Here is a 72089-nt window from a genome sequence, read left to right on the forward strand (position 1 = left end):
TGATTTATTATATATCAAGGAAACATAATTTTGTTATAAGAGCGGCTTTGATGTGGACTGTCGCACATGTGCGGCATCGCGGCGAAAACATCCACCCTCAAAATTTTATATTATCTAAAAATGTGGCAAATGTGGGGAAACAAGAAATTCTTGTCTTTTATGAGTGGAAAAATGGAATGGGAGTCGTCACCTAGTATTTTGGTCACTAGGAACACTAACTGGTCTAAGAGATCGGGTACAGGGACTGGTTGCGTAGAGGGAGGGTATTAGCACCCCAAATACGCCCTATCTAAGGTAGACTGCATTGTTTTATTGTTTGATAAAATCTAAGGCCTGTCGTGTTTTTTGGTTGTTGGTCTGTCTATGGTTTAAGAAAATTTCTCCTCAGTAAGGAGGTCCTTGTCTTATCGGGTAAAACCTAACTGTTCTAACGTCAACAAAAAAAATTTAATATCCGGAATACGTCTTACGTATAAGGTCATACCCCAGTTACTAAAAGAAAACAAAATAATTTTTTTGGAATTTTTGAAATATTGGCCTAGGTCTCGTGACGTTAATAAACTGGTTATTAAAGCCAAAATGCATGCTAAATATTTTTTGAATTTTTCTTTGTTGTATGAAGATACGATATGATTTTTTTTTTATTTTTTATTTTTATTTTTGAGAGACTTGGTCGTATGCATGAAAACAAAAAAAATAATTTAATGTCTTGATGAAAACCGGGTATTTTAATACCGGATTTGTATCTTTACAGTATAAAAATACAAACCGATATTGATCAAAATGCAGTAAAAAATATATGAGAAAATCACAAATATATTTTTTTAAAATATTTTTTAGAATTTTTGTTTTTTTCTGGTTGGGCCCAGCCCGGCCCATGTGGTGGGGCTGGACCTAGCTGGTTTCTACTCGCAAGCGTGCATGAACAATTCACGCACGCCTGCTACAGTCACGGTGTAATTAATCTTCAAGTGCATAATGTTTATGCATTATCTGCAAAGTTGGAGAAGTTTACCTGGAAGCAACGAAGGCAACAACATGCTTTAGACCTCTATCTTCTCCTTTTTGTTTGTTTTTCTTCTGGCTCTTCCTTTTTTCTATTTCTATTTGCTGTCTCTCTCGTTTTCTTCTTCCCTGTTCCCTGGTGCAGCTGGAGGCGAAGCTGGCGCTTGGTGATGAAGACGATGACTGGCAATGCTTCTCTTTGTGTTTTTGTTTTTCTCTTCCCTTCTCCCCTTCTCTGTGTTTCCCTTTCTGTACTTTTTTTTCTGTTTTTTCCTTTTATGCTCTCTCTGTTTTCTCGCGCACTTCCTCCTCTTGGTTTTCTCCTGCCTTGCTCGCTCTGCCCCTCTGTTCTTCTTTCTCCTCTCTCGTTGCTTCCACCCTCTGTTGCCCAGTTCTTCCTTACATCTCCCTCTGCTTTTTTATTTCTCACTGATCTCTCTCCTTTTCTTTCTTTTTTCTCCTCCCTCTCTAGTGCAGTACATCCTCTGGCTTTTATAGCCAGAGGATGCAGGCGTTTTCCCTTTGTTGTTGCAGGGACGGAGTAACGGCCGGCGTGCATCATGGTAGTCGTGAAACATGCCCCCTTGATTGAAGCAAATCGCGCCTTCGCCGCTGCAAACTTTTCTCGACCAGCTCACGTAACATCTTCTAAAGAAGACAGTGGACAGTGTTGAATAAAACGGCACCGTTTTGCAACTTTAAATGATATTTCCAATTTGGTCCTTGGATGTTTATGCAATTTTGTAATCAAGCCCTCGAAATAATTGTAATTAGATCCTTTGATTTTAGCGCCTTTTCCGGTTTGGTCCTTGGTTTTGGATTGTTTCAATTAAGTCCCCAATTGGCCATCAAATTTTAATAATTATGCAATTAAACCCATGATTTTACCAAATTAACTCTTCAAAATTATAATTGGATCCCAGAACTTTAATTTCATCCAATAAAAGCCGAAATTGACTTAAAAATTAATTTTTCCTGCAATCAAACACTCCATAAATTCAATTAAAGCTTAGAGAAGATTTAATTGAGTCCATAAACATTTGATTTTGGACTTTTCTTCCTCAAATTGAATTTTCCTTGTCAATAGGGCTCTTACCAGTCAAAAATATACTGTCAAATTTCAACCTTTTGCATTTTTGAACCTCCTCAACCAATTTTGGCCTTTTTTCGGCATTCCAGCATCCTTTTCTCGCTCCAAAAATGGGTAACAACATGGACTATCAATGATTTCCCAGCTTATAAAATGGTTTTTGGTTGGAGCACGCATGGAAAACTAGCATGTCCATACTGTATGCAAAACAACAAGGCATTCACGCTAACAAACGAAGGTAAAGCTTTTTTTTTTTACTGTCACCGTCATTCTTGCCACCGAATCACTGGTATAGAAAGAACAGAAAGGATTTCTTTGTTGGCAGAGTTGAAAAGGATGTTGCACCCCCGCGTCTTTCTAGTGAAGAATTGCATGATGTTATATCAGAGTACGATGACTTTGTGTTTGGTCTCTAATCAGGTAAGCAGAAGTTTCCTGGTTTTGGTTTGACCCATAATTGGGTAAAGCGAAGTATCTTTTGAGAGCTTTCTTATTGGAAGACCAATCTCCTCTGCCATAACCTTGACGTCATGCACATTGAAAAGAACGTGTTTGAGAACATTTTCAACACCGTCATGGATATGAAGAGGAAGACAAATGACAACATCAAGGCTAGATTGGATTTAGCATTGTTCTGTAACCGTAAAAATATGGAGTTGGTTTGTGATGAATCACAGGTCGCAAAACCGAGAGCAAGCTTTGTGTTAGAGAAAAACGTATCGAGTTGCTCCTTCGATGGACTTAGAAGAAAATTTGAATTTTTTTTGTTTTCGATGATAGTCTTGTTGATGTTGACACAGAGGAGTTGAATGCTGTTTTGAGCTCTAGTGGAATAGCAAATGTTGATGAAGATGATGATAACCACATTGAAGAGTGTGATGGAGCTGATAACAATTCAATTGATGACGAAGAGGAAAATTCTGACTAAATATGATCATAACACGAAAGTGTAAAGCCTTTTTTTATAATGTAATATTATGGATGATATTTTGGAACATGAAATATTTATTTTATAATTGTTTGTTGTTGTTATTGTGTTGTGCAGTAAGTTTGTAATTTAAGCGTTTGCGCAAGAGGATAAATAGGCAATACAAACAAAATATGTAAAAGTATACCACAAATACCAACGTCCATGCTGACGGAATTATTCCATCGGCATATTTCCAACGGGTAATTTGTTTTGTGCGCATTTTCCGTTTGTAAAACCATCATTTTTTTTACCGACAGAATAGCGATAGATAATGGAATTACTGACAAACATTATACCGATGGACGCATTCTGTCGGTGAATTAGCCGTTAAAATTTTCATTGATGGAATGGTAATCTCACGTCGATAGAAAAATTTTATTGGTAAAACTGTTAAATGTTGTAGTGGTATCAAGTTCGTATTAGTGATTTTTGTTGGAAATTTATTTTAATTAACATGATTTAAATAAATTATGGGTGAATAAGAAATTAATCTCAAATAACTCTTGGTTTTCCTACACAAATAACCCTTGATTTTTCTCAATTTAATTATTGATATACGATAGTTAATTAATCAAAGGTAGATAACGGTGAAAATTATATCTTATATTAATTAATCAACCTTTTAGCTTTCAAAACTCACTATAAAATAAAGGTGAAGGAAGATTTTCCAACTCAAATTTCTCAAATTCTGCACATTCTTCCTCACCTCATTTTTAGTATTCTTCTTCTTCTTTTTATACTTGGTTTTCCTCACAAATTTAGAGCTTAGGTTTATCTTGTTGGTAAATATTTGAGTTACATAATATTTGGTTTACCTTGTTTAGAAATGCATCTAAACCAAGATGGTGTTGTTGGAATTTTGGGAGACATATTGCAAACATTCTAGTTGCACAAGTAAAGATTATTAAAACTTTAAGAACAAAGAATTCATCATTAACAATGACAAAAGATTCATTACTTTAAAGTGTTTCAACAAATAAACACCCTTCTTGTTTTAATTTAAGTATAGTTAATTTTATTATTAGCATGCATGCTAGGATATATATATATTACAAATTTGAATATATGTTTAGTATGCATACTAGTATTTTATTATTATTTTTATGTTGAAAGCATGTTTGTCATTAATTATGCTTTTACTTGCTTATAGTTTTAAACAAGTATAAATTATAGGCTTTTGTTAGACATCTTTTGTTTAGTATACCTTGGATGATAAACTAAACATCATTGCTCACCAATCTAATATATATATCTACAAACTTTGATTTACAATCTTAAGGATTTATTCTTTTTATATTCAAATTTGTTTAGTTTACCTTTTGAGAAAAACATTATGAAAATAATAATATAGATTAATTGTGAAAGAGGTTTTTAACATCTTTAAAGTTGAAGTTATTATTTAAGTTCCTTTTAAGTTGCTATATTCTCACATATAGATTTAATTTTATTTCTATATACTTTAATCTATAACCTTTTGGTATGTTATGATTTTTTTTGTTTAATTTTAGAAGGTTGCTATATATTTTTGTTTTAAAGTTATAGTTTATCTTCTAAAATTATTTTTCATGCTATTTGGATGGTTTGATGTATGTCATAAATCTTATGGATTTATATTTTTCAATAATTAAATTATTAATTGTTTATAATAGTTTATTCTATCTTGCTTATACTCTGTAAGATTGGTATCAAAGTCGTTATCTGGTCAGTTTTGTTCACATATATGTTATTGTTTATATAGATAGAAAGTTAGTGCGGTGAATATATACAATCTAAAAAGTTAATCTTTCCTGCGAACTTACTTAGTGAAAATATTACTTACACGATCTATTTTTGTATACGATACAGTTCGTAAGTAATTAAAATAATGATAATTGAATAAATCTCAGTGAACAAAATAAAGTTTAACATAGTAACTCAAGAAAATGAATGATTGTGGATTTTATCTTGCATAATTTAAATATTTTTATTAATTTTTCAATTTTTTAACTTTCAAAATTCACTATAAAAAGGGAGTGAAAGAAGAGTTTCCAATTAAAATTTCTCAAATTCCACTCACTCTTCCTCACCTCCTTTTTAGTATTTTTCTTCTCTTTTTTATGCTTTAGTTTCCCTCTCAAATCTAGAGCTTAAGTTTATTTTGTTGAGAGATATTTAAGTTATATAATTTTTAGTTCAGAAACCTTGTTTAGAAGTCTATTTAAAACAAGGTGATGTTGTTGGAATATTGTGAGACATTTTACAAATATCATAGTTTCACAAGTGAGGAGCAATAAAACAATAAAAGATTAATTGTTTTAAAGTGTTTCAACAAGTAATTATCTTTTTTATTTTAATTTAAGCATAGTTAATTTTATTATTAATTAGTATGCATACAAGTATTTTTTATTTTATATCAATTACAAATTTGAATATTTGTTTAGTATATACATGCTAGTATTCTATTATTATTTTTGTGTTGAAAACATATTTGTCATCAATTCTGCTTTTACATGCTTAGTTATAAACTTGTATAAACTTTAAGTTTTTTTTAATATCTTTTGTTCGGCATGTCTATAAGATAATAAACTAAATTTCTTTACTTCCTGTTCTAATATATATATATATATATATATATATATATATATATATATGCTGAGCTGAAGTCATATACGAATTGTACTGGTTAGTGGTTGGAGGGTTATTTTCATACCTCAATTTCTCTATCGGCTACTGCTAGTTGCAGGACAGTTGAGCCATCCTCATCCTTAGAACTGGTAAATCCACTTTCTTTGATTGTCTCTACCAAAAATTTCAAAGCATCTATCTGGTAGTGTTTAACACAGAGATGCAGGATGGTCTCACCTCGTTCAGTCCGGAGAAGAACGGCCTCAGGTTTAGTTTGAACCAATTCTTTCGAGACATCAACTCGGCTTTTGATCACTGCAATATGAAGTGGGCTCTGGCCATCTCGATCTTGAGCATAGCACATGTCAGGGTTGACCAGTAACAGTGCTTTTACTAATTCAAGGTGCCCATTTGCTGTTGCCAAGAGAAGCGTAGATATTCTGCGGAAATCTAGTTCTTTAGCAAACACAGGTGTTTGACTTGAAATATTTCTTTTAAATTCCAAGTGTCCAAGCATGGCAGATATGTGCAGAGGTGTCTCTGCAAAACAATCTCTAGTAAATCCATCAAGAACAAGCTTATCCTCTTCAAGCAATCTCTGCAAAGAATTTGCTTCGGAGGTTAATGGGGTCCCCATAGTTGTTATGTTTAAGATTTCAGTAGTTTAGTTGAATTAATGTCTCAGAAGCTGATGATGTGAAGCCTGCTTATGTGGAGCTGAAAAGAATTTTAGATTTAATAAAACATTTGCTGATTTGAAATTGTCAAAATCTGTTAGGATTGATATAAATCTTTTTTATTTTGTTATGATTTTTTTTTTCTGTTATGTAACAACAACAAATTTAGCTGCTTGTTACTTACATTTCGGTTTTTTCAAGTTGCTTAAATAAGACCTCTAATGATCAATAAAATGTGAGGAAGTTTCAGAATAAATGTATTAATTACTGGTCTCTGCATTTTATTCTGTCAAAATCCAACATTGACGAGCTAGATATGAGCATAGAGGAGTTCCCTAAAACATGGTCAGCATGAAAATGAGTGACATGTACGTCAATTGTTGCAGTAATTGTACAAGAAAAGAAAACGAAATCTTGTATTATGAAAGAAATAATTTTGAATTAACATTCATAAAACAAGAAAAAAAGAAGTGACGCAGATAGATGTGGGATTGAAAGGTGATTGTGCTGATTGTAATGAGGCCATTCTAAGGGATTGTGATCAGAATTTCTGCGTTGGCTTGGCTGGCGTACCATATTAGACGTTTTCTTTCCTCGGTGCAAGTGATCCAATCAGAAATAAGAAACATTAGGACGCGATAATATATTGAAGATAAATTTTTTTGAGTTGTTCGAACATCTCCATCTAGCATTTAAGAAACCATAGAAACTTTAGCATTCGATTATATGTTCAAATGAAAGGTTTTAATGTTTCAACTTTACTATTAAGAAATCTTAGCATTTGTCGTCATACATTAAACTGAAAGGTTTTAACGTTGTCAAATCAAGTTGAGTTGTTCAAACTCCCCCCATCTAATGCTATTGCAATTAAGAAATGTTATCTTGAAGCTACTGGTTGTCGATTAAGACAAGGTGCATCATAGATCAGCCTATAAACACTAACAAGGAGCAGAGACCTATTATATGTTAACTTGATCTTGAAAGAAGTAATGAATGTATTTGTTTTAAAGGTTTCAAATAAGTTAGATTTGAAGGATTTATTTGGGCATCAAAAAAAGATCTTAGTACATCCTATCCATGCATAAGAGATGTTCAATCCCATCTTATTTGGGCCTTGAGATGAGGAGAAAACATAATAAAAAAAATAAAAGAATCCAAGCTGACTTAGAAAACAAAGTGACGGCAAGGCTTCTTAATTATGCAAGGAGATTATTTCAACAACTTTAATTGTGTTTCCTAGTATTAGAAGGATCCTAAGAGGTAGCAAAAGAAATGAATTAATGCTAGCAATTAAATTTCCTTTCAAAAGAAGTAAAAAACATAAGTCTGAGATCAAAATCCTACTACAACTTGGAAACAACATGAGCGGCTACCTTTCCTTTAGTTTCTAAGATTTATGGGATGCATGGAAGGCTATAAATAAGCATTGAATCAGTTCTGTAATATTTTCTTTCTTTCTCTTCTTCTCACGGCAGAACAAGAATTTAATATTATAAGCTTTATTTTATTTTGTTAACTACAATTCAAGACTTGTTTGAGCTTAATTAATACTTTGTTTTCAATTAGTATCCAAGACTTGTTTGAATCAGGTTATGTGCTTTTTAGTTTAGGGTTTTTGAGTCAATTTTATAAGTGGACCAAATCAATCAACTAGGATAAATTCATTAGGGTTATATTTTCATATGTATTTAAACCCTTGTAAATCCTAAAGATGGGACATTTTGATCAATAAGAATTCATAACATTTTTTTTCTAACTTTTGTGAAAGTGATTCTTGCATTTTCAGTTTTTCAACAAACTGAATCTGACTTATTGAAGATTAACTAGCTTCATGGCATTATTCGACTTCATTCCAATAGTGTTAATATCTTGGGACAAGTTTTTATTATGTCACATTCCTATCAGAACTATTTCGGGTTTTCAAGATTAGATTTCAATCTTGATTGTGACTTGTATGACCACGTGATCACGAGATTTGCATCAAATCAGGTAAATCATTAACTGTAATTAAGCAACTCTATCAACCTGAAATTAGAAAGGGTATTCTCCCATGGGCTGATTGAAGTATATATATTTTTGGATTTTTCAGATAATATTGATGGATTGAAACGTAAGCTATCAAGTTCTGTGAATGGAGATGGAACAGATCACTGGGAGGTAATCAGAATGGTGTTTAGTTGTGGTTTTATTGTTGCATGTGCTGAGAGGTTGCAGATTCTCAATGTTTAGGTGGGAGATTGCCTTGGAATGTGGTGGAGGTCTGACTTTGAAACCATGTTGCTTCCATACTTGCCCCATAATGTTAAAGTACCGAAGGTCAGTTCACTGATACTGCTCCTGGAAGTTTTGGTTTCTTAATTCTTAATACTTGTTTCATTATTCAGGAATGCATGAAACTCTACCTTGTGAGATTCCCAGAGAGCCGAAAGTTCATTGTACCGAAGAACCTTAAACTGCTTGCAGTTCCTTTATGCCAAGTTCACGAAAATCACAAGGTACAACTCTTTAAAAGGATCCGCAAACATCAATGGTATTTGGATGTCCTTATAATTAGAGATCAAGTCAGTGCACAACATTCTATTTTATGGAAGATTTATTTGGCTAGATTTTATCTGGCTTTATTATGTTGTCATTGCATTCAAGTAGTCCTTTCTCAAGAGGGGGCCAGAAGCTTTGGGATATTGATAGGCTGCTGTCTTTCCCTTCAGTCTTTCTTATTGTAGTTTGATCTTCATATTCCATCATTATCTTGTTTCTCCAATTATTATCTGACTGCTCCTAACTGATTCAATCGCCATAAACATTTCTTTGTTAAAATTTCCTAGAGTTGGTCTTCCATTTTCTACTAATTACAATATTTTGTAGACCAGTAATATGAGGAGTTCCACAGTTGCTATCAAAGGTCTCCTTCAACATCAACTCTTGAAGAGGGACTTGGTCATTGTGTTGAGGATGCTATAAGGTAAATATAGAGGATATCTACTTCTAGTGAAATCTTGAATGGACAGGTTGTAGATACCATATATAGATTTTTAACGTTTTCGGTGTTAATGCTTTGTCATTTGAGCATAACAAGTACAAATGATACATTTGTTTTCGTTCTTTAATTTTTTCTGAGTGTGACGGTATTGTTTGGATGTTCGATTACACATGATAGTTCGTCATAAAGTTGTTATTTAATTTATTTTCCAATGATTGGAATTTGTGATAGTACATTTATACTGAGTTTGGCAAAAGGCAAAGGCAAAGGCTTTGATATTGTTTTCTTTATCCATATTATACCATTCAGAGAAATGTGTAAGAATGTTCATTTCATACTAAAATAAAAGTTTAATCCAAGCACAGACTCCTTTATAAGAAGTAGATATTATTAACTGTTTCCTTGACGTTAGTGAATCCTGAACTCTGCAATCTTGGCATCCGATAATTATCATCTCTGCTCAGACTGGAAACTAATGTTTTATTTAATGCTGAAGGAATAGTTTATAAGTTTGAACTGGTTCTTGTCAGGTGTTCAGGGAATGTTCTTTCTAGTTATTTGAGCTTGGTGAGGAATTCTCTATGAATTCTACCTATCAGCAGGCTTCTTTCAATGCACTGCTATTTTTCACTTGCTAAAACAAGCTTTTAGGCCGCGTTTTGTCACCGGCCATGTTCCTTTTGGATGCAGTTATTTTGAGCCAACTGCTAATTTTCGACCAGCTAGCTTAAAACTTTTAGGTTTGATTCTTTAAAAATAGAGTTTCTGGCAAAATTTGTGTTGAGTGACAATAGTGATGCAGTTGACTTAAGTATCTGATCGCTGTATGGAAGTTATACTGCTGCACAAACTTGAAGAAGATGTTTCCCTAGATCAAGTAATTATCTGACTCCACTTTTGATCAAGTAAAACGTAACCTCGTGGGCATTTGTCTTACCGATATCACCCATGCCGAACAATTTGCAAATCTTACCAAGGCTATTTGGAAATGGTTTAGCCGGCTCGCAAATTCCATAGTTGTAAATACTACGTCCTCCAGAGATACTTCTTAAACTTGGTTGAATCTCTAAAACTCACATCCTATGAAATCATGGACCCGAGTTGAATCAAGAAGTTTAATTTCCAACTAATTTAATTTTGAAGGAAAAAATCTTTGAAATAAATACCGATTTTAAAACTTGCAAAAAATAGCAATCAAAAGAATAAGAATCAAATTTGATAGAAACAAAAACTCATGAAGGATGAAAATGTAAAAAAAAAAATCTAAAAATTGATCCCTAAATAAAAAAATAGCAATAAAAAAATAAGAATCAAATCTGAGAAATAAAAAAATAGAAGTGGGTGGAATTGAAAAATATTTGTAATTTTATGACGCAAGAGTTTTTTTAAAATAAAATGTGACTCGGGGTAGAGACGCAGTCACGGAAAAAAGATTGATATATGGACAAACCAAAACAAAAAAGAAACGATAAAAAATGCATGGTTAAAAAAATCATATAGAAGGCAAATAAAAAAAAAACCCTAATCACTGATGATATAAATGTTGAATGATAAAACTTTTAAAAACATCGAAGGGAAAAAAATCAATAAAACTCGGGTGACCCTTCTAAACTTGGGTAAAGGTCTCAAACTTGCAAACTATTAAACTTAGACTCGAACTGAATCAAGAAGCTCAATTCTTAACCAATTTAATATTGATTATCCAAAGTAAATTCAACAAATAACAACAATTAAAAAAACCCCCAAGAAAACCAGGTCATTTTTAAAATTAGTGAAAAATCCTAGAGAAAATGAATAAATAAAAATGATTTAAAAAATAAACTAGGCAAACACCTTAAACCTGGTCAAATCTTAAAAACTCGCAACTCGTAAAATCCTGGATCCAAATTCAATCAAGTAGCTTTATAATATTTTGAAATAAAAAGAAAGGTTTTAATAGGAAAGGGCAACAATGCCCCTAGAGGAGTAGGTTTGAGGTATAAAAGAATGAGGAACTTTCAGGTAGTCTCACAAAACTTGATAAATATAAATAGGAAAAGGACAAAAAAAGAGTTATCAGATTTTAAAGAGAGAGAGAGAACTAGAAAAAAGAGAAAAGAAGAAGAAGAAGAGATAAAAGAAAGGGAAAAGGATTGGAGAAACAAAGTGTTTAAGGTAAGATTTATGTTTTAATGTATAATTGTGGTAAGTTGCTTCGATTTTGATGTTGTTAAGGGACCGGTCGACTAGTTGGCTTGTTTGACTTTGGTCGACTGGTTTGCCTGACTAGTTTCGATCAATCAGTTGGTAGATTTCGGTCGACCGATTGACCAAACAGTAAAGGTTGATCAGTTTTTTTTTTGTTTGAAAAGTTTAGGAAATATTTAGGATCAATCGAGTAGATTCGTCTCACTTTTGTATTTATGTTTTTGTCTAAATTCTTATAGATGTAATCTCTTATTTTTTCTGTTTCGAGTCATTTTTTAGTACATCTTCTTTTATATTTAGATACTCTTGATACTCAACCTGCTGAACATCAGTAGGACTTTTGTCGATATCTACTTTTGAGTTCTAACTACTTTTGAGTTAGGTGAGTGGATAATATTCTATATGCTAGAGGATTGATATAAATATTTGAATTCTTAATATAAAACTAATCATGCTTCTTAGTAAGTTATATATTGTTTATTATCTTTTGTCAATGGTAAAGGATGATCATTTATTCAAACTAATTTCTTGATACGAGCCATTATGTACTTCTAAATTGATAGCTCCTCATTTGATTGATTGTATATTTTAGCCTTTAAGAAATAATTTTGTTTTGTTTGATTATGATCTTATGGTATGCTAGTTAGAACACTCATGCTAACAAGATAGTGTTTCTTTATGCACATCGTATTTTTGAACCCTTGTTGGTCGAGGGAGTTATCAACCTATGACGACTGATCATCCCACAGTCTGGAGCATCATGCTCATTGCATTTTGATTTTCTGACGAGCCTTACCTTATGATATTTCTTGTTATGATCTGTTTCTTAAACTCTATTGTAAGAGCATAAGCCAAATTTATATATATTCCTTATTGATGTATTATTTCATAGGTGTATATTGAACATTATCTATTCACTGAGTTGTTAAACTCACCCTCTTGTTACTTATCATTTTCAAGCTTATAACTTCATTGATAGGTTGCTTTTATGGAATTTCAGAATCTGCTCTTTTGTTGTAATTAACATTATTCCGTTATGTCTAGTTAGGGCTCTACAATTACAAAATTTGTATTAAGATGTTGATTTATGTTATGGACTTTAGTTTTATGTTATCATTGTTGCGTTTAACTCTGATTGAGTTAATAGGAAGAAGAAGTTTGTATATATGTTTGAGTTCATATAGGTAAGGAACCTGGAGGGAGACCTTATATGTGTGTCAGTCATGGATCTAGGGATCGGGACGTGACAAGTTTATTATGAACCAGTTTAAAAATATAAGTTTTAAAAACTTCTCTAAGCAAAAAAAAAAAATAGCAATCAAAAGAATAAAAAGTAAATTTGATAAAAGAAAAACCAAACGATGGTGAAATCATCAAACAAAATCAATTTAAAAAATGATTTTAAACAAAAAAATAGCAATAAAAAAGATGAGCAAATTTGAAAGATGAAAAAAAATATAAGAGGCATATAATTGAAAAGGCATATCAATTTTATAAATTATTCAAGATAAAAAAAAATCATAATGAAATGAAAACATGACCAAATCTAAAGAATCAACAAATTAAAGGGTTATTCTTGAATTTTTAAAGGGTTGACACAAAAATCTAGATAAAGATAAAAAAAAAGAAAAATAAGAAATGGCCACTATTACCAAACTGCCGTGAATCTTGGAGCACGCACCACTACATCAGGTCAGGGGTATTAAGACCTTTGAAACACTACCCTAGTTCGGCTACGATTGGTTGTCAAGTAGCCCTACATGCCTCCAAGAATGGCACGGGGATAGTCCACATGCTGGCGGGTGCATGACGCGTGCCATCAATTTTTTTTGTTTTTATAATTATATTTAATATATGTCAATTACAAAAGAGTCCCTAAACAACCTTTAAATCTACAATAAAACCAATATAAAATGACAAAAAAAAAACATTTGTGAGAGAGTTAAGTTGATTTTGTTCTTAAGAGTATCAAAGTAATTATACTAGTTTGAAAAAATTAAAAAGACAAAAACATCCCTAAATAATAGGCATTGTTTTTTTTTTCAGGGTTAGATTTGTACTTTTACTATGCAAAGAAAAAAAAAACAAAATGATCAATCTAACCCTATAAAATTTATAAAAGAAAATCATGTAATGATAAAGAGACCACCATACTAAATTAAAAGGTTTTTTTTTTGAGAGGGACAATATCATCAAATAACTATTATAACGAATAGTAATGCGGAGTCTTGGGCTATAGTAATTTTTCCTTCACACTTAGTTTTTTTTTTTTTTTTAATCAGCAAAGTACAGGTACTAAATATACTTAAAAGGCTTTTGGTTTTAGGTTTGTTGTGGAGTTGTACTCCTTAAGGCTCGTTTGGTATTGAGTTTCAAAATTTGACTTGTATGCTTTCATTTACTTGATTTAATATCAATTAGTCCTGTCCAGTTTATGGCGTTGCATATTCAAATTCTAATATATTGAAGCCGACAAGGATAAAAGAGATGACTTCGAAACTGGATTGTGTGACTCGCAGCCGGCAAGGGGGCAAATTAATGCCCACTTGCCCAGCACCGAAGAGGCAAGTAGAGCCACCTTCGTTGCTGGTCAAAGAAAGCACTCTGTCGCGCTTTAATTAATTGGTTAGGTATGATAAAAAATTAAAAAAAAAAAGGAAAATGAAAAATAACTTCATTAAGGTCCCTTTCTATGATGAAACTTGCATTTACATCCCTTGCTGCCGATTCATGCAATAACCTCCACTATTAGTTCTGGTCAACAGACTCTTTAGGAGCCTTTTTTTATAAGACTTTTCAATTTGTGTACGAGAAAAACAAGCCTTTTTTCTTTATATTTTAAGGAGCTTCATGAGTAGCTTGAAGCAGTATTCGTAGAGGGTACAACATTGCATTTGGTACGGGAGGTTATATGTCATGATTTGAACGGGATTTAACCTTAGCATGTATGTTAAATTATATATATAAAAAAAAAAACTCTTTAAAAGGGATCGGGTTTCACTTACACATTACGATCAAAATAATCTTTTCCATGAAATTTATTTGTCATTGATCGAAGATAAATCGATTTTTTTATACTTTGATGAACAATGAAATGCCTTAAAAGCAAAAATAAATAAAATTGAAGTTCAGAAGCTTTTTGATCTTTTAATGTTTTAAATGCACAATAAAATGACTATATTTCCCTTTAAAGCAAAAAAATAAAATTAATGTTCATGGACATTTTAGCTTTTCATCATGGATTTTTCGTTATTATGAATGTTAACAAGGGGCAATTTAGACTTTTAAAAAACATAAATATAATTTAAAAATAAAAAGTTGTTGGCTTGTGACACGCACTCACCAACAAGTGGGAAGTACCCGTACTTTTTGAGCGGCGAGTGCATCACCTCCCGATGATCAAACTCCGCCTTCCATGGTGACGTTTGAAATGTTGTGCCATCCTCTTCTCATTGGTTAGGGTGTGTGGATGACAGAACAATAGTTGGGCTATAATTGATTTTTTTTTCTTTTCCTCTCTCTTTTCTCTCTCTTTGCCTTAATTTTCACACCAGTCCTTCCAAAAAACCAATTGTGTCATCTAGTTTGTATTTTAATCAATTTTGGTCCTCATTTTTTGGATTTTGATTATTATTTGTGCTGCTTTTAATACTTTTTGAAGGGTTTTGTTCTTCTTCTTTTTTCATTTTTTTCACTAAGCATTTTATTTCACTTAATTTTTTTTATCTAATTTTATCCTCATTGTTTTGATTGCTTTTTTTTTTTTTATCATTTTCTTGATTATTGTTTTTTAATTTCATCCCTCAACATTCTATTTCATTTAATTTTTGTATTCAATTTTGTTTCTCATTCTTTTGATTGCTATTTTTTTATATATTTTCTTAATTTATTTTATTTTTCAATTTAGTCCATCATTATTTTCTTTTATTTAGTTTTTGTATTAGATTTGGTCCACATTATTTTGATTGCTATTTTTAGTTTTTTTTTTTAATTTTTAATGATTAGAAATTTTTCTTTGTTATTTTTTCATGTTTGCCTTCTATTGAATAATCTGATCTCATGACTCAGGTCATTGGTTTCAAATATTAGCCTGATTTAACTTCAGTCTTTTTTACAGGTTCTTTTTTAAAAATTGATTTTTTTTTTATTTTCATCATTCAAAATTAAGTTATTGGGCTCTAAGCCACGTGATTTTTTTTTCTTTTTTTTAGGGTTATCCCGATCTCATATCTCAGGTCATGGGTTAGTCGAGTTAATCTGGGTTGACTTGGGGGTTTCTTTACTTTTTTAATTAATTATTTTTCAATTTCGCCTATCATCATTAAGTTTGCTTCAAACTTAACTTACATTGTTTTATTTAATTGCTTCTATATAAAGTTATATCGATCTCATGATTGAGCTACCAATTTGGCATTGTTAGCTAGTGTCATGTTTTTTTTAATCCTTTTTTAAAATTGAATTTTTTTTTCCAATTTTTCCTTCAATGTTTGATTTACTCGTAATTGAGCTTCTGATTTTTTTTCTTCTTTATGAGGTTATTCCATTTTCATTTATTTTTTCTTTATTATAAATAAAATCATTGAGATCTCTTCAGAATATTTAGAATGTATCTTTTAATAATATTAACAAGCATTCATATTTTTTTATTGGTCATTAGCATTTTTTTTATTGTCAATTGCGCTTTTTAATAACGTTTTTAAATTTGCCGAGATTATTGAACTCATTCAAATTAATAACCCGGGTCTTAGATTTTTCTTGCTCCTTTAAAATTGTTATCATCGCTTCATAATTTTTTTTACATTATAAAAAATTTTACCTGGGCTATAATATCCCAATAACTCAAAGCCGAAATAAATGGTAATTTTTTTTTTTTGTTAGCCATCATATTCTCAATGCTTCTCATAGTAGCATTCTGAGTGTTAGTACATAGGTTCCATTAGCAAGGCATAATACTCATATGATTGCGTAAATTACATCATAAGAAAGAAAGTACTCAATACACATACCACACAACATCATATTTACATATGCATAGGTTCATATTACATTATAATAACATATGCATAAGTTTGCATCCCTATTCAAATATTGTTATAGTTACTAGATTATACAAAAGTGTTGAACGATAATTCTACAACTAGGACATTCGTTCCTATAAAATACATAACACCTAAACATGCGAATACACAGTTCTTTTAAAAATATATGCACCCGTGGATCGGGATTTCGTACGCACATTGATCGTGTGATGTTCCTGTTACAAAAGAAAAATGGATACAAGAATTATAAATAATGTAAACATGATAATAAACAACTAGAAGAATATTATCGTTACTTTTCATTATCAACTTAGTGAGTACATTCCTTTTTTTACTTCTCATATGCATATTACAATCCTTATTATTTCGTTCAATGTATTATCTTTACTTATACGCCCAAACCTCTCCATAGGAGTTGTGGGGCCAAAGTTAAAACATCGGTCAAGGTTAATTACTTTGCTTTAACCCGGTCATCCACCTTGGATGCTTTTAGTTATAGCTAACGCAATATCCAAACTCGGTCATCCATCTCGGATGTCATTAACCGAAGTTAATCACATGATCAAATCAGTCATCCATCTAGGATGTCATTAGCCAAAGCTACTCATCATATTGATCTCGCCCATCCATGTAGGATGTCATTAGCCAAAGCTTAATCATTATACTCAACCCGGTCATCCATCTAGGATGCCAATAGTTGAAACTAATCATTATACTCAATCAAGTGTTCCACAAGCGAGTTATTATTTATTACAAGACAACACTAAATCATTCGTAATGAATTCATTCAGAAAATTTATATTATACTAGGAAAGGGTGGAAACCACCTACCTGTTCCTCTTGTGGAGTGCCCTCGTCCGGTCGAAGATCCGATCTCGGTTGTACCACATGACATATTAAATGATCATAATCAACATACTTGTATCAAGCAACCATATAACCATCATCATACATATCCCAAGAATACTCATGTTCACATTCAAGTGTTCCACACATTATACAATCATACAATGAACATCATCATATTAAGACACTTCTCTTTATTTTAAATGTGACCACTCACGGGCATCCTAGTGTTTAATTCTTGAGTTTCGTAGTGACTTAGATCAGACCGATGAAAAAATCATCACAAGCATTAAATCATTTCTGATATGAAATTCATCAACGAACTAAGCCGCTGGTGTCACAGAAAGTTGTCAGCGAAAACTGGGTCGCTGGTGACATATAAATCATCAGCGAAAACTAGTTTGCTAGTGACAGAAATCGTCAGCAAAAACTACTTTAATGATTGACGTCTGGAATCGTCAGCGAATACATTCACTATCAATTCAGAAATCATCAATGAAAACTGAGTCGCATCGACTCAAAAATCATCAACGAAATTGCTTCCTTGGCTAATGCTTGGATTCATCAGCGCACACACTCACTGTTGACTCGAAAATCATTGACGAAAATTGCATCGTTGCCGACCCAGAAATCATCAACACGATCCAGTTCTATTATTAGCGCATGAAATCATCAGTGCACATAAGCTATTATTGACTAAAGAATTATTGATAAAAATTGCATCGCTGTTGATCCAAAAATCGTCAATGCGATCCAGTTCTACTGTTGGCGCATGAAATCATCAGCGCACATAATCTACTATTGACTCAAAAATTGTTGATGAAAACTGCATAGCTACCTACCTGGAAATCATCAACGCGATTCAATTCTACTACTGGCGCATCAAATCATTAGTGCACATAACTTATTGTTGATTCAGAAATCGTTGATGAAAACTGTGTCGCTGCTGACCCAGAAATCATCAACGCAATCCATGTCTCTACCGATTTAGAAATTGTCAGTGATGATTGAGTCACTTTTGTTTTTTACTCTTTCCCTCGGCTAAGCATAAGGTCCACACTAGGTTTTCCCCCTTTATAACTCACCCCTAACCGAGTTTGAACATATACCGAAATCAATTACATTCAAATTTTATCACAAGACCATCAACAATGCACAACCAAATCTCAACATGTGTATTCTTCCAAAGAATCCCTTAATCATCACTTCAAGGCCGACACCTAGAGTTGCCACACATATTCATATTATGTTTTCATTGGTAGCACGACAATTTATTAACATAATTTAATAGCAATTTCATACTACATAAGGGTTTCATTTCTGTTCTATGACTTGTTTCCCCTAAGGTGTTCATCATGATATATCCCTTCATGGTTCTCACTTTTTCTATGGTCGGACATTGCTATCCATTTCTCTCTAATTTGTGTATGTGCAATTCATCATTTTTTATCATAAGTATATTCGCAACCATATGCTACAACCATACCTTCATTCACTTGGTTCATAACCATGCAAATTCATCAATCACATAGCAAAATCAAAGCATTAACATCAACATGAATTCAGTTTCAGCACAAATGTGCTCCTACGAATTCAACAAGGTCATGATCCATGCATTCTATCATTTCATCTCACATTTCATACAAGTTCATTAATCACATGTGTAATAGCCCGGCCCAACTTGCCATATATTATCCGCTTTGGGCCTTACCGCCCTCACGGTTTTGTTCCTGATGACGCAAGCCCACTTCTAAGCCTGATGCCCCAAAACACGTATGACAAGTTAGCGACCAGCACTCTTAATAAGGCCAGTTACCACTTCCTCACCCGCCGATGTGAGATATTACAATCCACCCCCTTAAGGAGCCCAACGACCCCGTCGGCACAATCGGACAGCCAGTAAGGTCAGCTCTGATACCAAATGTAACAGCCCAACCCAACTTGCCATATATTGTCTGCTTTGGGCCTTACCGCCCTCACGATTTTGTTCATGGTGACTCGAGCCCACTTTTGAGCCTGACGCCTAAAACTCGTATGACAAGTCAGCAACCAGCACTTTTAATAAGGCCAGTTACCACTCCCTCACCCGCCGATGTGGGATATTACAACATGTGCAAGGTCAAAACATTAACTTCACCATAGATTCTGTTTTAGCATGTTTTTAGGACTTCAACAAGATCATAATTTAGGCATTTTATTCCACATTCCATTCATTCTTTCAATTTGGTCGGCCCCCCTCTTAGGTTTACACCCTCAAAGTCACTCATATTCACACATATTTCTTTTGTAAAAGTCTGTCCTTGTGTTCTTCTATTCATTATTCTACTTAGAGCTTCACATTTTATCCTTGTATTCTTCTATTCATTATTCTACTTAAAGCTTCACATTTTATCATTCCCGAAAGCATAAGTGCAAGAACCCTAAGCCTTCTACTTTGGGGTTTCATCCTCTTCTTATCCTGAAATCATGAGGTAGTATCTAGTCAAGGAAGTGATATTCCTCTTACCTCATATTTTTAACAACTCTAGGGAAGGTTTAATGATATTATTCTTCTCTTCCTCTCGGTTTCTTCTCTTTTTTTCCTACTGTAGCAGCCGGTCCTCTAGGCTCCCTTTTTTTTATGGTTTCATTTGCCTCTCTTCTTTCTAACTCTCCCTTCACTCAAACATTCAAGGAAGACAACATGCAACTGGGTTTGGCAGGTTTTTTTTGGAAGAGAGACTGTTATAGTTGGAGCTGCAGCTGATTTTTTGGGAAAAGAAGAGTCATCTCTTTTTCTCCCTCTTTTATTTATATCACTCAAAAATGTGATGGGGGTGTTAGGGGGCTGATTATTCATGTTCTTATCCCTCTTTTAGATTATCTTAGAGCTGGTTACTACCCCACAATTCCCACCTAGGATAGGTTGGTTTTCCTTCCTCATTTTCCACCTAGAATAGGCCAGTTTGTTCTCCTTAATTCTTGTTTAGCTTAGGCTAGCCTTTTACATAAAGTTTTTATCGGGTTTTACATGGCCCATGATGTAATGCTGATCGTCTATCTAGTTCAAACTATATAGGTTACTTTACGACTATGTTGCTTAAAATGATAGTTCAAGAATGTAATCAGAAGTCGCATGATAGTTGGGAGACTTGCTCAAAGTTAACCCAGCAACATTATTGGAATTAAAACCCCCACCCAACAATTAGCAAATTACAAATGAGAAGTTTAAGGAAGACACCATGAAGATAGTTGTTCTTTGACAAGTCAATTTTAGTTCTTTTAAGCCCAAGTTAGGGTTGAGTTGAGCACTTCTTGCATATGCATTAGGTTGATTATAGGTTACCTCATATATGTTGAAGTCCCCTAGAAATCAGCCTTGCCCCAAATGCTTTAAATAAGCCAATTTAGTGCTTCATTTAGCTTCTTAGTCTTTGACCTTGTGATTTGACCAATTGGCACCTCTAGTGGATCCTTTGTTATAGTGGGTTCATCCGTATCACTTTATCTCACCTCTCTCAAACTAAAGGATCGATATGTGAATAAAATGAAGTTTTGGACCAAAACATAAAAGGGTCAAACTAAAGGGATCAAAAATAAGATTTTCCAAAGTATAGAGGTAAAATCGTTGAAAATTGCCCCATAAACAGTAGTGGGAAAAAAAGGCTTTCATTTTTCTCTCAATTTCAAATTGGGTTCTCATATCTTGATTTTTTTTATAAGCAATGAAACCAAAATTTATCATTTAAAATCGAGTATCAAATTAGTGTTAGAATGTTTTTCTAACACCTCAAAAACCTCATAGAAAGCAAATTAAAACAAATAATCTAGCCTAATTCATATTCAATGCAAGTAAAAGTATGACATTAAAAAAAAAAAGTTTGATGATTGGAGTGGGAAAAAAATTTAAGGATAAAAAAAAGAAACACAATCACAATCAATAGTGTTTCCTCTTGGAAGCTTCATAGTTAAAAAGCCATACATGTTAGGTTTCTTAATTAATTAATTGGTAGAGAAAACTCTAAAAACTTTTATATGTTGTATAAGATCTTTATTTCATTCTTTTCAATTTTGAAGAATATTCTATAAGTTTGTTTAAATACAAAAAAAAATCTAATTATTAAAATCATAGTTAAATTGAAAGTCCTAATTCAAATAGCAAAAAGTGTTAATTATTAAACTTGTTTACTAAGATTAAGTGTATTGAAGTTAGTACAATGAATAACTATGAAAAACAAAAATACCATGAATTTAGTGATAGTAGTGAAGAGTATGATATTAATTAAGAACTTTCAAGATTGTAAAAGACATTTTATAATGTCTATATATATTATATGAAGGTTGATAATGAAAAGTGTGAGAGTACTATTATTTAGTGTATTGTATTCCACCAAATCATGTGAGTAGCCCCTCCTCCTCTATCATTCTATTACTGTTTTTTCCAACAAATTTTGTATCAGAGCTTGAGAGTAGATATGGCTTCCAGTAATAACAGTGCTTAGTTTCATATTCCTCATCTTATAAAACAAAACTATGATTTGTGATGTATTCAATACAAGGCACTACTAAGATCACAAGAGTTATGGGAGTTAGTTAAAGATGGTTACACTGAACCAGAATCAACAAGAGAAGAGGCATCAATGAGTAATGTAGAAAGACAAATGTTGAGAGAATCAAGGAAGAATGATAATAAGGCTTTATTCACGATTTATCAAGGACTTGATGAAACAACTCTTGAGATGGTGGCACCAACAAAGACATCAAAGGAAGCATGGGAAATGCTTAACAAGACTTATAGTGGAGTTGAAAAGACAAAAAAAGGTACAGTTGCAAGCATTAATAGAAGACTTTGAGAAGTTGAATAAAAAAAGTAATAAGATAGATTCAGATTACTTCACAAAAGTAATCTCTTTAGTGCACCAAATGAGAGTAAATATGGTGAAAATATTGATGATGTTCATGTGATGGAGAAAATTTTGAGGTCTCTGGATTTGATCATGTGGTTGTAGCAATTGAAGAATCAAGGGATTTGGAAGATTTGACAATAGAAGAATTAATAGGTTCCTTACAAGCTCATGAGCAAAAAGTTGATAGAAAGAAGAAGGAAGATCTATTGAACAAGTATTGTAGACAAAGTTAACTGTGAAGAATGTTAGCGAATCTGGTAGAGGAGCATTATAAAGAGAAAGGTTCTTTCACAGAAGAGGAAGAGAAGGAATATCATTCAGAAATCAAGAATCTCATGGTGCATAAAATCAAAATTTTAATTTCAGAGGTCATGGCAGAAGCAGAGGAAGAGGTCGTGGAGGATATTCAAATTGGAGGAATAATAATGCAAACACACAATGTTATAATTGTAGAGAGTATAATCATTTTGCTTCAGATTGTTCACAATACAAATTTAAAGACAAAAATGTCAACTTTGCTAGAAAAGAAACTGATTCTGAAGAACCTGCATTATTGTTGACCTGTGAAAAATTTAATGGCAGCAACTCTAGCACCTGATATCTAGATGTAGGAGCATCAAATCATATGTGTGGTATGAAGGAAGCATTAATTGATATCGATGAAAATTATATAGATAACATTGCCTTTAGAGATCTTTCTCAAAGACTAGTTGAAGGAAAAGGCAGAATTCTTATTAGACTTAAGAATGGTGAGCAAAAGTTCATTTCAGAAGTTTTAATGTTCCAGCATGAAGAATAACATTCTAAGTTTGGGATAGTTTCTGGAGAAAAGCTTTGAAGTGCAGATGAAAGATAAGAATTTGAAGATTTTTGATGAGTCTGGAGCTGCAATTGCTTCAGTTAAAATGACTAGAAACAGGATGTTTCCTCTAGATCAGAGTATATATCTGTCAAAATGTTTTAAGGCAGAAATCTCCAACATGATGAATTTATGGCATTTGTGATATGGACATTTAAACTTTGGATCACTGATGTTGATGGAGAAAAACAAAATGGTTCTTGGAATACCAAAGTTAAAGCATACAAGCAAAATGTGTGAAGTGTGTATAATGGAAAAGTAGCATAGAAAACCATTCCCAAAGAAGAGTTCAAGAGCATCTTAGCCTCTCGACCAGGTGTATTCAGATGTGTGTGGCCCTATTTCGCCTACTTCAATAGGTGGATGCAAGTATTTTCTCACTTTTACTAATGATTTCGGTGGTAAGACACGGATATTTGTATTAAAAGAAAATAAAGAAGTGCTGAGCAACTTCAGGGAGTTTAATAATTTAGTAGAAAAACAAAGTGAGTGCAACCTAAACTCTCTAAGAATAGATAGAAGAGGAGAGTATATATGATTTTGATGTTTATTGTAAAGAAAATGATATTGTTCATCAGCTCACAATGCCACAAACTTTATAACAGAACGGAGTATCAAAGAGAAAAAATAGAACTATAATGAACATGGTTAGATGTATGCTAAAAGAAAAAAACTATCCAACAAAGTTTTGGGGAGATGTAGTTGTATGTGTTGTGTATTTGTTGAACAGATTTCCAATAAAAAGACTTCAGAAGATCACGCTAGAAGAAGCATGGAGCCTAAAGAAACCAAGAGTTGATTATTTGAGAATTTTTGGCAGTGTTGCTTATGCCAAATTTCAATAAGAAAAAAGAACTAAACTTGAAGATAAAAGTCAGAAATGCATACTGTTGTGATATGGAGAAAATTTATATGGTTACAACTTGTACAATCCGATAACAAAGAAGGTGATCATGTCAAGAGATGTGAAGTTTGATAAAGAGCAAGAATGAAACTGGAATTCTGAAGATCAGCCACATAAATTAATTGTAGATGAAGAACAAATTCAGAAAAATAAAGAAGAAATCATGTTAGCTCCATCTCCATCAACTTAAACTAACAGTCATACTGGTCCTTCAAGCTCAACAACAAGAAAGAAAAAGAGCATATAAGAGATTTATGATATAACAGAAAGAATCAATCTTGATGATATTAATATGCTTTGCTTGTTTTCAGGAAATGATCCTATTACATTTGAAGAAGCATATCAAGAAGATAAATGGAAAAAAGCAATAAAAAAGGAGATCAATTCCATTATAAAAAATAATACATGGAAATTGACAACACTTCCCAAAGGACACAATGCAATAGGAGTAAAATGGATCTTCAAGACAAAGAGGAATGCAGAAGGAGAAATTGAAAAACATAAAGCCAGATTAATAGTGAAGAGGTAAAGCAACAATATGGAGTTGATTATGAAGATGTTTTTGCTCTAGTAGCAAGAATGAAAATAGTAAGACTGATGATTTCCCTAGAAGATCAGAAAAGATGGAAGATATTTCAGATGGATGTAAAGTCAGCATTCTTGAACGGCAACCTTGAAGAGAAAGTTTATGTAGAACAACGAGTTGGCTTTATGGTAAAAGGACAAGAAGAGAAGGTTTGTATATTGAAGAAAGCTCTTTATAGACTTAAATAAGCACCAAGAGCATGAAACTCCAAAATTGATGGTTATCTTTCACAAAAGGATTCACAAGATGTCTTTATGAACATCCATTATATATGAAGAAAAGTTTACAAGGTAGAGTAATGTTTATTTATTTATATGTTGATGATATACTTTTCACAAGGGATAATCATACTATGATTCAAGACTTCAAGCAATCCATGGTGAAGGAATTTGAAAAGACAAACTTAGGTCTCATAGCCTACTTTCTAGGATTAGAGGTGAAGCAGTGTAGTGATGAAATCTTCATTTCACAAGTCAAGTATGCAATAAAAGTTTTGAAGAAATTTGCTATGGAAGATTGTTGTCCAGCAGACAATCCAGTTGAATATGGAACCAAATTAACTAAAGAAGGAGAAGGAGATTTAGTTAATCCTATATACTACAAAAGTATTATGGGTTGCTTATGTTATTTAACATGTACCAGGCCAGACATTTTGTTTGGCGTTAGCTTGATTAGCAGATATATGGAGAAGCCAAGAAGTTCACATTTGAAGACAACAAAGAGGATCCTTTATTTTGTTAAAGGAACTACAAGCTATGGATCATTTTATTCATCTTCACATAATCTTGAAATTACAGGTTATAGTGATAGTGACTAGGCAGGAAACTTGGAAGATAGAAAAAGCCCAACTGTATTTGTATTCTTTATGGGAGAAACAACTTTCACGTGGACATCAAATAAACAATCTATTGTTGCATTATCCACATGTGAAGCAGAATACATTGTTGTTGCATCGTGTGTGTGTCATGCAATATGGCTAAGGAAATTGATGGAAGATTTGCAAAAACAGAGCAAGGCTACACGAATCTTTATTGATAACAAGTCTGCTATAGTACTTGCAAAGAATCCAGTTCATCATGAACGTTCAAAACATATTGATACTCGATTTTACTTCATTAGAGAGCATATAAAAGAAGGCGATATGGAGTTAGTTCATGTCAAAACTCATGAACAAAAAAATCCAGTTCATCATAAATGTTCAAAACATATTGATACTCGATTTCACTTCATTAGAGAGCACATAAAAGAAGGCGATGTGGAGTTAGTTAATGTCAAAATCATGAACAAATTGCTGACATTTTTTAAAGTCATTGAAGACTCATGCTTTTTGCTATTTGCAGAAGAAGCTTGAAATTATGAAGATGGATGAAACAAGCTTAAGAGGGGAGAATGTTAATTATTAAACGTGTTTACTAAGATTAAGTATATTGAAGTTAGTACAATGAATAACCATGAAAAACAGAAATATCATGAATCTAGTGATAGTATTGAAGAGTATGATATTAATTAAAAACTTTCAAGATTGTAAAAGACATTATATATATATATATATGGGCTACTCACACGATTTGGTGGGAATACAATACATTAAATAATAGTATATATGTTCCACTATTATTTAATGTATTGTATTCCCACCAAATCGTGTGAGTAGCCCACCCCTCCCCCCCTCTATCATTCTGTTACCATTTTTTCCAACAAATTTGATATCATAGCTTGAGAGTAGATATGGCTTCCAGTAATAACAGTGCTTAGTTTTATATTCCTCATCTTACAAAACAAAAATATGATTTGTCGTGTATTCAATACAAGGCACTACTAAGATCACAAGAGTTATGAGAGTTAGTTGAAGATGGTTACACTGGACCAAAATCAACAAGAGAAGAGGTGGCATGAATAATAAAATAATTAAGGATTTTTTTAATACAATAAAATAATTATTCCATGAATAATAAAAAAGGTGCCCCCATGTTAGCCTCCTCTACTTGTGAAAAACAACCTCAAGTTAACTATCAGAAATTACACTCGACCACTTTAAAGAAACAAATACTTTTAATATAACATTGTCACCAATTTATTCATGAGATAACTTGCTCTAAATATCTTTAATTCAATTTTAGCAAAGATATGTTCATGTAGAATTTTTAAATCTTGGCAAAACTTCTCAAGACCTAAAAAAATCAAGATCATATGAAACTATCTTTTGAGATAATGGAAACTTTAGTTGACATGTGTGGTTATCCCTAATAGTAATGTTTTGACCACTAACTAAATTGGTAATTTTAGAAGATTGATCTAACATAAATACATTTGGTTTGAATGATATATCTATACTTAATTTATCTTTGATAATAACTTCAATGTCTTAAGTAATTTCAACAACTTGTTTTGCCTTTTCATTAGTTAGATCTTAACATGTTCACCGACTTTAGATTATCCTTCAAATTCCCCCTACTTCAAGTTCTTCTAACTTTTCATCATGTTTAGTGACTTCAGGTTATTCCTCTAAGATTGGTAATAATTATGGCTCTTCAATTTCTTTGAGAACAAAATATATAGATGGAGCAACAAATTTACCATTAAGAACATTAGACACCAAGCCAGAACACTAGGTGTGTGTGATTCAGTAATGGAAACTTTTTTCAACTCTTTTTTTATTATAAACTCAAAGAATTAGTGCCTAAATTAAGTTGCTTCTCCTTTACCTTATAAGCTTTGGGTTTGGTTATCCTTTTAGAGGTATAAACATATAATACCCTATAAGGTTTCTAAAAATAAGAAAAATATCTTAATTATAAAAATTATAATTAAATTGAAAGTTCTAATATAAATAGGAAAAGAATTCAAATATAACAAGAAAAATAAACAAAATTTCAAGCAGTAACTTTTGGGCTAAATTTAAGCATGTTCCTAAACTTAGAGAAGTTGTTTTCTTATTTTTATAGGTAATAAGGCCTTTAGAACATTATGAAAAAAAACATTATGCATGATCTAAATGTTAGATCAAAAGTTATACTTTGTTTTACTAAACTATACATTGGATTCTTTTGAAACTTCTCAAAACCCAACAATCTTAATAATTAAGAAATACAATAGAAAATAATTATTCCAAGAATAATGAAAAAAGTTCTCCATGTTAAAAATATTTATACATAATTAGCATTGATAGTTAGTTTCATCCTACAAGATCATACAAAAAGAGATAATGTATGTCCTTGCGAAGGTTTGAACTTTTAAGCAAGTGATATATAATTAGTTATAGTATTGATGAGGTTGTTGAAATCCTCACATATATTATGGTTCTTTCAAGGCTATTATGGATTGAAAGGTATAGGAGATTGAGTTTAAGTAACTAGAACACCTATAAAATAGTATTGATGAGGTTGTTGAAATCCTCACATATATTGTGGATCTTTCAAGGCTGTTATGGATTGAAAGGTATAAAAGATTGAGTTTAAGTAACTAGAACACCCATAAAATAATCTCATTTATAGGAGGACACTTTCATGCTTAAGTTAGCACTAATAGTGAAAGAAAATAGCCTTAACAGGTTGTGTTATTTGTGTTTGTAAAGGTTTTCTTTGGAAGAAGTTGATTTCTTACTTTGGGATTTATGACTATTTATATATACTTAAATCCATGTGTCCATGCATTTAAGATGGCCAATGTGCTTGCTACCTATAGTTTTAGATTACTTGGGGACAAAGACTAAGAGTGATAATGAGCCATTTAAATGTTGCTTTAGTTTTTTATTTTATGAGTTATATAATATTAATGACAATATCAAAACCAATATTTAAGGATGCTTGGTTAAAAGCATGACTTCATTAAATGTGTGTATGTTTTTTTATTGTCGTTGGTAGCAAATAGACTAGGTTTGACTAGGGATTAATGTATCTAGGCATAATAGTTGGATTTAGGTGTATCAATTTATCCAATGTAAACCTCAGCCCAAAAATTGGTAAATTAGTGTTAAAAAAAAATCCTTAACTAGAAAATAATAAATTAAAAAGAAAATTTTTAGTATTGGAGGTGAAAATTCCTAGTAAAATTAGTTAAATCTCATATAAAATAAAGTAATAAAATCGGTACGTGAAATGTTAACTATTAATAATTGTGTAAACTTCTCGATTGAGTAAAATAATTATTTTAAAGAAATTTTTTTTATAAACATGGGTTCAAAATATTTTGGAATTCTAAATAAATAAATTGTTATTTTACATCAAAATAACATTAACTAGTAGTATAAGTGTCGCATACAATCACAGAGTTTTTAATCGAAAATGGATGAATGTTTTTAGTGAATTAGTTTGAGAATACTAACGATTCAAGTAAATAAACAGCATACAAATGATACAATTCAAGGAATGTTTGAACTAGCAAATTCATTTTTTTGGTGTAAGATTATTTATTATTCAGTTATACGGTATCAAGCATAACTTTTAATTCAGTCAATGAATTAGACTAAAAGTTTTTAAAGAGCCTCCTACTATGTTGTTCTATCTTGAATTAAAATTTCAGGTCAATTGAAGTTTAGGAAGGGCATACAAATTTACTAGCAGCCAGGAGAAAATATCAAAAAATGACATATGGACCATTAGTGATGGAAAAATTGTAAATAAGACAAAAATCTCTTCTTTTCCTTATATAAACTGACATGCAACTAGAATTAAAAGGAGAAACTGTAGCTTATTTTTCTTCTTCTTCTTGTTCTTCTGCTTCTTCTTAGTTTTTCTTTGGGAAATTAGTCAGTGAGATAGGAAATGAGAGGGAATTAAGGAGAAACTATCTTGGAGGCTAAGAATTTGGTTGAGGAGAGGAGAGAGAGAAAGAGAGAGAGAGAGAGAGTTTTGGCTAGAGAGAGAAAGAGACAAAAGAATTGAAGAAGAAAGGAGTTGAAAGCTAAAGCTTGCAAGGAAATGGTTTTGACACCAAAATTGATTGGTAATGTATCATTTACTATGAATTTTATTGTTGATTGAAGTTTTAAGCAATTTTGAATGAAACTCTCAAATCTTTCAAGTTAGGGTTTTTAGTCAAGATTTAGAGTAATTGCAAAATTGGTTTTAAATAAGTTAACTGGTATGGAATGGGTTGTAATAAGTGTAAAATTATGGAGAAATGAAGAAGGAAAACTTGGTGTTATGGGGAGTTAAGGGTCATTCAAATTAGGGAGAAAAAGGAAATTAGTTTAATTGATTCCAATATTTATAAACTTTATGTAATTAATATGTATTGGCATAAGGATAATGGTTTAAGATGAATTTAGTTATTGTATTTGATTATGGTTGATTGGATGATTATGAAGATATTCATGTAATGAACCCGTGAGTATGAATGACTAGTGTTGGGAAAGAATTTTGTGTGTGTGATTTAATGTAACTAGTGTGATAATTATAAATGTTGAAATTATTTTCAAATTCTTGTTTAGAAGCATGTTTAATTATATGAATGAATAAGTTATATACATAACATGAGTTTGTTGTAGCAATGTATGATTTAGGATGTGTGTAGTGTGTTGCATTGAAAATTTCATATATAGAAAGGAATGGTGTCCAAATTGTGTGAATGGTTAAATGAAAAAATGAAGTAGAATGTTTTATGGAATGGATGTTTGGCATGTTGTGATGTATGTGTTGGAAAAGTAGAGAGTAGATAAATTGTATAGACTTTGATGTTTTATATGCTTGACAAAAATGAGTAAATATTTACAATGAATTAGTATGTGAAACATGAATATTAGTATTGGATGGTGAGGTGTTCAGCATTAATTTTGGAACTTGGAAACGAAATAGACCTAAGTGAGGATTTAATGAAATAAAGTGGAAATTGATTTATGGAATTAGATATTAATTCAAGTTTGAAGTGTGTGTGGATATTAAGTTGAAACCTTTGATGTTAAAAGTGTAGATTGAATGAAATTAAAATAAAGAGCTTAATAGATGTTTAGAAATTTATAGGAATGCTTGAGATTAGTGTTGAACGTTTTATATATATATATATATTGAATTATTGAAATGTGTGAAACTATGTGTTAGGTTAAATTGATTTTTAAACAAATGGTTGGATGTGTAGGGTTAAACAAGCAATCATGGTTTTTGTTTAGGAGTTGTAAGAGAAGTACCCGAAGTGCGATTTAACTTCTTGGGAATTGAACAACAAGAGCTCAAGGTAAGAGATTGCCCTCTCTTATTCTTTTTATTTTAATAATTTAAAATGCTTTGATAGTTGTTAGATTTGCAATGAATATTTAATTATGTTGCATGTAATTACAAAACTATATGAGTTTACATGTTAAATTGTAATAATTCACAACAACAATAACCAATACATATATAATTGTGAACAACTAAAATGGCATATATCCATTGAAAGAAATTTAGTTGTTAGATTTGCAATGAATATTTAATTATGTTAAATGTAATTACAAAACTATATGAGTTTACATGTTAAATTGTAATAATTCACAACAACAATAACCAATACATATATAATTGTGAACAACTAAAATGGCATATATCCATTGAAAGAAATTAGAAACGATTGTAACATTATAAAGCAATGTATGAATTTTAATTAGACCATAACAATGAATTTGATAAGAACATAGTTGGCCCTGTGATAAGGACTATAGAATTAGTTGGCCGGGGATGACAACTAAGAGAATTATTGTTTACTTAGTCAGCTCTGTAATGAGATTAAAGTTATGGAATGGATTACTTAGTCGATTAGTCAGGGATAACAATTAAGAGAATTATTGTTTACTTAGTCAACTGTGTAATGAGATTAAGGTTATGGAATGAATTACTTAGTCGACTGTGTAACAGAACTAGGGTTATGGAATTAATTATTTAGTTAGTCGTGTAACAGGACTAAGGTTATGGAATTGTTTACTTAGATGGCTATGTAACAAGATTGTGGTTATAGAATTAATTACATAATTGATAACGTAATGAGTCTAAGGTTATGGAACATACTACTTAGTTGACCGTGTGGATGGTGACTAAGGTTATGAACAAGATACTTAGTCAGTTATATGGACATGACTAAGGTTATGATTATAGAAAAAAAAAATGATATGAAAGGAAATATGATTTTCATGATGGGAGTTTAATAATTACCAATTAAATGTACCACAATAGAAAATTTTAATGCATTAAATGCAAAACAACCACAACGATAGGATTTAATTAAATAGACTACAACAATAGAATTTAATATATTAAATGGGAAATAAACACAATGGTGGGATTTAATTAAAAAGTCCGCAACTGCAGGATTTAATATGTGAAATGATAATTAACAATAATGGTGGGACTTAATTAAATGGGCCGCAACAAAGAAATTTAATACTTAAAATTAGAATTAACCACAATGATGAGATTTAATTAAATGGATCGCGACAATGGAATATAATACATGAAATGGGAATTAACCACAATGATGGGGTTTAAATTAAATGGATGGCAAAGGCAAAGTGTAATTTGTAAAATTAATTAATTAATTAAATTGACCACAATGGTGGAATTTAATATTTAAAAATTAATTTGGTCACAACAACAAGTCTAGATTAAAGAATATTTAAGGCAGAGAAAAATATAAAAATAAAATAATAATTGAATGTGCCTAACATGGACTCAATGAATATTTAAAATGGAAGGATATTTGACAGAGCCATTAATAGGCATGAGAACTATTTACATGGAAAAAAATATTATGATGTGCATGAATGGGCATGAGAAATATTTGAATTAGAAAAATATTATATGATCCTATAAATGGGCATGAAAAATATTGGAACTTGTCATAAATGGATATAAGAAATATTTAAGTTGGAAAGAAACATTGGAAAGTACCATATATAAGTCTAGGAAATATTCAAAATAAAAAATATATATTTGAATGAGCTAGGATGTAGAGTACATGAGAATGGAAAAAAAATATATGTATAAGCTATAAATGGATTGAAAGCATATTGAATTTGAAAATTTATATGGATGATTCAAAATAAATATAATAAACATGGAATTGAAATTAGTATTGATGAAATATAATGGATGTTGAAATGAACTAACAAAACTAGTTGGCTAAAATTGAATAAATGCTTGTGAAAGCCGAGAAGGCAGATAATTAAAATTAAGAGATAAAATGTGGCATGAACTAAATATATTTGTTATATGTTATTGAAAAGTTACAATAAATTCAATGAACATAAAAGAAATGAGTGAAAAAAATCATATTGAGATGAGCTATGGAGCAAATGTTAAATCAAGAAGTTGTAACATGTATAATAATAATAGTATAATCTATTTAATGAAAAAGAAGAGTTCATCAATGAATGATAAGGAAATATTAAATTGAAAATGACACAAATTGATGTGCTTGTAGAATGGAATAATGATATTGGTTATATTCATGTAGTTGTAAAATGTAGTAATGATGATGAGGTAAATACTTATGGTATTTATGAACTTGTGTGTTTTACATGTGTTTCTTTGGAAGGCCTTAGTTCTCATAAAAAGGTTAGTGAGCTGTTTGGTCATTCCTATTAGATAGGTACTAGTATTCTTTAACGATTGTATTGAAATCAAACTTATGCATGGAATTTTTTAAAGGCTGTAACCACACTAACATGTAAGTACAAATAGTATATCAATGTACTTGTAGATTAAATGAATGAATGGTGAATCAGATATTATCCTTAATAAAAAATAATTACACCTAAATTTCACATATATGATAATTAGAAAGAAAATAAGTGTCTGAAAAGTTCTAGGCGTTACATCCAGGGTCAGGTCTTTATAGGTTTAAATGTATCAGCCCATTCATTCATCATAGATTTGGGTTTATCAGCCCTTTTTAGGGTTCGGTCTCTATAGAATTTTAGTGAGCTTCTTATCTAGGGATATTGCTTTTTTAAGCCTTATAGACACCCTAGGTCCAATTTGGTAAGTTTTGTATGAGAACTAAATTTCATCTCTCATCAGTTATCCCCATATCTCAAAGTGAGGTTCACTTAGTTTGAAATAAAATAATTTTTTTAAATGATGTAATTTGAGCAGTTCACGACTTTGAAGATAAGATAAATAAGTTTTAATTTTTGCCTCCTTTTTTGAAGAGTTAACTAGAAGGACTAGGACTAGGACTTTAGAAAGTGGCATATAATCCCTAGTATGTGAAACAATTAGGAAAAGATGGATGATACATATTCCTGGTTGGATGATTAGCCAAAGTACTTCCTTAGATGACTAAAAAGCTATCTGGTATGACTTTAAATTTTTTTGTGATTTATTCTAAATGGTATAATGCCTTTATATATAAGCATGATGTAACCATACATTTATAGAAAAGCATTGCTTTTATATCTAGTAATGAGGTTATGGAGAAAGCTCATATAAAAAATGTGTTTCTTTTAAACTGAAGTGCATTACAACCATAAAACAATTGTGGCTCTTATATAAGGAAAGACTTGCACAACTAAAGGAAGTCCTCTTGAGACTTAAGACCCTTTATATAGTCTTGTTCATACATGGGATTGTTGTGAAACAATATCTTAGAAAATACATAGGGTTAGTATAAAGTTCATGCCTAATGTATAGGCTTTGCCTTCTATAAGATGTAAGTCCACAAATATTGAAGAGGAAGTTGAAATAGGTGTTTTAAACCTTAGTTTAACAATTCAGTTTTAGATCAATTCACCATAAGATACATAAGCACACCCACAATAACCCTTTTAATCACACAACAATATAAAGCGTACAGCCACAATAATATTTATCACACACACATACGACAATGGTTTGCTAAAACACAATCCATACAGCAACACTAGGAAGTAATAGTGCAAAAAGTAAAGAGACATGGAAGTGTGATATATGTAGATTTTGTAGTGGTTTAGCTTTAATCACCTACTACATTCTCTAAGTAGTAAGCTTAAGATTCTATTATGATTGTCAGATAAACTGATGCTAATAATACCACTCAGGGTTCTAGTCAAGTAACAACTATCACATTATCTCAATCATGGTTAGGATATGTACATGCATGCAATTAGGAAGAACACATTTAAAAAAGATTACAATTGCTTATACCATTAAGAAATTATATATTTAACAATGGGAAGTGGCGCAAAGCATCTACCTAGTGCCTGCGCTCGAGCACTGATCCCCTACTGTTGAATGGATCCCACGACTTCTTTTTTACCAACAAACATCCAATCATCAACATGTATTTTAATAAATAAAAAACCAATACTCCTTTGAATACAAGTTTTAACATAGTAAGGTTTCTACCCTTTTTTTTTTTACCATTTCACATTGGCATAATCAATCGGTTGACCGGATAATACTAAATTTCATTGGTGTTCTTAACAATCGAACAAATAATCAACCAATTTGATCAACCAAATTAAACAACAACAAATTTTATTATTCCTCCTATCAATCGATCGACCGGATCATTTGGTAATCCTAAATGGTCGATCGGTTTATGTAGTAAATCAAATATCTATTCAGGTTTTCATAAAATTAGTTTCTTACCCATCCATTTCCTACCTATACTAACACAATTTAACCTAAATTCCATAACAATTTGAACCAATTCAATTCAATTCATTTCCTAGTTTCTAAGTCTAGGGGGAACATGATTTTCTTTAAATATTCCATAATCATTATATTACCCATTATTGTTTTTCATATCTAAGAAAATAATTCCAAACTAAGATTACCATTACAACAATTCAACCTATATAACTCAACATTCCATAATATATACACAACACAATAACTTCAAAACACATTAGAATTTAATTGAAACATATTAGGGGTAGTTTTGATCTCCTAATAACAAGAATCTAAGAAGAAATTGCAAGAAATAATCCAAATTTTCTTCACCTTCTCCTCTTTCTCCTTGTAATTCCCAATTCTACCTTTTTTCTAAGCTTAAAACCCTATTTAAATATTTTCTTAATTCATTAAAAAAATCCTTTTGATTTACTAATCTAACTTGAAATTACACCTTTTCTCTTATAATTTTGGTGAAAAAAATGAAAGAATCCTAAACCCCTTATTTTCTCTTTAAACCGTCAGTTATTGGCCAATAAAGAGCCATATATATAGTCCTAAAATTAAGTTATTTATAAAAATTCTCTTATATTTGACTCATATGTTTTATTTTTCTTTTAACCGGATACTTTGACTTGAACCACTTTTAAAATATTGCACTTAAAAGTTTATTTAATAAAAATTTCTTTCCAATTTTTTTTTTCCGTTCTAAATTGTACATTAACTCATTTTGTTAACAAGTTTTATTTTCAATATTTTTATTAACACCGTAAAATTTTAAATTGGTGGTTTACATTAAGGATTACCGACAAGTCTTAATGTTGCGATAAAAACTTGGAACCACATTGATTAGATATTATTCTTCAATGGACTAATTTTACTCTTAAAACCAACCTCATATACCTAAGATACTATTCTAAAATGTTTGCCCTAAAATACCTTTTTTCTATACCACCAAAAGGAAGTTCAGCTTCCATTCCCCAAACTGTTAAAAAACAAAAAATATTTTTTTGTCTTTTTTTTTTGTTGGATCTTTAGAAAGGAATTTAAATTTAGATATGGACTAAGGTTCTAGTCGAAAAGGAAATAGGATCTTTATTTGAATACCGTCTGTTAACCAGTTTTTCAGAAATTATGTTTCTGATAATTGAACTCCATTATAGGTGCATTTAACATGCATTTCTCTATTCCAATCCTTTAAATCCTCGGACCATTCAGGAATTTGAAATAATAGCATACGAATGATATTTTAGCTATTATTAATGAAGGCAATAGAATATATTTTCGAAGAATTGATTGAATTACTAAAACACAACCTCTTATTGCTTGAGCAAAAATAATGCTATCACAGGTTTTGGCTATTTCTATACAGACTTTTTCTTCTATTTTGTCTTCTTCTTGTCTGTTTTTGTTCTCTTATTTTTCTTTTTTGTCACTTTCTTTTGTTTTTTCTTTTGTATAAGTAGAATCTGAAATTGTGAATTCTGCGTTGAAAACACAGAGACAAGGGGCTGGTCTTTGAATAGAAAAAAGAGTGGATCTGCAGGGTCCCAAATGAATTGGCTTATTCGAAAAATGCCTTGTTCTTTGGAAGATCTATCTCGTATCTAGTACTGCATGGTTCCATTCTACAAGAACTTCGAATCATTCTCTTGAATCTCATCCTCTTGAAGCTCATCCTCTTCATCATAAATGATCCGCTTACCCCGAAATGACCTGGCCCATTTGGGAAATCCCAACGAATTGGGCCTTTCGATACAATCAAATAGAAAGCCCCAAGGGCTCTATATTCTAGGAGCTCAAACTATGTGATTGAATAAATCCTCCTCTATTTGTTGTGGGTCGAGGATTCCTTCTACTTCCCCTTCTTCAAACTCTGATTCATATTTTTCATATAGCTCGTCCTCGAGAAAGGATAGATGAAATCAAACTAAAATTAAATAAGTAAAATAACAATAACTAATCTCTTAATCTCCCATCAATTTCCAAGAGTACAAGCATTATAAACAAGAATACAATCAAGAAGGATACAGAACAAAAATTTTCATGAATTTATTTACATGCAAACTTCAAAACTCAATTAATTATTGAGACTTAAATGAAATCTATGTCATGCCAAAGTGAAAGGTCCTCTCATTGATATACACTCCAACACTCATGTATTTAGGGCTTATATGTTTAGATCTCTCAAATTCAATCAATGAATATGTTCCACCATAAGCTTGCTCTTCAATCTTATCTCCATTACTAAAATATTACAAGCAATGCATGAATCAAAAGGTCTTACTTTTTTGTTGTAATTGGGCTAAAATTAAGGTGAGGTAAAAGAAAGGAAAAGAAAAGGCTAAAACCAAAGGAAATAAAGCATTCTAAAAAAATGATCTTTTGAAACAAGATATCAAAGCACATAAATTTTTCATCTTTAATCACCAATGCTTAACTTCTTTTGATATCAAGCTCCATCAACATAAAATCTTAAGAACACAAAGGAACACTTTTCTTTTATATTCTTTTCTTTTCCTTTCCTTTTCGTTTTCTTCTTTTTTTCTTTTTTTTTTAACCTTTGGCAATTTTGCCCATCTTTCATCAAGCATCACTTTTTTTCATTTCTTTTCACATAATTTCCAACCATGATCCATGAGATATCAATAAGTATATGCTCTACTAATCCTTAGCCAGAGTAAAAGGAAAACATATAAAAAGTTAAGGCTTACATATGGGTAAAGAAAAAAAAAGATAAACAAGCTCAAAAAGGCTCGCTAAGGATAATATGCTTTAGGTTGGCTTTTTGGCTCAAGTGGTTAAAATTCCTAATGTCTTTATCATCTTTATGTACACATGTAATGTAAATATAATCTCAACAAGTTATGAAGCAAGTTTTAGAGATACATATCATTGAAAGAATGCAAAATCAAATAATATAATGTTAAAGGCTCAAAAGCTTGCACTGGTATAACACTATGAAGTCAACATGATATATTTTCAAAGTCAATCCCTAGACTAATTAAACTTTAAAACTTGCATGCTCACTCATTCATTCAATTTATATTTTCATCTATCTATCTCAACTAATTCTCAAACATAATACTCATATTCTCATAAACTAATGGGAGTTTAAAAGATAAAACTTAGACTTTTTTTAAAAAAACAAAAACAACAATGTAAACCACAATTCTAGAAACAACAAAGAAAATCAAAATTATCTCAATACCCCCACACTTTAAACATAATATTGTCCTCAATGTTGAAATAAAAGAAAAGGAATATAAGAGAATGACAAAAGTAAAGTAAAATGCAAAAAATAAAAGATAAGGGAAAAAGAAAGCAAATCTGTTTTTTTTTTTTTGTGCAGGGTTGGCTCCTAGTAAGTGCTTTTGTTTTATATCATTGACTCGACACATCACATGCTCATGCTTCATAGATTGGTTCAGCTAACTCCATGAAAGCGGTGAGTTCTGTCGTCCAACCTTCATAAAAAGTTTTCAATTGATGTCCATTGATCTTGAACACTTTGTTTGTTTCTAAACTTGTCATTTCAACTGCGCCATAAGGATAAACATTAGAAACAAAAAAGGGTCCAATCCAACGAGAGCGCAACTTTCCAAGAAAAAGTTTCAAATGCGAATGATAAAAAATGACTTTGTCTCCAACATGAAACTCATTTCTTGTAATCATTCAGTCATGAAGACTCTTGGTATTTTCTTTTATAAATCCTTTCATTCTCATAAGAATCATTTTGTATCTCTTCCAACTCTTGCAATTGCAACTTTCTTGCAATCCCAGTAACATCATAATCCATGTTACATTGTTTAATGGCCCAAAAAGTTTTGCGTTCAAACTCCACTGGTAGATGACATGTTTTTCCATAAATCATCCTATAAGGTGACATTCCTATAGGTGATTTGTAAGCAGTCTGATAAACCCAAAGCGCATCACCAAGTCGCAGACTCTAATCTTGTCGGTTAAGTTGCATTATTTTCTCCAAAATGGACTTGATTTATCAATTTGAAATTTCAGCTTGGCCATTCGTTTGGGGGTGGTGGGCTGTGAAAGTCCAATGAGTCACATGGTATTTGTGGATTAATGCTTCCATCGAACGATTGCAAAAATGAGTGTCACGATCATTAATGATAGCTTTAGGGATTCCAAACCTGTCAAATATGTAAGTCTTGATAAAATCTAAAACAACCTTAGCATAACTAGTTCGTGTGGATTTCACCTCAATCCATTTGAACACATAATCAACAACAAGAAAGATATAAAGATTACCAAAAGAGGAAGGAAATGGAGCCATAAAATCAATACCCCAAACATTAAAAATTACACTTACAAGAATATTCGTTAAAGGCATTTGATTCTTATGAGTGATATTACCTGTTCTTTGGCATTTTTCACATGATTTGAAAAAGTGATATACATCCTTAAAAATAGAAAGCCAATAAAGACTACTTTCAAGTACCTTGTGGGCCGTTCTTTTTACTCCAAAATGCCCATCACAAGAATAAGAATGACAAAAAGTGAGAATGGAATGAAATTCATCTTATGGTACACATCTCCTACTACTTGATCCACACAAAATTTCCACAGATAAGGAGTGTCCCAAAAATAATATTTAACATCAGCTCATAACTTGTCTTTTTGGGATGTAGACAAACCTGGAGGGAATTCTTTAGTCGCTAAATAGTTCACCAAATCAGCATGCCATGGTTTTGTAGAGGAATGTAACACATACAACTGCTCATCGGGGAATGTCTCTTTTATTGTTTCGGTTTGTATATCCTTGGTCCTCAGTCGACTCAAGTGATCAGCCATATGGTTTTCAGAACCTTTTTTGTTTTTGATCTCAAGATCAAATTCTTGTAAAAGCAAGATCCACTTAATCAATCTGGGTTTGGACTCCTTTTTCTTCAAAAGATACCTTAAAGTTGCATGGTCAGTAAAAATAATGACTTTTATACCAAGTAGATATGACCTAAATCTTTCAAGAGCAAACACCACTGCAAAAAGTTCATTTTCAGTTGTGTGATAATTGCATTGCGCTCCGTCCAACATGCGGGAAACATAAGCAATAACATGCAAATTCTTCTCTATTCTTTGCCCAAGCACAACCCCTACCGCATAGTCACTCGCATCACACATTATCTCAAAAGGTTCATCCCAATTTGGTGGTTAGATGATAGGGGCAGATGTGACACGCCTCTTAAGCTCACCAGGGGTAAGGCAATGATGAAATAACTTCTATTTTAGATTTATCAACCTCTAATCCACGCGAACACATGACATGGTCAAGAACTATTCCTTGTTCTACCATAAAATAACACTTTTCATAGTTCAAGATAAGGTTAGTTTCAATGCATCTTTTCAAGACTAAAGATAAACTTTCTAAACACTTATCAAAAGAATTACCGTACACCGTGAAATCATTTATGAAAACCTCAATTATTCTTTCAATATAGTCAGAAAAAATACTCATCATGCATTTTTGAAAAGTTGCAGGTGTATTATAGAGACCAAAAGGCATTCACCTATATTCATATGTACTAAATGGACATGTAAATATAGTCTTTTCTTGATCTTCAAGATTAATAACAATCTGATTATATCCATTATATCCATCAAGAAAGCAATAAAAAGACTTATCTGCTAGACGCTCAAGCATTTGGTCCTGAATGGTAATGGGAAATGATCTTTGCATGTAGAAAGATGAAGCTTTCTATAATCAACACACATTCTCCATCCACTCGAGATGCGAGTAGGAATCAGTTCATCATTTTTTTTCTTTACCAACATGATTCCAGTCTTTTTAGGCACCATATGGATTGACGCCACCCATTTACTGTCCGTGATGGGGTAAATGACTCCTGCATCTAATAGTTTTAAAATCTCAACTTTCACTACCTCCATCATAGGGGGTTCAACCTTCTTTGCATTTCCCTTGTTGGTTTCGCATTGTCCTCCAATAGTATGTGATGCATACACTTCAAAGGATTAATACCCTTGATGCATACACAACAACTTCACAAGTTTTTTCTCTTGCGCACTTGTCAAACCTTTTGTTATGATAACGGGAAGTGTATTGTTGTCGCCAATGAATACATACTTCAAATTATCGAGCAAACGTTTTAAATCTAACTCGGGGGCTTGTAAAATAGATGGCAAAAGCTTTTTATGTGAAAGTACTAAATAAACAAAGACATTACCATGAGGAATGGTTTGCAATTGCAAAGCCAATGTTGATTCCTGCATGTTTTGGGGAACACATATATGCCTCTCCATCTCTTCTATTTCGGTAAAATCATGGCCATAGCTCAAAGCCACGCTTAATTCATCCTCACAATCAAAATAAAAAACTTGTTGCACACACTTATCAACTTGATCATAGCATGTGATAGAATAAACATTGTTGTAAGGATATTTCATTGCATCGTGAAAATTAAATTCAATTTTTTTATCTTCCACTTCCATTGACAAAGTATCCTTACCATAATCAATTTTTGTATTAGCAGTTTTCAAGAATGGTCTTCCAAACAATATAGGAGTGTTATTGTTTGAGGAATTACAAGAATCACGTTCTATATCAAGAATATAAAAATCACATGGAATAACCAAACTATCAATCTTAACTAGGACATCTTCTATCACACCAAGTGGATAAACAAAACTACGATCCGCAAGTTGTATTACAATACTAGTTTTATTCAAAGGCTCCAAACTAAGAGAATCATAAACATGTTTAGGCATAATACTAAGGAATGTTGAGTTTCATTTTCTTGAAAACCTCTAAAATCTTTTTTTCTTTGTCCTCTTTCTTAGACCTGGAAGGACTCAAAGGAAAGGGTGGAAATGTTTTAAATCTGGAATTCAATGAGTTAGTACTTACCTTTGAAGTGTTAGTCGTTTTTTCAATTTGTGGAGGAAGAGGATATTTCTTCTTTATACTGAATTCAGTTTCTATCCCCTCTTCTTCCTCCATCTCAATTTGTTTTGACCTTTGCTCTTCAAGTTCTTTCCCACTTCTCAGCGTGATCACACTAACATTTTCTTTTGGATTCAATGCTTGGGAGGGCAATTTTCCATTCATTTGTGCTTCCAATCTCCCTATACTTGAAACTACTTGCCCCATTTGCTTTTCTAAGTTGTGAATACTTGACCTTGTTTCCTGTTGAAAAGACATGAGATTTTGTTGCAAGGTCACTATGTTAGAAGTCAAGGTTTTCATCATCTCACGAAGATCATCACTCGATGACCCCATAACATTGGAATTTGTGAATGCAGGGGGTTGTCTTGCTTGATAATTCTGTTGGGGCTGAAATCCATGGAACTGTCGGCCTTGATTGCCTTGTTGAGATGAGTTCCCATAATGTAAGTTTGGATAATCTCTCCATCCGGGATTGTACGTGTTGGAAAAGATATCATACTTACGCTGGGGTTGTCCATTGAATGCTCCATCAACTACATTAGCTTGTTTAATGTAATCTTCTTGCATTGTTGGACACATATTCGAAGCATGTCCTTGTAAGGAGCATATGCTATAAACTTTCACCTGCTGTACATTTCCACAAGCCGAAGAACGCACAAGAGAAGTAAGATCATTAACTTTATTCTCAAGGTTAGAAATATTTACCTCATTTACTTGTTTGCTTGTGAAGTCTCCACACGTGCCAAATTGTTTCAAGTTGGCTGCCATATTTGAGATCATTTGGCGTGCAGCCTCGGTTGTCTTATCTACCAATGCCTCTCCACTTGCCACATCAATGATACTGCGATCAGTTGGCATCAGTCCTTCATAGAAGTATTGAATGAGCAGTTGATCGGGTATTTAATGATAAGGGCATTGAATGCACAGTTGCTCAAATCTTTCCCAATACTTGGAAAGTGTCTCCCCATGAGATTGTCGAATCCCACATATTTCTTTTCTTAAGTTGGGAACTTGAGAGGCTGGGAAATGCTTTTCAAGGGAAATTTTCTTCATGCCATTCTAAGTTCCAATGGAACCTGGGAGAATAGAGAAAAGTCATGCCTTTGTTGCCCCTTTTAAAGAGAAAGGGAAAGCTTTCAACTTAACATGTTCTTCGTCAACTCCGTTCGGTTTCATGCCAATGCAAACCATATGGAACTCCTTGAGATGAGTATAAGGATCTTCTCCGGCAAGTCCACTGAATATTGGCAGTAGATGTATAAAACCAGACTTGAGCTCGAAATTGGCATTGTTGTTGATGTTTATGCACAATGGTTGACTCTCCACGTTAAGAGTAACATAAAATCACTTCCCCAACAACGGCGCCAAAATTTATTGCGATGTCACGGTCGCACAATTAATTACCCTAGCTTAAATAAACAAGATACTATAGAGCAAGAAAGGGGTCGATCCCACGAGGAAGGTTTAGTTCAGATTTATATGCTATATAATATGCAACTGGAGGGGTTTTAAAATTATTTATATTATGCTATAGTAAACAGAAAGAAACAAGCAATGCTAAATCAAACAAAATTGAAATTTATCAAGAAAACAAACCTTGGTCACAAGTAAACATCCACCTACAAAAATCAAAATTGATCATGGAAACGAAACGTCAATTTATACTCTGAATATTTATTATTTTTTTACGTTGATTAGTTAACATATCTGCTGTATAACTAATCTTAATCATCAAACAACCATAGTATCCGCACTAGTAATTTAATTCAATAGCAGCCTTAAGAACTAAATAAATTAATTAATCTAGACAACATAACTGTTTGTAGTTCATGTTTGATTTGTTTGAATGTTCTCCTAAGATTAATAATGTAGATCCACCACAATTATTAAAATCAATTGCTTCACAAGTTTATATGCCACAACTCCGGTTTTGATAGCAAAATTAGCAATAGATTGTTCACAATAATAACTTAGAGTTTGCTCTAGGAATTAAAATAAACAATCATAGAAAATAAGCATAGGAGAAAAACATATTCATTCCATATAAACTGAAAATAAAAGGTAAAATAAATCTCACAGTTCTTGAAATCCAAAGGTTTTTGTGTCTTTGCAACCAAGAAAAAGAGTTTAACCTTGCATGTTTATTGAGCAACTCATCAAAAAGAAAGATGAATGCATGATTTCGGGTTTCTTAGAGGAAGGTGTACTTCTTCTCTCTTCGCTGGCCATTCCCCTTTCCTTTCTCTCTTTCTTTTTATATCATAGGAAACCGTAATCCCTTTTCTACAAAAATAGTCCTTTCCTAAGTAGACAATTTATGTTTAAGTAGTTCAATAACTATTTTCCTAAAAAATGAGAAATAGCCTTGCATAAATCCTCAAACTTTGACTTTGGACTTATAAGAGTTAAATTGCCGAAATAAAGACTTGGATGTCGGTTTGGATGCTTTGGGAAGTAATTTGGACTCGTTTCTTCACAAAATCTATCTGCTGGCAAAATTCATGTGGCATTTTAGAAAAATCATATCTCTCTCATATTAGCTCTTTTTCTACTTAAATTTGGTAGGCTAATAGGTCTTCGAGTCAGAAATCCAAAACAATTGATTTTGCATCAAATGGACTTATGTAAATCAAGATATTCAAGTAGGAATGGCCGAAGGTCAACATTGACAGAATGTGATATTTGACTTTGAAAGCCGCAATTTCCGTGCTCTTTCTTTTTTGTATTTTTCTTGCCATATATTTATAGAAAGGTATGGATGTTAGCTTTCTAATTCCACTAGAATCACTTTGTTTCAACTTATAAAGCTCAAGCTTTGCACAAAACATCGATCAGAGGTCAAATCTGCCAATTATCTCCAATTTACTTCTTTTTTAATCTTACATCCAAAAGTACCTTCAAAACATAAAACAAAGAATATCAAGACATTATATATATAAAAAACATAAGCAAAATAGTGTGTAAATGTGGGTAAAACTATCAAATAATATGGTTGCATCAGTCAAGGTTGTTAATTTCATTCTGTTTCACCCGGAATTACTGGTATATCTCGTACCATCTTAAAATGGAACAATTAGGAACAAATTTCATCTCGCTTTGAATATCGGTCCATTCTAGATTTCTCGGCCAAATTCTGGCTGAGATGTTCTAGTTTCAATCTAGTCGTTTTGTTCCGTGAATAGTGTTTTTTTCCTTTTGTTTTTCTTTTAAAAAAAATCTTTGTTTTTTTTTATTCCTAATTTCATCCTTCAACACTTGGTTTATTGGACATTGGACTTCATAATTTGTTATGGTTTTCTTTCTTTATTGTTATCTCAGTCTCATGACTCATGTTGCAGGTTTGGCGGGTTAACCTGGTTGCCTTTAGTTTTTTTTGTCTATTTTTTAATTGATATTTTTTTTTTGGTTTCATCATTCAGCATCTTCAATATTTGGTTGATTATGAATTAAGTTTTGTCATTTATTTTGATTTGTGTTTTATAAAGTTATCATAGTTTCATGACCCGAATCACGGATTTGTAAGTTAACTCAAGTAGACTCAGGTGGTTTTATTGTGTCCTTTCTTTAAGATTGATTTTTTCTCAATTTCATCATTCAATAATGAGTTTATTGAGAATTGTATTTTAGAATTTGTTTTGATTTGTTTTATATGGGGTTATCATAATTTCATGACTCGAGACATGAATTTGAAAGATTAACCGGAATTAACCCGAGTCGATCTAATATGTTGTCGTCTTAATATTTTATAAAAAGTATGTCATCTTGAGTTATTTTAAGTCAAACTATGTTTTTTTTTCAATCGTTCAGGTTATTTTTTGACTCGTCGAGTTGATCGGATCAACTTTGACACGATTTAAAAGAATATCTCTACTCGAAAAATATTAGCTATACTTGCTTGTTTTTTTTTAAGTTAAAAAAATTATTTGATATACAATGTAACGCGAGTCAATAATCTAGTAGTTACTAAATATGAATGTTTAAATCTTAAAATTATGTTTAGGTACTTAATATTGTATTTGAAATTTGAATAAAATAATTTTAATTTAATTTATTTTTGAATTTAAATTCAAATTATAAATATTGAATGATATATATAACAGAATTCCAATCTTGATCAGTGCATTTTTATCTTGAGATTAAAAATAACCTAGAGAGAAATTTTGACGTAAACCCATTGATTAGGAAGGGAGTAACGTGCTTAAGACTTGAACATGTTAGAAGAAGTACCTGCTAGTTTAAATACTTGAAATCACCACCCATTATATATTAATAGCCTGTTTCTTTTTAAAAAAAAAATCTTAATTTTTTAAAATTAATTTTTTAGTATTTTTAAATTATTTTAATTTATTTATATTAAAAATAAATTTTTAAAAAATAAAAAATATTATTTTGATATGTTTTTAAATAAAAATTAATTTGAAAAATAATTATTACTATAATAAATAAGTTTTAACGGTATATTTGTTTTTTTATTTTAAAAGTTTTTTAAAAAATTATTTTTTTAAAAAAAATATTTTCAATATATATATATATATATATATATATATATATATATATATATTCATTGATTGTACTATTAAAAATAAAATTTTAAATTTATTTAATAAATTTCCAAAAAAAATATTTTTTATCAAACAGTCTGTAGACAGGAAATAAAAAAATAACAAAACGAAAAGTAAACACTGAAAGAGAAAGGTTCATCTTCTTCGTGGTTTCTGTAATGGTGACTGATTAGACTAAAAGACTAGTACTGCTGTTTACCAAGTACCATCCCCCACCCTCAAAAAAAAAAAAAAAAGGAAAATTAATAAATAGTCCTTTTCATTTACTGCTACTTCAACAATTTTTATGCAGTAACTGTCTATTATAGCCACAGCCCACCATTTTTTTTTTCTTTAAAGACTTACAGCGACTTTGCTGTTCGTACCTAAAGAGAAGAGAAGAGAAGAGAAGAGATCTCATCAAAAGATGAAGAAGGGAAGCTTAAACCCTAATGTTAAGCTCAAGCTTTCTCTTCCTCCTCCCGATGAAGTTTCCTTCGCCAAGTTCTTGTAATTTTCTCTCCTCTTTATTTATTCTCATTCTAGATATTTTCTTACGTGCATCCCTGAGCTCATGGCTCTTTCTTAATTTCTGGTAATAATTGCAGAACCCAAAGCGGCACGTTCAAGGATGGTGATCTGCTTGTCAATCGAGACGGAGTTCGAGTTGTCTCTCAAACGGAAAGCGAACCTGTAAGAAAAGATTTCTTTGTTGCTTGTGTGATCTAATTAATTAATTAATGCTGTTAAGTTTGGACACAAATCTTATTTTTAGTTAACCAATAATAGATCCTTCAGCCTGAGGGATATGAAACATGCTCTTATCAATTAACCTTGTTGTTCTTGGTTAATTTTTAAAATTAAGATCCCATCCCGTGAACTGATGACTGCTAGTTTGTGTTTTTCTTCTTTTTTTCTTCTTAATTTTTTATTTCCGTTTTCAGCCACCTCCAATAACGCCTTCAGACAACCAATTGAGTTTAGCGGACATGGACATGGTTAAGGTCATCGGGAAGGGAAGTAGTGGAATCGTCCAGTTGGTGCAACACAAATGGACAAGCCAGTTTTTTGCCTTGAAGGTATCATATGATTCAGCCGTTACCTTGCTATATTGTTGGCTACATTTGGCATCCAGAATTTCTGTCTTGGTCTCTAAGCCTAGTATTAGATCAGTTAATGCCTGAAGCTGCTGTGCTATCCATTGCCAATTAAAGTAATTTGTACCACTTGTTGCATAGTTTTTTCCACTGGTTTCTGGCTACTGAAAATGACTTCAATTCACAAACATTTTTAACTGTTCATTTGGATAAAGAATAGCTAGTTTTCTGCTGTTGGCGCAGCGGATTTCTTCTGTGCCCTTTTCCCAAATTTAATTTATAAACCCGCATCCAATTCCACTCATACTAGATTTTTGAGATTTAAGTTTTGAGAATTAGAGCAATTATTTGCTAAAATAACTAGAGCAATTACATCATAGTTTTACGAGCCCTTAAGTCTTGTATGCTCTGATATTTTGAGTAAAACTCAGTTATGAATATGGGAGGAATAGGCCTCTCACAGTTATTTTGAACATCACTATTACATTATATATGAAGTGGTTTCAAGTGAATATTTCTCTTATAAACTCTACCAATATTTACTTCCTGCGTGTGTTGGGATGCTTATCATCTTTTTATTTCCTGTTTGGTTAATAATCAGTATACCTTTCATTTACTTGTCTAGTTGTAACTAGTACGAATTTGGCATTCTTGTTCAATTTCAGGTTATACAAATGAATATTGAAGAGCCTGCACGCAAGGCCATTGCTCAGGAACTGAAAATTAATCAGTCATCACAATGCCCGTATGTTGTCATGTCCTACCAGTCTTTTTACGATAACGGTGCCATTTCAATTATCTTAGAGTACATGGATGGTGGATCTCTAGCAGATTTTCTGAAAAGCGTTAAAACAATTCCAGAACCATATCTTGCTGCCATCTGTAAGCAGGTAAAACATGGAAAGTTCATTTTATTCCTGTGTTTCATATATTTATAGCAGATACCGATTTCTCTATCATCAATCTGTTTTCCCATAAATACAGGTGCTCAAGGGTTTGCTGTATCTTCATCATGAAAAACACATTATCCACAGGGATTTAAAACCTTCTAATTTGTTGGTAAATCATAGAGGAGAAGTCAAGATTACTGACTTTGGAGTGAGTGCAATCATGCAGAGCACGTCTGGACAGGCTAATAGTTTTGTTGGCACATACAACTATATGTCTGTAAGTAATTTGATTGCAAATTTGATTGCTACAGCTTTTCCACTTTCTCTGGCGACCATTATGTGGCCTGAATCTGAAATTTTAAGAATTTTGATGTGTGATTATTTTACAGCCTGAGAGAATTAGTGGGGGGAAATATGGCTATAAAAGTGACATTTGGAGCTTGGGGTTGGTATTGCTGGAGTGTGCAACAGGCCAATTCCCATTTTCCCCTCCAGAGCTAGATGAAGGCTGGACTAATGTCTACGAACTCATGGAAGCTATTGTTGATCATCCTCCTCCTTCTGCATCATCAGACCATTTTTCTCCAGAGTTTTGTTCATTTATATCAGCATGGTAAAGATAAGTTGTGCTTGAAGTTTCTTAATGCACCTTCTAATACTTGGATAGCACCATTTCTTTGTCACTTTTTCTTTTTCCATATAAATTTGGCTTTTTTGAGGATGTGCATTTGCGGTTGAAGTAGGATCAAGGAAAAAAGGAAGTCATGAACTTTTTAAATCAATGCCCAATGTTTTCCATTTTTGTCTAGTCTTTTTCTCCATTTTGGAAATATCATTGACTGAGAACTCAATCTGCACTGATTTATGGCATGTTCCAGAGGACATGGTTAGTGCTGCAAGCTGCTTTTTTTTTTTTTTTTCAATGGGAGTATTATGCTCTGGCACTCCTTTTCATTGCTTCTGTAGTAGCTTTGGGCCAGATGATTTTGTGAAGTTACTGATTTTCATTCTGTGGTTCTGTCTTCTTCCAGTGTGCAGAAAGATCCAAAGGATAGACAGGCAGCACATGAACTGATGGTATTTGAAGTCCTATGATTGTTAAACTGGGTGGGGCAATTAGCTGTCTGCCTGTTACTGGCACTCCACGTCCTTTACTCTTTTCTCCTCTCTATCAATATGGAATGTCATTAATACTCAGCAGACTGCTAATATCCCACCCTTCTTTTGCCTCTTTTCAATATGTTCAAAACATGTGTATGCTATTAGTGGACGCTCATGGATCTGACTCTTCTTTTTCTCTTTCTAATTTCAATACCAGGCACACCCATTCATGAACTTGTATGAGGACCTGCATGTGGATCTCGCGACATACTTTACAAATGCCGGCTCTCCTCTTGCAACCCTTAAAACTTGTGGTAAGTCTAATTTTCCCATTCACATCATTTCTTGAAATCATTTGGTCAAATGTTTTTTCTTATTATTTCTTTTTTTGTATGGAGTTCTTGTGAAGATGTAGTTGCATAATCCAAGTCTTATTAATCATTTAATAGTTCGCCTGTGTCTATGCAATTAATGCATTTACCATGTCGACCATAACTCTTATGAGAATTCATGTACTTTAGAGTTGAATTTAAGCCATTGTGTTTGACAAGTGCAGATACTATATCAGACTCTTGAGAGTTATGGGAAGTTATCTATTGAAATTTTGAAGGCCTGAAGAAAGATTCTTAACTGTCATTGTGGCTTGAAATAAATCAACTTGCTGAAATTACAGTGACCAGGGCTGAGGTTTTCAAACCATTAGCAATTCACAAAAAGTGAATATTTACCGTATTACCTCACACCGATCCATGGAATAGAGAGCGTATGGTTTCGAGGCTTTTGATTTGTGATGGATGTCCAGGAAAATAGTTTTCTGTATAACTTACCGAAATAAAGTGATTTTATTGTTTGTCTGGTGTTGCAAATGCATCAAACTCCTGTTTGAAAGGTGTCAATATATGACGTTGTGTGAAACTTTGACCTTTCAAACTCTTGAGGAACTTCAGAGTCCTCTTACGATCTGATGTCTCTTTTGGGTGGCCACGAGGTGGTTTTTCCCTGACTGATTCCCAATTGGAGAATAGTAAGAATTTGCGGATCAAGAAAAGGTCAATAAACAAGTGTGTTTTCTAAGATCTTGAATTATTTTTTGCTTAAATTTAATATTTTATAATGTTTCTGTATTGTTCTGATGTGTGTGTGATGTGATGTTAAAAATAATTTTTTTTAAAAAAACTATTATTTTAATATATTTTAAAAAAATCACTTTGAAAATTAAACATTATCCTATTCTTCACTTTGTCAAACCACTGAAATGTCTACCAAGTAGGAGTCAAATGAATAGGCAATCAGCCAAAATGAAATTTGCGAAAACCAGTGAAGGTAATTCCCATATATTGCAGTTTAAATATGCTGATGATTAAGGAGTTACAGGCAGTCCATGGGCGACGCAAGTTACCATACCGTTCTCCTTCCAAATTTCCCTTCGCTTCACCATCTGCCACTATTGGCACACTGCCATTTTTCCCACTCAGTGCGCTCTTACTTCTGTAACCTTCACTTTCAGAAGCAATGGACGGATCACAAGGCATCGTTAGCTTGGTTGGGGGGGTTTGATAACATGGTTTGCCCTGTCTGCAATACGCTTAAGCCCCGAAAAGCCAACGTGGGATACTGGTGACTCATTGCAGACCACTTTAACGACTGCCTCTTCTATTGAATTCATTTGACTCTCAACACACTCTCAAATTAGCTTCGAAACCCTCCAAAAAAGAACTATATGTGTATATAGTGATGAAATTTCTATGTGGACAAATTGAGAAGGCTAAGGAGCGAAGGGAAGCAAAGCAATGCAATGCAGATTGAAATGAGAAGCAAAAATGATGGGGATTAAACAAGAATCAAAGAAATTAAATGGGCACTAGAAAATTAGAAATCGATGCTTCTATCCCACTTCAACTTGACCTTTCTCCATCTTGTTCAACCCGAGAAAGATACCCAAAATCTTTCTCTACCTTTGAAGCAACTCTTCGAACCTTTGGGCTCAAGAAAAAGAAACGAACGAATCACACGACAGAAACACGAGAAGACAATCAACTGATGACACAAGAAAACAAAATGGGAAAGAAAGTTGAAACAAGATAGAATAGCCTAGAAGAACACAACCAAAATGGGTTCCTTGAATCTTGGGCAATCTATCTCAACCTCCCGGGGTTTGGCTCCTTTATCTCTCTATAAATGTTCACTTCACAGCCTTCAAGTAACTGAAAGACAAAAACACTGAGACACTACGAGGTTCCAGGGATACGTATGAACAAAATATCTAAATCAATACACTCGTAAATATTGTCTGGAAAAAAACAAAAAGAGATGCGAACAAAAACAATTTAACAGTTTGGGATTTGCTAGACCTATAAAATGGTAAGAGGGCAGGTTGATCACGGAGGCACCGCTCAGAAGAGACACGTCATATGGCACATCAGATAGACTTCAAGATGTGAGACACTCGCATGTACATTATTGACAAGTCAGCCCCTTAATAAACAAACAAATAAAATAGTCAATCAACTGTCTGTTGAGCCACTCAGCCAAACCAGCACCATTAAAAAAATATTTGTCTATGTGGTAGTGATTACTTTTTAAATAATTTTTTATACTGAAATGCATGCTAATGATTTTTTTTATTTTTTAAAAATAATTTTTGACATCAGCACATCAAAACGATCCAAAACATACAAACCATATTAAATTTTAGCAAAAAAAATTAATTTTTTTGGGAACGCGGTTTGCACCGCGTTCCCAAACATGTTCTAATAACCTGTTTTTCTTTTCTTTTTTTTGTTTTTTTTCTTGTAATTTCATCACTTTTTTTGAATTTTTATGATATTTTTAATAGAATATTATTTAATCTTCACTTAGTTTATGTATAAGATTTCATCATTTTTTTTTCTTATATTAGGAGATATTCTTTTTATGTAGTCCTACTTAAATTTTTTTCTCTTTTCAATTTTATTGGAACACTTTTTTATGCATGTTTTTTTTATAATTGGTTTTAAAAAATAATGTTATTAAATATAATCAAGTTTATTACCTGTTTTTCAAGATCATATATCTGCATCTATATTTATATTTCAACTTTCTAATTTAATCTTAATTAAATATCATTTATTTTTTACTTGATTTTCACATAAAATTATAATATTTTTTTTTGTAATATATGTAACTTTGTATAATATTTTTTTCTTTGATCATATTTAATTGTTTTTATGTGTATGTCTATTTCTATTGATTAAATAAAAATATATATTATAAGAAATAAAGTTATTAATCACAACCAGGTACATGATCTATATTGTGAGATCAAATATCTTGATTTACATATATTGTTTTCTAGTTTAGTTTTTAGTTATCGTTAAAAACCTTTTAAAGAGCCTTTTAACATGGATGAATATCAATTTATTTAATTAAATACATGTATAAACTTTTCAATTTATGATTGAGGATTTTTTATACATTAAAAAAGCCTTTATATTTGTTATTATTTTTTTTGCAAAAAATTATCCAACTCGTGGAAAGACAAAATAACATCTTACATGTCGTTGCTATTGAGAAATAAATGTATGGAGAAAATTACATCTTACATGTCGTTGCTATTGATTGATTGGAAGTGTGATTGTAATTGTTTTTTAAAAAATATTTATTTTAAAATATATTAAAATAATATTTTTTTTTATTTTTTAAAAATTATTTTTAAAATCAGCATATTAAAACAATTCAAAATATAAAATATTTTAACTTTTAATAAAAATAAAAAAAATTCAAAATTTTTAAAAATACAACTTGCTACACGTTTCGTAATGCTTGCGTACGAGAGACAAGGATCCCAAAGGAAAAAAACAATAATAAAAAAAAAACAATAAAAATTTGTAGCCATGTAGAAAAGATCAGAGTCAGCGGAAAGAGCATAATGGTCATTTCAGTTCCCCTCCAATCAGACTTTAGCGCTTGTGCTTCTTTTGGCTACCTACCATGCCGCTGCTCCAGGTAATTTCAATTATATATATATATATATATATATAAAAGAAAACTCTCAAAGTATAATAATAATAATTAAAAAAAAGGAAAAGGAAAACAAGGGGCGTAGGATTAGTAGAAAAGACATAGAGGAAGGGACATGGGAAGAGGCGATAAATGAAAAGACGAAAGAAGAAGACCCTTAACTACTTGTCATTGTCCAAAAATCCTGAATTTTGGTAGTTGAAGTCTTCAACTATTGATCGATCTAAGAACCAACATCACAATTCTCTTTCTTTTCACGGGCATCCATTTCTTTGATTGATTGGTTGATCGTAGTTTAGTATAGTTTCCCCTTCCGAAGAAGATGTTTTATTCTTCACTTTTATTGCTTAATTTCTGAAGCAGGCCAGGTCCGTCCAGCAATCCAACCTCTCCCCAGTAGCTTACATATGGATCCAAGTACAGTTTTACTTCCTGTCTCTGTTCTACTTGCTTCATACAACGAGAGTAGAATCAATCTCTCTCTCTCTCTCTCTCTCTCTAAAACTACACAACTGGGTGGGGGTTTGCTTATAATTATGAATTGAGATGGATGGAAGATGGGTATTGTTGTGTACTATGAATGATTTGAAAAAAAAACTTAGGAATAATAGGAATGGGAATGATGTTGTGATAAAATCAAAGGATTTTGTATATCTCATACTTAAACTAATATGTTAATGTGCTTGTATGAAACGTCAGATTTTAACTGCTGACTTCCTCCTCCTGCTGTTGCAGATGCTTCCATTGACGAGAGAGATGGTTTCAGGAATGGCGTCGAGAAAGTCAAATCTGTCTCTGATAAGCACATTGATCTCCTCAGGCCATCTGCTCGATATTATGCAACATCTAAGGGTACTCTTCTTATTCAGACTTGATTTTATGGTTCTTTATATATATATGTTAATGAGCAAAATGTCAATATAACAACTTATCATGTAAATCCCAATGGTTTGCTTGTTTCTGTCATGCACCATGTTTCTCTATAACGTTGATGAGCAAGTCTCTGCCCTCCCCTCTCCAGATGGGACGGAGCTAGAATGACACAAATTTCCTCCCATATGCTAAGAAATACTCATGGTTGAGCGTCAATGTTGATCAGAGCATTAATGTCCCTTTGTTTTTATTATATATATATATATATATATATTTTTTTTTTTTTGGAGATTCAAATCCTTGACTATGAATCTGAAGCACTCTGATATTTTTGGAATTCACTTCTTTGTCATTAAATAGTATTCTCGCATTTTTTAAACACAAATTATTTTAGGAACCAATTTTTATCTACCAACTATATCAGGGTTATTGAATCCTGCTGCCTTTTCGTTTTCCATCTCCTGATTGATTTATTTTTGTAGTAGCCTTCAAATTTCTTTTTGTTTTTTCTTTCGTTTATTGGAGCACTGTTGCATGTTTGATTGTGCACTTTATGGAATTATTTACCTCATCATATGACTTAATGTTTGATTCTGCCATTTTGATTTATTTTTTACATCAAACTGATGTTTGCACTATTAATTGCTTATCCAAACTGCTGAGAGACATTGTGCAGAACTGCTGATGGTAGGGCAAGTGACAGATGCGACAGATGGAGAAAAGGGAAAATATACGCTTGTTGGAGATCCTGAGGATTTTCAAGGGATTTATGACAAACCCCTTCCATGCTTTGGCTGTGGGATTGGATGGTTTTCGTTAGTATTCTTCAAACTACCGTGTCCCCCCCCATCCCCATTTCTCCTTTATGATGATTATCTTTTTTGTTGCAGTTTTCTTTTGGGATTTGTGTTCCCGTTGATGTGGTATTATGGCACATTTCTTTACTTTGGAAATTACTACCGGAAGGATCCAAGGGAGCGGGCAGGCCTTGCCGCGGCTGCAATTGGGGTAAACTCTCTCTCAAAATAATTATTTTGTGGCTAGTGAAGCAACAGTAGTCCGAGTCTGAACTGCATTTAGGAGATGATAATCAGATTCTCATCACTGTCTTCCTTTGTCACTGACCTGATATGTTAAACAGTTGCATTTATAGCAAACTTTTTTGGGGGCATTGTCCTCATCAAACTTTGCCTTGTTGAATTTTTACACAATTTTGATCCTTGATTTTAATGCTATTCCTGGTACAGGCAATGTCGTTTTCTGTCGTGCTGCTGGTCATAATAGCTTATTGTTCTCTATTTTAGACTTGGCAATCCACTTCCAAGTAAGTTCCTATGGCTTTATACATTTAAAAACAGAACAGATTTCAGACGCAAGAAATTGCATGCGCAATGTAGATAAAATGTTCAGTCGGAGAGCACAAAGAATGTTGATACGAGATTGTTCCTTCACAGTTGGGGATTACCTTCACGGCTACATTGAAACATATACAAATTCCTAAACTTTCTTCCTCCATATGCTGGGCTAAAGTCCCAAGTGAAGAAATTAGCATGAAATTTACTTGTAATATACCAGTGAAAATAGAGGCATTGTGTATATGCAATACATCTTGTGATTCGTGAAAAGGAACAATTTGGTTGTTGTTACAGGATGGTGCGTGTCCATTTCCTTTAAAACGTTAAATGGAGCATAATACCTTGCACTTTGATGTTACCCTACTTGGAAGGCTCAAAACTCGCAAGTTCTATCTTCCTAAGCTCTCCTTGGGATGCTGAGGTGCCGGAGAGGTGAGGAGGGAATTTGGTACAATTTGTTTTTGTTTTTAGATATTTTAAATAAAAAAATCTAAAAAAATTATTCTAATATATTTTCAAGCAAAATATTAATTTAAAAGTATTTGTATGCTTGGTTTTTTAATAATCATAATCACATGTTTATTATATTTACAACACAACCACTATTAGAGAGGTTGATGTCGGGTGATGAATCAAGAGTGTTTGAGAGTGGTTGCGGTTGTTTTTTAAAATATTTTTTTTTCAGAAATATAATAAAATAATATATATTTTATTTTTTAAAAATTATTTTTTATATCAATATATCAAAATATGAAAATACTAAAAAAATATTAATTTAAAGCAAAAATAATTAAAATAATTTATTTTTTTAAAAAATATTTTTAAAATATAAAAACAAATAAGTCTTTTTAAAATATAAAAACAAATAAGCCTGAAAAGGACTTGTAGAGATTGTTTTTCTGTGCTAAACTGGTGAGACTAGAACATTAATAAGAAAATCTTTTGTCACAGCCTGGCATTAGAATTAAATTTCGGTTGACAGGCAATAGAGCACGCCCATTTCGCAACCAGTCCCTGAAACAGCTCGGTATTTACTAACACACAGTGGATGGTTAAGATCAGCCCATGCGCGCCAGCCCATGCGCGCACTGATTTTCAATCTTAAACCAGTGAAAAAGCAATGAAACTCTCCCACAAGATTATTTTTTTTCTTCTCAAATAGAATCATTCAGTAGCAATACAAGCCTGGTGGTACTATATGTCATACGAAAAGCTTTTTTAATAAGACTGCAGGCAAGCATCTAGGCTCCCCCAAATCAGCAGTCCACAGAGAACCCACAGCTCAGAATGATTCTTGATTGAATTGGCTGCTGAACAAATGCTAAGGGACTAGGGGAAAAATCACTGCAATTGGCGCCATTGTCACTAGTAATTCTCTTCTACAAGGTCCGAAAACTCAAGTTCAAACTTTAGCCGCTGGATGGACATGTTTGTCGTCAACTCTTAATCGGGAGCTCGAATTGATCTGCAACAGAACCAAAAAGAGAATAATCAACAGTCATGAGAAACAGAAGAGAGACGGTAAGCAAGCAAGAGATAGCATGAACTAAAAATCATCTTCTGTTATGCCAGATTCTTGGAGGGACTTCAGAACAAGCCTTTTCAGTTTCCTCATTTCAGAACTCCATTCTGTGTCATGCATAAGAAACCGAAATCTTAAATGTTAGCATGGGGACGATATTGGAGAAAGACTCATTGCATAGCCAATTAAAAGATGAGTGTGATAAAATTTATGCATTTGATCTGGAACTAGAAACGCAAGGAAAGATAGTTTCAAGGATGAATACAGATTTCAAGGCTGATCTAAGCAACTTCTTCCACTTTATCATCTTCTTGCTTAGAGCTAGAATCTACTGCATTGTCATTCATGACTCAATATTTTTCTGTGCTTTAAAAGAGCCCAAACCCATAATAGAGTAATTATTCAATTGAACGTGAGCCATGACATGAAATCAAGGTGTCATGAATCTAGAAAATTACCAGACCAAATATACTCGGGTTTAGCCGTGAGCTGAACTCAAGTCACCATAGTTTTAACAAGTTACGAGACCCAATATACTTTAGTTCAGCCCTGATTTGAGGTCAAGACATCGGGAGTCTAACAAGTTGCTAGACTCAATATACTTGGATTCAGTCATGAGCCGAGCTCAAGGCATCGTGGATGTTACATCTTGTCAGACCTAACATATTTGGGTTCAGCTATGAGCTGAGCCCAATGCACGTGGGTCTAGCAAGTTGCTAGACCTAGTATCCTTGGGCTTAGCCATTATATGAGCTCAATGTACCGTAGGTCTGATGAACTACCAGATCTATCCCCTATAAGTCTGACCACGCGCTAAACCTAATTGGTTTTAGAAATCCATGTTATGATCATAGGGTTCTATCTTAAGATTATTGACATTACCTATTCATGTCTTGAATAATCATCTTCCTACACTTGTAGTTGTATAAAAAGTCTCTTAAGAGCCTACTATATTTTCATCTCATTAATGCTTATTAATATTTATCTCTCATTAATGATATGTAAGAGATCTTTATCCCTTACGAAAATGACTCTCTGGTTCCTTCACTCCACCAAAACAACAAGGTTTAGGGTGTATAAATACCCCCTAAACCACCTAGGTAAAGGGTTAACTTTTTCCTACTCTCCAAGCTCATATATCTTAATCCTTAGAGCATTAATCACACAACAACAAGAACAAACATTTTTATTCTTGTAATTTAAAGCTCTATTTTTCATTTATTACCATTCTCATTTAAAGTTACTGACTTTATAATCAAAAGGTCATAAATCCCACTGATAGGGACTGTTTTATAGGTACTAGGATTTCATCCATTGATTGTGTACTTCCTGGGCCAAGGAAAAGGAAATATTAACATTAAGATTTTATTAACCACTATTTAAACACCAAATAACCTCATTCCTGAACGTATTGGATTTTGAGGCATCATCAGTTAGCATTGTCTATGGGAACAAATAAAAAAGTCATCAATAATTCTTTTGGACTAGTTTATTGACATCCCTACTCATCATTAATGACAGACAATTAAGACACTCTTGAAATATGATGTGTAACAGATCTCCCTGCCACAACAAATACTCCTGCCCAGCCAACCCTTCAACACCTTATTAACCAGATGCAACTCCTCACCCAAGCAGTGTTGAAAAAATATATATAAAAAAGAAACTTTACCTCAACAAGTTGTTGCATCAAGGTAATTGATCCTAACCTAGAAAAGATTCAAGTTATTCTTGACATCGCTCCTTGGTCAGTGAAGGAGGTTCAACACCTCAAAGGGAGATTGGTTGCCCTCAATAGATTCATAGCTCGTTTAGGGGAGCGTATTCCATCTTTCTTCAAAACTTTGAGAAACATATCCAATTATGAGTGGACTTTATATTGTCAGAAGGCTTTTGAGGAGCTTAAAGTTCATTTTCACCCCTCAAGATATTGTCTAAGTCTAGGAAGAGTGAATTTTGTTTTTTAATTTGGAAGTGTCGGACTCAACAGTGAGTGATGTTCTGGTTAAAGAGTATAAGGGAATACAACGTCCAGATTATTACTTTAGTTGAACTCTTCATAATGTTGAAACGATATATATATATATATATATGAAAGTGGAGAAAATAACCCTCGTTGTGGTGAGTGCCTCTAGGAAGCTAAAACCATACTTTCAAGCTCATTAATGTCATAGTTTTGACAGATCTACTTCTATGATAGATCTTTCATAAGCTAGAGATTTTTGGATGCCTAGTTAGATGGGCTGTTGAATTGAGAGAGTTTGGACTTCAGTATAGACCTTAACTAGCTATAAAGGTCAAGTCTTGGCAGACTTCATTACTAAATGCTCTTTCGAAGGTCCTAAGGATATATTTGGATCCCTATCTTCGATTATAACTTCATCAATTGAACTAGAGGCCCTAGTAAAACAACCTTTGATGATGGCTCTTGCTACTCAAACTACATAAATAGGTTTCTACTGGCTAACTATATTCTATGATGCCACAAACTTGGTGAAGAAATGTGATCAATGTTAAAGGTTTGCTTCAGCTTTTTTTCTTAATAGGGAATGGAAATCGTAGGTCCATTCTCTAAGGCCACGCGTAAAAGACAATTTATCCTAGTAGCTATTGATTATTTCACTAAACGGGTTAAAGCAGAAGCCTTAGCAAATATTACCACTAACAAAGTGCTTTCATTCTTCTAGAAGAATATTATATGTCGATTTGGACTTCTCAAAGTTTGGATAAATGATAATAGGATATAATTTGACAACCACAAGATGAGAGAGCATTGTTAAAGGCTTTATATTGATCATAGGTTCTCCTTCGTGTCACATCCTTAAACCAATAGTCAAGTTGAACTGACTAGTAGTGTCTTATTTAATGGACTCAAGAAAAATATAAAAGAAGCCAACTTAAAATGAGCAAAACTATTAAATGAAATCTTATAGGCTTACAAAACAACTCAAAAGGCATCCATTAATGAAACCTATTTTCTCCTCATGTATGAGACTAAATCCATGATTCCATCAGAGATTGGATGTCGAAGCCACCGGGTGGTTTAGTATACCACAAAAGGCAATGAACAAGATCTTAGGACTAATCTAGATTTCTTAAAAAAAAAAACCTCACTTAACTGTAGGGGTGATCATTTTCGATACGGTTCAGTTTTTACCCATAAAAAACAACCAAACCGAAAAAAAAACCAAAACCGGCCTAAACCGACCGGTTTCGGGTCGGTTTTTTATGCCTAAAACCGAAAAAACCTATATGCAAATTTTTGATGCCCAGTTTCCTCATCTGTTACTTCCATCACGGCTGTTGGTCTGTCACTTCCTATTAACTCAATTGCAGTATGGTCCATGGATTGTTTAACCCCAACAAATCTCATAGAAGATGTAAAGCAGGATTCTTGCCCTAAAGACTGGAGATAAAACCAAATAATCAGATCTATTTGCACCTCAACAAAATAAAGAAGAAGACGAAGAAGAAAGGTAAAAGGATAATATCAATCAAAAACTCACAACTTACCTTTGTAATATAATCCAGAATTGCGTCATCAGTAACCTTGTTTCCATCACCTCATCAACAAAAACCCATCACCCAAAAACAAAAGCAGAGGAGAGGAAATTGATGCCTACCCATTGATGCTTCTGTGATGTACTCATACATACTGAACGAAAGAACTTGTCTGAGTCTCTCAAGAACTTATTGGCTAAATTATTTTAGAGAGGCGAAAGGGAGAGCCTCTAGTACTGGGGCGGGTTAAGGACTTTTTTTTTAGCCTCTGGTAGTCTGTTAGGGTTAGGCGAGAGGGGGGCAAATTTTTCTATTTATACTAGTGGTGGTTAGGGATTGTTTTTGAACCGGTTCGGTTCGGTCCGAGTTAACCAGTTTCTGCATTACAAAATCAAAAACTGAACTGAACCGGGATTTTTTTTAAATATTCTAATCGGTTTAATCAATTTTTTTTATTGGTTCAGTTTTCGGTTAATTTTTCGTCGGTTTTCTCGGTTTACTCGGTTTATCGGTTTTTCTTAACACCCCTACTTAACTGCTGCAATTAGAAATGTAACCTATCAACTCAGAACTACATGGTATCATAATGTCAGGGTAAAAAATAAAAGATTCAAGCTTGAGGATTTGGTTCTAAGAAAGTTAAAGGCTACGGGCAATAAAGAAAGTTAGCCAACTAATTAATTAGACACCATCAATAATTTTAGATTTTAGCCTATAAAAAGAGGCATATACCATTCATTTAGATATCTTGATTTTCATATCAAGATCCATGCTCTTACTTTTTTTTCTTTGTATTTTTATAATATTCAAGTTTTATTTCATGTTATATTATCATTAATATCTTGTTTATACTTATCATTTATTTTTATTATACTTGGTCAATTTTTATCATAACTATGTTCTTATCTTGTTTATTTATGTTTTTCTTTTTAATTATGCTTAGTTAAGTTTATTTTTGTCAAGGTGAATAAGGTTAAACTAATGGTGTAAGAATAAGTATAGTACAAACTCAACATAGACTTTAATGTTTAAATTCAAGAAAGTTTGCTATTAACATATGTTGTAATTTTCATCTTAATTGATCATAATACCCTCCTTGTTAAATGGTGAGTCTTAATTTGTGGTGTACAATCCTTGACACAACAAATTATTCATTCTTTTATAGCCTACTGCATAGAGAACCAACACTTGTTCTATGAAAGGATCTTGATTTGTTGTTGACATAAGTTAGTACCATGAATAATTGACAATATTTACAAGTGTTTGCGTTACTCAAATAAAGTAATTAAAGATAATTAATGTGACATGTTAATGACTTAAAATGAGTCATTAATGATAAATCATCTGCTTTGAACCTCCTTTGTGTGTGGTTTTCAATTGAGTACTAAAAAGAGTTTTGATTATACATATTTGAAATACTATTAGTGGATCCTCTAACCTTGATAATTGTTTTACCTATGTTAAATGTTTACATTAATATCACATATTTTAGCTCTCTTTAACTTTGATTGTTTAATTATTTGTGGTTCTATATCCTTAACCTTCCAATGGATTGACCCCAATCTTGTTGGGTTATTTATTACTTTGACACTCTTGCATTTGAGAAAAAAACATCAATTATTTGATCATGTCAAGTTTTTGGCACCGTTGCCCGGCAGATAAGCTAGTGTACAAACTATAAATTTTATTCTTGTTTTTCTTTTCAATTTTTTTTTTAAAATTTTTCTTTTTTATTTCTTTTTTATTTCTTTCTACACATGTATGACAGTTTGGTCATAGCTGAAGAAGATAATCAATCACTTCACAATGATAATTACTGTCTTAGAAAGATGATGATTTTGAAACATATGTGTTCCATTACCTAATACAATTATGAACAATATTATTTTCTCAACATCATAATATCAAGAAAAAGATGCTCATGATATTGAAACAAATGAAAATGTTAGTAAATCATTTCTAGGTCTAAGAGTATTGCAAATAGAAGGATAATTAATATAAAAGGATCAATATAACCCAAATACCGAGCTTCAGGTTTATACTAGAAGAAGAAATCATATAAAAAGTAAAACCTTGCTTATCATCCCAACACAAGATCAACCAAATTCTTTAAGAAATGGTCCCAAGAATATTCCAGATATTCCTACTTGTATTGTCCCTTATAATAATTAGCCTATAGAAATTGACATTCTTATAGTTATTAGAAAAGTAGTTTGATCCTATACCAACCATTCTATTGCCAAATATTTATCTTATTAAATTTTTTTTAATAATCATAGATCTTTTACCTTTAATATATCTCAATTATTTCTTCCAAGAAGTTTTTAGGAAGTTGTGGATGATATAAATTGGAGGTTAGTAATTATGAAAGAAATGAATGCTCTAAATAGAAAGGGCATATAGGAAGTAGTTGTCTTTCCAAAGAAAAATAAAAAAATCAAGAGCAAATGGGTTGTATAGTTAAATGCAAAACGGATGGAAGCATAAAAGGTACAAGGCAAGGTTTGTGGCAAAAAGCTTCACACAAACATACAACATTGATTATCAAGATATATTTGCTCTAATAGCCAAAATAAACTCAATTCGGGTATTATTATCTTTAGTAGAGAATTTTAATTAGTCCTTAAATTAGTTAAATGTTAAAAACATTTCTAAATAGATACTTGAAAAAGGAAGTCTTTATGAGCATACCACCTAGTTTTGATGAGGGAATTAGAAAATATAAAGCCTATATATTAAAAAAAAAAGCTTTTATATGGCCTCAAATAGTCTCCTAGAGTATGGTTTGAATGCTTTAAAAAGGTTGTAAGACGTCATGGTTACTGTAAAAGTCAAGAAAATTATACAACATTCAAGAGAATGTAAAATTACTATCTTGATTGTTTATGTAAATGACATAATCCTAACATGTGATGACAATGTCGAGCTGGAAAGACTTAAAAAAAACTTATTAAGGTTTTTAAAATCAAGAATTTTGGTGTTTTGAAGTATTTCCTTGAAATGGAGTTTTTAAAGTTTAAAGAAGGTAAATTTTCACTCAACAAAAACATGTACTTGATTTACTTGGTGAAATAGGATTGTTCGGATGCAAAGCATCTAAAACACTAATTGAATCCAAATTGAAGTTCCAACTTATCCAAACCAAAGAAGTTGTGAATCGAGAGAAATACCAAAGACTTGTGGGTAAATTAATTTATTTAGCCCATACACTCCTAAATATAGCCTTTATAGTAAGTATGGTCATCCAACTCATGCATTCACCTGGTATGGAATGCTTTGATGTCATTAATAGAATCTTAAGGTACTTAAAAGGGACTCTTAGAAGAGGTTTGTTATTTAAAAATATGAAAATTTATAATTTAAAGTCTACATCGATACATAATAAGTTGGAAGTTTAACTAATAGAAGATTAACTTTTGTTTATTATGCCTATATTAGAGGGAATTTAGTTACTCAGTGAAGTAAAAAGAAAAATGTTGTGGCAAGGAGTAATGCATAAGCCAAGTTTAGAGCAATGCATAAAAGATTTATGATTTTGTGTTGATTAAAAGCCTTTTAGAAGATATGTAAATTCTTAACTCCTTGTCTATGAAGGTATATTGTGACAATAAGATAGCCATCTCAATTGATCATAATTTAGTGCTTCGTGATAGAACAAAACACATTGAAGTTGATAAACAGTTCATAAAAAAAAAAAATTAGTAGGTGAATGATCCACATGCCATATGTTTCAACCTCCGAACGAGTTGTTGATATACTTATAAAAGGACTTCATAAGAAACAATTTGACTACTTGATTGGCAAGTTGACAATGGAATATATCTTCTAGCCAGCTTGAGGAAGAGTGATGTAATATAAAAGATTCTACATTAGGTTGTTTATAAATTAGAAAATAGATTTGATATTAATCAACTCCTATAAAATAGAGGTCACTCCTAATTAGGATATATGATTTTATTTGGTTCTTGATTTCATGTGTTATATTCTTCTTTAAACATAATCCTTGTACAAACTATTTTTAATTAGGTCAATAAACTGATTTCCAGATAATTATCTTTATCTTTAGTTTTTGTATTGTAAAATTAGTATTACAAAGTCATATTATTAAATTTAAGTTATCAATCATAAGAGTTTCATGACTAAAGGAGGAAACTTACAGTAATAAAATCTCATATTGTGTATGAATAAATCTAATATGAAAATAAACATTTTTTCAATAATGAAGTTTATCTAAACCCCTCAGTGTTTTAACATAAATCATGAATGATTTTTAATATAACAAGATGATTTTGAATCATACATATTAATAACATAATTTAAAAAAATTCATAAAATAAAAAAATAGATTTAGAAGATTCAAACAAAAAAAAGAAACTATATCTAGGGATTAAAATGAATGAGTTAAAGTGTACAATGTTTATAGATTTAATAAATATAATTACATTACAAATTACAAAAAAAAAATAAAAAAAAGGTAATAAACATTGTGGATGCAGAGACCTTTTCATTGTGAATTCACATAGTGAAACCTAACTATTCCACTTCTTCTTTCTTTTTTTGTGATCTTTGGCTACATGGATGAATGGAAACCATGTTTTCTCACCTTTTTTTTTAATCATCTCTCCCTCTCTCCTACTAATATCTATCATAACATTATTTTCTTTTATTTATTCTTTCTTCCTCCTTTAATGTCAGACTTTCTCTCTCTCTTTACTATACATATATCACTGTAAGGTTAGTGATGGCTATAAGATGAAGCTTCCAGGTGCTAGTTTGATTATAAAGGTTGGGTATTTTAGTTTGGAGAAAGCTTGGTTCAATTGAAAAGTGTTGGATAAAATATCAATTTGTGGGTGGTTTTTACTTTGTTTGGAAGAAATAGATTCTCTCTCTCTCTCTCTCTCTCTCTACCATATATATATAAAAAATTAGGCTTTGCTTCTTTTTATTTTTATTTTCCTGACACTTCTTTTAGTTTTCTCTCAAGAACTTACTCAGTTTTCCTTTATTTTCCTTTTGGGTTTTTCACTTTTATGTTGTTGTTCATTGATGATTTTGTGTTCATGTTTTTTTCTTTCATGTCTCCCTTGGCTATGTATACTTTTGCATCTTGGATTGGATTGTTGTTGCTTTATCAACTCTGGTAGTTTTTCACCAGCACCTTTCTCCTATTATTGGTTTTGCTTAGGTTGTTTCTTTTCTTTCCTTTATTTTTATGTCATCATTACATAACTTAGCTTCATCTTTTATCCCATGTTGCATTGTTCTTCTTTAATCTTAGAAAAAAAAATTGCTTGAGCTAACTCACTATATTGTTGGGATTGTAATGGTTTTTCTGTTTGTGTTGGCACCCTTTTTTGGCTCTACCCTCTTCATTTTGATTGGTTGCTATTTTGATTGTTTGTTGCATTTGTTCTTGGTGCAACAATTGCATACCCAATGTTTTGCTTCTCCTATCTTCCTTTTTTCTTACCTTCCCTTGTTGAAAAATTTGTTTAAAACATGGTGAATGGGCATATTTAAGACCAATTTAAAAGTGGGATCCACTCACTTATATGGTTAAAACTTTATTTGAATTTAATCTCCAACAATAGCTCTTTAACATAAAACATTAACATGATTTAAATAAATTATGGATGAATGAAAATTTGATCTCAAAGAACCCTTGGTTAGCATGTTTTGGAGAAACCCAAAACTCTTTAAAAATTGTTATCCCATATAGGAAATAAACAAGTTTTGTTTATTGTTTATATAGTAGGAAAGTGAAAAGTTAAAATTAAAACCAAAGGATACCAAAGCTTTTAGAGGGGAAAGGGGAGATCCTAAGTAAAGTGGACTTTGGGCTTAAATTCACACACGTGCATGCCCAACCCAACTTGGCTCAAGCTTGGGGCCTGGGCTTGGTTTGGGTTTGAATTTCTTGTAAAATAATTTTTTAGGCTATAAAAAATTATTTTTCACAAGCTTATTTTTGGGCTTGGGTCTAGTCAAATAAGAATTATTATTTCTAGTCCATTGTCTTGTCCAACCCATGAGTTATGTATAATCCGTTTCTTCAATGTTTTCCCTAAATCATAACTTGGATAGTTTTTCTAGTTCTTTAAAGCCAAAACTGTCAAATTTAATTCAAGTTTTATTATGGGTAATCAAAGTTAGTAAACGAAGAAGTTTATTTTGGTATTTTTAAGAATTAGTTCTTATAAGTTTTGGCTCCAAAAATTCTTTGCAAAAATAAGGTTGTAGGAAGAGTTTTCTGCAATGTTTTTATAGATTTTCTATACTCTTCCTTACCTCATGTGTTAGTATTTTCTTCTAAGCTTGGATCTTTTTTTCTTAATCTAGAGCTTAGGTTTGGTTTTCTTGAGAGATACCTGAGTTCATTATTTTTTGTTTGTTAATCTTATTTAGAAGTGTATCTAAATAAGATGGTATTGTTGAAATTTTAGGAGGCTTATTGTAAACATTTTAGATGCACAAAGTGAGGATAGAACAATAACAAAAGCTTTATTATTTTTAAAATGTTTCAATAAGTAAGTACCCATCTTTATTTTAGTTCAAACATAGATATTTTATATGATTGCTATGCATGCTAGGATTGTGATTAAATCTCTTATGCTACTTTTGATATATGTTTAATATGCATGCTAGTAACGTTATGTATTTTTAGTCTTTAATTGCATGTTTGTCATGATATATATTTATTATTTATAAACTTACAGTCTAAACTTTATGTTCTCTATTTTTTATTTGGATATCTAATTTAACTGGAATGCTCTGATATGATAAACTAAACAATCCATAATAATTACTCTAATTAATCTTCTAATATTTTTTGACAACAATCTTAAGGCTTTGATTCAATTTAATTAAACTTTGTTTAGTTTATCTTGTGAAAAACCTAAATCAATTGTTAAAAAGGATATTAACATCTTTAAACTTTAAGTTATAATATAATGTTTTTTTAGTTTTTTTTCACACAAATATTTTTTATACTAAATGTTTTGATCTATAATATTTTTTTTAGTTTATAGCTTTATGACTTTTAGTTTAATTTTAGAAGGTTGCTAAATATCTTTTAGTTAAAGTTATAGTTAATTTTCTAAAATTATTATTTTATACAATTTGTAAGTTTTGATACATGTCAAATATTATTTAGAACTAAACTTCCAAAATATTTTTTTGTTTAGTTAATACTTGTCATATTTGCAAACTTGTATGAATAATCATGCAAATTGTTTAATTTTTTTAAACATGATATATTGGTATGATGCAAGTTAGAAGGATATCATAATGATTTAAATGTTTCAATATTTGATTTGTTTAATCATGCATATTTGAAAATACTTAATTTGTTTAGTCTTTTGTAATTGCTTTACATTTTTATATTATTTATTTATTACTTGCTTGTTGAGAAGCCAAAATTTTTATGTATAAAAATAATAGAAAATCAACATGTCTCCATTTTAAGAAGCGGACAACTATTATTTTGATAAAGAAAATTTCACCATCACCAATTTTGGTAAATGGTGATAAATTTTAAAAGTTCAATGATTTGGACTTCAATATGTGGTAACCAAAGATACCATTCTATTTGACTACCTTGAACTTGATAAAGCTCTTAACTGAAAAAAAAAAACCAAATTTATCAGATAATATAACTAATCCCACTATAGTGGTAGTTATGGATGCTTGGAATTACAACGATTTCATGTCTAAAAACTATATTTTAAATGGATTGTACAATACTATATGATGTGTATAGTTTGATCTAAAATGCAAAGATACTATGAAAAGTTTTGGACAAGAAGTGCATGGCTAAAATGCTAACATGAAGAAGTTTATAGTATATAAATTTTTGGATTATAAAATAGTCGATTCAAGGATTGTTATAAGTTAAGTTCAAGAGTTTTAACCATATTGTATGATATTGATTTTGAACGTATGACTTTAAGTAAATTTTTTCAAGAGGATAATAAGTTATCTTAGAGAAAGCTAACTTTTCTGGTATGGCTCTTAAAACAAATATTATAAAATAAGTAGCAAAGTCCCATAATAAAATAGAATAACAAAAATAAAGCTTGTTGTAAAAGAATAAGGAATTACTATTGCTTTATCTACAACAAAACTAAACATTTGACAAAAGATCACAAGAAGAAATAAAGCTCATTAAGTAACTCAAAAAAAAAAAAAAGATTGCTTAAGCAAAAACATGACCGAGGTTTATCAGTTTTAAAAATGAATTGATCTATTGTTTTTCAAATTCAATCTAAGTAGGATAGAAAATTCGGTTAGAAATATGTAAAAAAAAAAAAGAACGAAAAATATGAAATCTTGATACCCTCAACTAAGAATCTCTAAAAAATAATAATAAATATTTTAAAATATTTTTTATTCAAAAATATATTAAAATAATTATTTTTATTTTAAAAAATTATTTTTAATATCAACATATTAAAACAAATTTTTTTTTTTAAATCACAAAATCAAATAATAGCTAAATCTCCGTTATAAGACCACATCTTAGCAGTAGAATCAAAATTTAGATTTGGCATATGTACAAATAGAAAAGAAAGAAAGAAAAGAAAAGAAAAAAAAGAAATCTTGATACCCTCGACTAAATCTTACGTAATAAGAAGACACCTATATACAAGGGAATTATTGCCAATTTATCAGTAAACTACAATTTTAACTATTACAAGCTAATTTCTTGGCAGGCAAAATGAGTTTCACTCCGTATGACAAGTTCATTAACGTTCTATAAATCATGGATTCATATCTGTCAGGACCCGTTCACCCGGTGGAGATTTCCGTGTTCATTGCATTTTCGACCAAAACTGATGATTGGTCGTGCTGAGTAGATGGTGACTGCATTTGTGATTTCTTCTTCTCTTTGAGAATCACCTGCTTAGGCATTACCTCTAGCAGAAAGCTTCCTCCATTCCATGCAGCTGCTGAAACCTTGAGTATTTGGAAGACCACATGCAATTCATAGGACAAAAAGATGGGAACTGTGAGTGCCATGGTTGCCACAGTAAATATTGCTTGCAACAGAATGTACATCAGCAGGCGATTCTGGTCCCCAAGCAAACCACTCAATTTCCACCATAAATTATTTGCTTTCTGGGCCTTTTTTGAGAGCTCCCTAACAGACAAAACAGCTATTAGGAGAAAAGTTTTTCAAGCTAACAAGTTATAATTATACGCATGGCAAAAGATAATGCATATAGTTAAACCATGTGCAAATATCCATGTTCACAGAGAACTCAGAACCTGTAAGAAGTCATGACTTCAGGATCTCTTAATAGCCTCTGCCTACGTAGGACATTGACAATAAGGAAATAAAGAGCTTGCCACAGGGTATAAGCAAACAAGGGCACCCAGAACAACCATGTCAAAAGGTAGGATTTGTCTTCCACTCCATATGGCCATGAGACTCTGCGGGAAGTTTCTTTTGGATGCATGGCTTCGAAGGTTGCAGGATTCCACCACCGAATAGTAAAGAAAACTAACCCTGAAAGGACAACAGCTCATAAATTCTGGAGAGTTACTAATGATTGACCAAAAAAAATTAACTTGGCCCTTCATTTAAAAGGGCTCCATTGGCCACTCCTTGCTGGTTTCCAGGAAAAAATAACAGCTGTTGTGAGCTTGAAATTTCTTTTTTTCATTAGATTTATCAATAGATTGAGGGGCATTGGTTTCAAAACTTTGTACAGGCTAAAATGTTTTGTAAGTCATTTCCTATGTTGAGCCAATAACAGAGCACATTGATCCATCAGATAATTAGTTTAGTTGTTTCTTAATCTATAAACCAAGTCACAAAGCATAATACAACTTGCATGGCTTTTTGGGACACTCTTAAGTATCAAAATTGTCACTCCACTCGCTTCCAGTTTGGAATTGTCATCCTTACATGTCCTCGGAGCAGCAGGCATTAAAATGAGATAACATAGAGAAATCTTAATTAAAGAACACTTAGAAACCAAATAGATTTACAATGGGATTTTCAAATGCAGCAGTGCATTGGATAATAGGAGAGAGATGGTTTTCTATTATGAAAATATATGCAGAATTTGGTCTTTGAAGTTGTAAAAAGGGTAGATTTAATGGTAGAAATTGGATCCAAAATTTGACTAGAGGAGAGTTCAAAACAAATAGAGGCAGAAAAATCTTGGAAAGTTAATAATCAAAAATACATTAGACCTCAGAAGTAGGATGAACAATCCTTCTTTGTGCAGAGTCCAGATTTAGTTTCAATTTTTAGCAAATTCAGACATAACCAGTTGTGGCACAAGTCTGATTTGTTTAGATAACTTGCATATATAGGTTCTCTTAAGGAGACATTTTCTCAGTGTTTGCAGGTTTAATTGCCCCATGTCCAATCACAATAGACAACTTTTTTATCCTCTAAGAACCCTCATCACCAGTTATTTAGTGTGATATGATTAAGACATGCTACATGTTGATTTGCCTTTTAATACAGACAGTCAACACTCAAGTTAGCAAAACCAAACAATGAAGTAATACATGAAAATAACTGTAAGTTTGCTCTAAAACGAATTGAACAGCAGAACACACAGGATTTAGGTTTATGAATAAGAAAGCGAATTAGAAGTTTCTCAAACAGAATTTGCTAAGCTGGTTTACCTCAATTAGTATGAATGCAGAGATCAGCAGCTTATGTAAAATAGGAATACATGCATGGTTTCACTCTATTGGGGGTAAGGAGTGTTCTATACAAGGCAACCCAGAGAGAAGAAGGACCATCTCACCAGGTAGAAGATGTATTAGGACACTAACAAGTTTGTCAGCAGAACTAAAAACCAAGCTACAACGCCAAATAATCAATGCCCATGCCAATGGTCCCTACAGCATTTAAACGAGTGAGAAGAGGATAAAACGAAGCATTCATCAATTAAAAGGTTGAGTTGCCACAAGCATATTTACTTACTTCAGCAAATGAGAAGCAAACCATGAAAAGCTTTTCGTTCTTTGGATATAGAAGAAGGTCGACCAAGAAGATCGTATTGGCATAATAGCAAAAATCCTGAAACCAAAACACTAAAGTCAATTAGTCATTGATGTTTTAGACAACC

The 72089-nt window shown here is 31.9% G+C and overlaps 4 protein-coding genes across 4 annotated transcripts in view; 2 read left to right on the top strand and 2 right to left on the bottom strand.

Moving 5' to 3' along the window:
• Nucleotides 1-5748: 5748 nt before the first annotated feature.
• On the bottom strand, nt 5749-6306 carry LOC7463763 (ankyrin repeat-containing protein BDA1). The gene has a single exon (XM_002324148.4). The coding sequence runs from the start codon at nt 6304-6306 to the stop codon at nt 5749-5751; it is 558 nt and encodes a 185-aa protein (XP_002324184.1).
• A 40519-nt stretch (nt 6307-46825) lies between these two features.
• On the top strand, nt 46826-50817 carry LOC7458997 (mitogen-activated protein kinase kinase 2). Its single transcript, XM_024590688.2, has 9 exons — nt 46826-47165; nt 47264-47348; nt 47600-47734; nt 48418-48642; nt 48737-48919; nt 49032-49255; nt 49674-49719; nt 49961-50057; nt 50300-50817. Exons 1-9 carry the CDS (start codon nt 47083-47085, stop codon nt 50317-50319), a joined length of 1098 nt encoding a protein of 365 aa, XP_024446456.1. The 5' UTR covers nt 46826-47082; the 3' UTR covers nt 50320-50817.
• Nucleotides 50818-53815: 2998 nt separating this feature from the next.
• LOC7476663 (uncharacterized) lies at nt 53816-56508 on the top strand. Its single transcript, XM_024589829.2, has 6 exons — nt 53816-54159; nt 54478-54594; nt 55292-55430; nt 55506-55623; nt 55863-55939; nt 56265-56508. The coding sequence occupies exons 1-5, from the start codon at nt 54150-54152 to the stop codon at nt 55917-55919; spliced, it is 441 nt and encodes a 146-aa protein (XP_024445597.1). The 5' UTR covers nt 53816-54149; the 3' UTR covers nt 55920-55939; nt 56265-56508.
• Nucleotides 56509-69579: 13071 nt separating this feature from the next.
• Nucleotides 69580-72089, bottom strand: part of LOC7476662 (glycerophosphocholine acyltransferase 1) — a 3789-nt gene continuing 1279 nt past the window's right edge. The window contains exons 5-8 of the mRNA XM_002324146.4: nt 71945-72040; nt 71766-71859; nt 70264-70504; nt 69580-70135 (exon numbers count right to left, since the gene is read on the bottom strand). Of these exons, the coding sequence (XP_002324182.1) occupies nt 69784-70135; nt 70264-70504; nt 71766-71859; nt 71945-72040 (783 nt within the window). The 3' untranslated portion in view covers nt 69580-69783. The remainder of the gene's footprint in view (nt 70136-70263; nt 70505-71765; nt 71860-71944; nt 72041-72089) is intronic.

This window comes from Populus trichocarpa, chromosome 18 (genome assembly GCF_000002775.5).
Source record: "Populus trichocarpa isolate Nisqually-1 chromosome 18, P.trichocarpa_v4.1, whole genome shotgun sequence".
Lineage (NCBI taxonomy): Eukaryota > Viridiplantae > Streptophyta > Magnoliopsida > Malpighiales > Salicaceae > Populus > Populus trichocarpa.

Coding starts and splice junctions, on each gene's coding strand:
- LOC7463763 (XM_002324148.4), bottom strand. CDS start 6,306: ATGGGGACCCCATTAACCTCCGAAGCAAATTCTTTGCAGAGATTGCTT.
- LOC7458997 (XM_024590688.2), top strand. CDS start 47,083: ATGAAGAAGGGAAGCTTAAACCCTAATGTTAAGCTCAAGCTTTCTCTT. Junction 49,256..49,673: donor TGTTCATTTATATCAGCATG/GTAAAGATAAGT, acceptor GTCTTCTTCCAG/TGTGCAGAAAGATCCAAAGG. Junction 50,058..50,299: donor TGCAACCCTTAAAACTTGTG/GTAAGTCTAATT, acceptor TGACAAGTGCAG/ATACTATATCAGACTCTTGA.
- LOC7476663 (XM_024589829.2), top strand. Junction 54,595..55,291: donor ATATTATGCAACATCTAAGG/GTACTCTTCTTA, acceptor GACATTGTGCAG/AACTGCTGATGGTAGGGCAA. Junction 55,431..55,505: donor TGTGGGATTGGATGGTTTTC/GTTAGTATTCTT, acceptor TTTTTGTTGCAG/TTTTCTTTTGGGATTTGTGT.